Source organism: Fundulus heteroclitus, unplaced genomic scaffold (assembly GCF_011125445.2).
Source record: "Fundulus heteroclitus isolate FHET01 unplaced genomic scaffold, MU-UCD_Fhet_4.1 scaffold_498, whole genome shotgun sequence".
Taxonomy (NCBI): Eukaryota; Metazoa; Chordata; class Actinopteri; order Cyprinodontiformes; family Fundulidae; genus Fundulus; species Fundulus heteroclitus.
In genome coordinates, this window is record NW_023396921.1 from 1,134 (window position 1) to 72,940 (window position 71,807).

General features: G+C 41.6%; 3 protein-coding genes across 4 annotated transcripts; 1 reads left to right on the forward strand and 2 right to left on the reverse strand.

Annotated features, from left to right (window-relative positions):
* Window positions 1-1,226: 1,226 nt before the first annotated feature.
* Window positions 1,227-40,340, reverse strand: diaph3 (diaphanous-related formin 3; the record flags this gene model as incomplete). Its single annotated transcript, XM_036132379.1, has 7 exons — window positions 39,770-40,340; window positions 22,369-22,401; window positions 21,710-21,892; window positions 20,105-20,209; window positions 11,811-11,941; window positions 1,376-1,450; window positions 1,227-1,296 (listed from the first exon to the last, which is right to left on the reverse strand). Coding segments are annotated over exons 1-7 (801 nt in total), but the record flags the coding sequence as incomplete, so codon positions are not given.
* Window positions 40,341-44,228: 3,888 nt separating this feature from the next.
* LOC118560859 (tubulin beta-4B chain-like) lies at window positions 44,229-49,229 on the reverse strand. The gene is made up of 7 exons (XM_036132378.1): window positions 49,088-49,229; window positions 48,736-48,844; window positions 46,359-46,469; window positions 45,570-45,814; window positions 45,133-45,455; window positions 44,699-45,043; window positions 44,229-44,628 (listed from the first exon to the last, which is right to left on the reverse strand). The coding sequence occupies exons 1-7, from the start codon at window positions 49,142-49,144 to the stop codon at window positions 44,481-44,483; spliced, it is 1,338 nt and encodes a 445-aa protein (XP_035988271.1). The 5' UTR covers window positions 49,145-49,229; the 3' UTR covers window positions 44,229-44,480.
* Window positions 49,230-54,390: 5,161 nt separating this feature from the next.
* LOC105933807 (tudor domain-containing protein 3) lies at window positions 54,391-69,553 on the forward strand. 2 transcript variants are annotated; one of them, XM_012873515.3, is made up of 14 exons: window positions 54,391-54,602; window positions 56,324-56,408; window positions 59,246-59,311; window positions 61,397-61,557; window positions 62,958-63,099; window positions 63,273-63,344; window positions 64,015-64,164; window positions 64,570-64,722; window positions 65,241-65,418; window positions 67,198-67,323; window positions 67,449-68,395; window positions 68,574-68,699; window positions 68,874-69,013; window positions 69,315-69,553. In XM_012873515.3, exons 1-13 carry the CDS (start codon window positions 54,565-54,567, stop codon window positions 68,988-68,990), a joined length of 2,361 nt encoding a protein of 786 aa, XP_012728969.2. In that variant the 5' UTR covers window positions 54,391-54,564; the 3' UTR covers window positions 68,991-69,013; window positions 69,315-69,553. The 2 variants fall into 2 exon arrangements, with proteins under 2 accessions (XP_012728969.2, XP_021177702.2); XM_021322027.2 differs by lacking the exon at window positions 54,391-54,602 and having other exon boundaries at window positions 56,350-56,408; window positions 59,232-59,311.
* The last annotated feature ends 2,254 nt before the right edge of the window (window positions 69,554-71,807 follow it).

A 71,807-nucleotide genomic window follows, 5' to 3' on the forward strand; every position in this document is an offset into this window, starting at 1 on the left:
TTCAGTTTGGGACAAAAGAAAATGTTTAACACTATTTTGCTGTTATCTTGTACAGTCACATATTTGGATCAAACAAGTTAAACTAATTAAACAGAGAAACTAAATTCCTAAGACAGAGTATGATGTCAGGTCAATACAGACAAGCTGTAAATAAATCCAGATTTTAGAAATGTAGATTTTGGAAAAAATGTGAATGCCCCTTTTCCCATTGCTCCATTTAAACAGTGTTTAAAAACAAAGCAATAAAAAATGTAGGCTGCAATACAGAAGTACACCTGCTAATTATTTTTATAGCATAGCTCAGAATAAAGTCAAGGTTTCAGTGGTTGGAAAAAATTTACATAAAGCACGAAGCTTTATGTAACAGCAAATAAGATGAGATTTACTGTAACCCTTAAAAAGTGGTTTAGCACCCATGCCTTATTTACTTAATGACTGCCAGTAACTCATTTTACAAATTTGAAATGTAATAAAACCATCAAAGTATTGACTTTCCAATGATCTGAGTCAATAAAACAATGACATTTACTTAATGTAGTTACCTACACGTAGCTTTGAAAAAAATATATATATATATATTTATTGTAGAGGATAATGCAATTTTATAAAAAGGGAACTCAGTTTCTTGGGAATACATATTTCTGCAGTTTTTGTACAGTTTGTTTAAAAATGTTGCCATTTTAAATAGAACAGTCATCATATTAAATAAGTCAAGACTAAATGCTACGCAGCAATGTCCAATAAACTGCATCTCTATCCAAAACATTTCTTATTATCTTAGATATGCAAATTCATGACCCTTCCGGGGTGTGCCCTGCCTCTCGCCCAATGACTGCTGGAGATAGGCACCAGCCCCTCCGAGACCCTGCACGGATAGTCGGGTGCAAAAATTTTATTTACCTGGTGCAGCAGTGTTAAACTCCAGTCAACAAGTACTGGTGTCCTGCAACATTTCAATTAGTCCCAAGTCCAGCACACCAGAATGACTGAAATACCTGCTCATGCACTAAAGTAGTACACAGTCCATGACCTAGTTAAGCGATTCATTTGTTTTAACACAAATACACGTCTAAAAGTTGCAGGACATCAGCCTCGAGGACTAGAGTTTGACGCCTGTGACATAGCAACAATAAGCTAACATTGTTAGCAATTTATCATGTTATTGGTAGTTATTAAATTCTTAGTTCCTAGAGGAGGAAAAAGGAAATAAAAAAAACTGACATTACCTTATTGTTCATGAAGGCTTTGAGACACTGGACAATTTTATGTTGGTTCTTTTTGTCAATCTTCTCCTGCCTGTGGACACCACGCAGTAATGATGAGGATTTATAGAGCCCTTCAGAAAAAAAAAAAATGAACTGAATGTAAAACTTACTGCTTCTTGAACAGCAACCTCTCCAAAACGTCCAGCAGTAGTCCGAGGCCCTCATGCCCAAAGTTCTGCACCCAGCTGGAAGGGAGAAAAAAAATACAATAAATCAATACCACAACAGCTTGAGACTGACAGCTGACAAGAACTATTTCATACTCATCAACCACCGTGCAAAGCTTTTTGACTCAAAAACAAGTAGAACTCCAAACTCTGCGCTGAGAAGAAGGCAGCGGTTATAAATGTTGCAGCTCTTGCCTGAGAAAAAAAAAGGCTCCACCAAATCAGTTCAGACAGGGGGAAACAACAAATGCAAAGGCACACTGAAAGAGTGCAGAACTCTATGATGGAACTGAAACTTCTTTTTCTAAGAAAAAATACCCTAAAAACAGAGATATTAAGCTTTTAAAAATCTGTCAATTCAGAAAGAAAGCAAGCCATTAAATTGGAAGAAAAGATACATCCTTGTAACCTGTACTCCTTTGAACAGATCATAGAAATCCTCTAAGCATTTCCTGCACAAGGTTACAACATCGAAGGCCTACAACACCCGCTGAATCCAGCTGAGCATTGGAGAGATTAAATAGAAGCAAACAACTGTCTATGGTTACAACTATGGTCCATGCAACACTGTAGCAAACACAATCTGATCCCTAAATAAACCAGGCAAGCCTAGGCTGTTTTTTAAAATGTTGGAAAAAACTGCACCCAATGAGCGCCCCATCTCTTATACATCATGTATATCAAACAGGTGCAGCACTGCAGCAGAGACAGCAGAACTGTGACTAAAATGTTGCAGCAATGACCAAATAATTACATGTTATTCTCATCCAACGCTATGTGGATGCTTAATTCACCTGCGAGGATGGGAGATGGAAAGAGTGAGATTGAAATTCAAGCCATTATCTGCTGTCTGATTAATTAAGCAAATATTATTCTGACCACTTGGGGATACAGTATTGAAATTTCATCGCCAAGATGATCAGTTTATCCTCATTATGAAAAAAGAAAATCCAAATGGTGACATTGCAAAGTAACGTCCCCAGTGATGACACAGCGGGACACTGTGAATTTCCCATTTATTTCCAGCGTTGATGAGCTTTTGACAGTCAGAGCACATAAACATTAACAAGACTTGATTTTTTTCATAACCTCCTTCTCTTCTTTTTCTTTATACCTACGTAACAGGTGTTTTTCAAAGTGTCAGCATACATGGTAAGATATGGGAACAGATCAGCTTGACAAGCAGATATCATCTGATTACTTAGTTAGGCTACCTGCCAGGGTAACCATCCAAATTTTGATTTTGAAACAGCCAGATGAATCTTTTTTGTATGCAAGGGAAAAGTATATTGGCCTTCTATCAGCCAGCTGACTGGTAGTGCACAGCCACACGTGGGTGTAGGAGCAAACCTGTCCAACTTTATATGTTCAATATCGTTGTAAAAAGAGAAAAGAAAAAACGGCAGTCACACCACCACTTTGTCTGGCATCTCACTAAAAATGATTTAAACCATAAGAGCATAAAGAAAATTTTTAACTTTTAGTCACTTTAACGTTTTAAAACCTTGATACATGTTGATATAACTAACTGGCCCGCATTTAGCTAATTATGACAATAATAATGATAATATGCAATGAATGCAGTTTGGGGCAACAGAACATTTTCAATCCTTACAGAACTTATCCTATGACGTTTTGTCAAATAAGGCTCCCCTAAAAGAAATTCAAAATAACTTTATCAAGGTTGATACCCATTGTTTGAACTTACAGACACATCTTAGAAAATATGGGCCTTAGTGGGTTTTTAGTGGATGCTACCTTTCATTAAAGAGTAATACTGAAAGCCTAAAACCAACAGATGTACAGTAGCTTTCTTGCTAAGAGCCATATATGTCAAAGATGAAAGGCCTGCAAAAATGGAAACACTGAAGTTAATAAAGATCATAAAACTATCAAATTTTGATCATTTATTTTCTCTAGCTTTTCCCTTAGGAACATCTTAGACCTTAATCCTTAAGGAGGCCTGAGAAGATCTTGATTTTTTTGGCTAACTATGGCTAATCATCAAACATTGTGTGAAAATTTGTTACAACACAGCAGAAAACAGTCCATCCAAATCCTCTAAACCACTGACTCGATTTAGTCTTCCGACATCCAAATTGTACTCATTCTACTTAGAAGCACTTAAGGTTTTCTTTTCCGAGCTACCAGTAAATTACATGTTGCAACAAAAAGCAGCAATAATTTACCAGATTTTAGAGTCATTTATATAATCAAAGAAAGATTTACATTCAGAGACTGAAAATGGAGATAAATACAAGATTTGTAGTGCCCGCACCTCCCTCAAATAAACCTTAATATGAGCTTTGAACATTAGCATTCACTCATGATAATCTAATCAAGAAGCAGCACAGCATGCTCTCAAGCATCAAATCTACTAAATTCTCAAGGTGGAAAGACATAAAAAGAAGCTGCAATCTGAATTTAATTTCTTCAGATGGGATACAAGAGATAGTGTGCCCATGAGATATATTCATCTTTTTTGCTATATTGTTCTATCTGCATTAATAGTAAAGAAATGTTGAACTTAAACAGATGGTAAAACACTATTGTAACAAAATGTTTGTTACAGTGAAAGCATTGCAGTGACAGCGGGAAGGTTTATCTACAGGTTTAGGTGAGCTAAGGACATCATTTGTGCAAAAAACGGCCTGTAATTGCCCTTTAAGAATTTAAGGCGACCTATCAGTCATTCAACATTACCAGCATGAATTTTATTCACTTGTAGTAAAAAGACTTCCTTCTTTACAAAAAAAAAAACTGCCTAAAAACAAGACAGGAAGGCATAAAGATTTGAGCTCATTCACGATATTTATGAGAGAGGGTGAATGTGTTAGTGTCAGAACAAGAAAGGAGGGTTGAAGAAGACAAAAACTGACGCAGCCTTGATGAAGACTGTAAAAACTGCTGCCAAGGAATCTGAGAAACGAGGCTTTCACGTTTAAGAAGAAAAGAAAAATCAATTCAGTCTTCACTTCTGAATGTGCCATAGCCCAGGCCATTCTGGTTATAGAGTACGCAGGGTTTGACAAGAACTCCATTGAAATGCATAGTTCAGGGGCAATTGCATGTTAGTTCTTCATCATCAATAGGTGAGGCAAAGAGCAAAAGAAAATAATCCGATGATCTATGGAAGGAATTATTGCTGCGGAAACCAACAAGCCTACACCATCAGGCTCGGCGGCTATAAATTTAAAATTTGCCTTGAAACACATTACAGAAAAGTGGAAGGGATCGACGTGACAAATAGTCTTTCGAAAGCTTTTTGAAGTTTTGAGCCATTAGACATTTTGAAGATCTTGGAGGTCAGAAACCAGCGATGTAATAGCTTTCTGCCATGTCTTGAGAAAAGATTTCAGGAGCAAGAACAATTGGGTAGAGTCCATTTATAAAAGGAGTGTGTCTCTTCTTTCCCTATGGAAGGTCAGAGAGAGCTGGGATAAGACAAATAAACCAGGCTCTCAGACCTGCAAACTGTGCAGTTTCATTTAATGTGTAAGAGGGGTTAAAGTCGTGCTACTAAATTTTCTAGAATTTTTTTTTCCATACTCAAGGTTTGTGGGGAGGGGGCTTATATGCTACAGCATAAATGCTCATTTAAAAAGTGAAACAGTCCCACCAAGGCAAGCATGGCTGCAATGTACATTTACACGGGTGGTGGATCTCAAAACTACTCCCTGTCAGAAGTTTTTGAGAGACAAATATTTACATCAAAAATCAATTAATATTTTTAGATGTAACATCTTTTACAACTCAACTGAAAAAGAAGTGACATATCCAAGTGGAAAAATGTCTAAAAGAAAAAATCTGCATTAACTTTGTTGCATAGCTGACAAATACATTTATCTACTTTATGAACCGTTTTATCCCATTTTGATATTTAGGCTTCTTGGGCACATGTCTTGTGTCTGTCTTGCAGAGAGTTTGCAAAGGATTAGAAGTACCTTGTTGTACACATATATTTCAGGAGATCTTGGACAAAGACAGAGGAAGCCAAGGAAAGCTTCTGCAGTCAAAGCATCCAGGTTATGCTAGATAAAAACTTAGAAATGCTTGTTGGACAACCTATTATGTTTTGATTAACCCAAACCACATATTTGGACAACAATTCAAAGGGGCATGCTCGACACAAAAACAGCACATCTTATCAGCATATCCACAGTAAAACATGGTGGAAGTGCCATCATGGTCTGGGCTTGGTTTTCTACAGAGGGAACTGGGGCTTTTTTCAAAGAAAATTAAATCCTGACTGGTTCCAAACAACAGTTAATTTTTGCCCAAAACGTTTAGTTGTCTGATGGAAAGATAATTTTTCAGCGTGGCAGCGAGTCCAAGAATACAGCCAAATGAACAATGTAAACCACCAAAGTATAAAACCTAACAGAAAATCAATGGGATTACCTGTAGAGGGTGGTCCTTGTAATTTGATAGATTTATAGAACTTTGTGAGGTACAGTATTATTTTTTATCTCTAAATAATACGGCTGTACGATTTTCCCACAAATCTAAATACATTTCAACCATAATTGCAACTGTAATTTAATTTTGACTTTTTTCTTTTCATTAACCACAAGCAACAACAATGGCCTGTAGATAAAGATGCTTGTAAGCAAGGACTATTTAAAATAAGAAATTAAACTGTTTTTATTAGTCAGAATATTATTATTCAAGAGAATAGCTTTGTGAGTTGGACAAGCCTATGTATAAAACAGTTTGACTGCTACTTAATGCTATGGTTAGATCCCTGAAAGTTTCTGGTAAAACAGTATTGATTATATAAACTCTAAAAGAAATAATAAAATTAGATTATATCACTGCTGCAACTCTCTTCCCTTCCATGTGTAGGCAAACACACTTTAAACATATTACCGACACCTAGAGGACATTTCTGATCCATTAATTGTTACATTGCCAAAAACTGGAGACCTCTGCGATTTGGAAATTGCGGTTTTTAAAATTGTGATTATATTGCAAATGTGATTAATTGTCCAGCCCAAACGAATAATTAGTTAATAGTTAATTTTGTTTGTATATTTTACCCCTAAAAATGTTTTGTTTTCAGTTGCATGGTACAGCGTATTTGAAAAATTTAAAGGTGGGAAAGGTTCTAAGACGTACATTTATACTGTGTTTTTCATGGTTCCATTGTTTTACATCAGAGAATTTGAATAAGGGCATGCAATTTGAATTTGAAAGCCAGTGTATACATCATTAGTATCCAAAAATGCTTGTCGGGGGCTGGTTTACTGCATGTTTTAGTCGTTTCCCTGGTTCAGAAGACCTTAATAAAACCACTAATGGTTCATTAGCAGATAATGAGGAGATAACTCAGCAATTTCAATCAGCTGTGTTGGATCAGGAATGTATTGAGAACATGTATGAAAGGTGCTCTTGAGGACTGGAATTGGACAGCCCTGGTGTACATTATACTAGATGAGTTCACACCAATTTGCACGCACATGCTTTGGCAAACGTCATACAGTAGTCTAGGCGATATCAAACCATGTGCATGGACTATTTGTCAGACAGCTGACAAAAAAAAAAAAAAAAAACATCAGGAAGTATTACATTCTATCCAATACAGTTTACCCAGTTATTCCAGGTAAAGACACCAACCAAACACAAACAAGAGCCAAAACTAGTCTTACAGAACTATTCACAGTTGACCAATTTAGGCATAAACAACAACTAAATCTTTGTGATTTTCTTCCTGTCGGTTTTTCCTTGAGCAATTATGTGTGGTTTTTTTTGTTGTTGTTTTTTTTTGTAATTGTCATGCAGCCTGTCTAAACAGCTAAAGTATTTTATATTCAGTTTGCTAATCTAACATACTCTGCCAGCCCTTGGGTTTCATTAGTTCCTAGCATCTGGCAGCCCTCCCACATCCCCAATGAGAAAACTTCAATTACATTCTCTCTCTGAAAGTCCTCGGTCCAGAGCCATATTGAGCACAGCTCATCACGGCGCCGAGGCAATACTTCGCTGATTTACATTCAGTTGTTCACGCAGTTCAGCAGCACAGCAGGGTTTGCGGCACAAAGACAGCACACAGGATTCACATGTAGAGATCACTGCCTTATCCTGGATTGCTGTAGGTGCTTTAATACCAGGATCATTTTATTTTCCCAAAGAGGTCTGATGTGGAACAGTGATGTTCATTCCCAGACTCCAAATAACCAAATTCCTGTCTAAGGAATCTTTTTGCTTAGACAGGATTTTCCACATTCACCCTGAGCAGAAGGGCTGTCCCAATTCTCTTTTTGGCATACAGGAAAGGCAAAGGAGTAAAACTGTCAAGCGAATAAAACTTAAACGTTTCATCAGCAAACTTTTTTTAAAAAGGAAAAACGTGCGACTTGATTTATATTGATTGTATTCTTTGATATTATTGCCTGCTCTTTTCAACAAACAGAAAATAGGGAATGTATCATCATGTTTCTATGTTACAACTATTTCATTTTTACAACAAAAACAAAAATAGTGCAAAGCATCATTTCATAAGACCAAATGCATGTCTAACTCTATATTCTTATAAAACAACAGTTAATGTCTGCTGTTGACTTGATGACTGCTCAGTTGACACATTTGGGAATTTTGACATCAATCTGGGATGGGAAAGCTGAGACAGTCCCAGCATTTGATCAGTAGCCCTCCTGGGTACCTCACTTTGGAGGTTTTCTGGGTTTGTGTCCCCAGAAGGGGACCCAGGATTGGCTGGAGGGAATGCACGTCCCTTCTGGCCTGGGAACATTATGGCATCCCCAAGTATGGCGAGGAAGTGACTGCCAAGGAGAGGGATGTGTGGGTCTCCCTTACAAACTACCTACCCTGATGATGGCCATTACGAGATGAAGGCCTGGGCAAAGGAGTAGGGTTACTAGAAAATCTTTCTTGGTCTAGGTAATAGTGTTTTACATTCAATATCCAATAACTAATTTAGCGAGGACCAGTACGGTAACTCTGGATGTAAACACCAAAAGTCTACACAGGGGTTTTTGGAACTTCCTTAAACTTTCTGGATGATTCTAATTCATGCCAGCTATAGCTGGGACATTGGATTACTTTCCTCTCATACTTAGACAATACTCAGAAAACCACATTGTTTCAAAGGTTGCCAATTTCTTTAAGAATGCCTGGAGAATCGGCCCCGAACGCGTAATAGGCAGTGCAGCAAAGTGTTGCCCTCCACTAAACTAAAATACACTGAACTTTCAATGACAGCAACGGTCTTTGGAGAGAGATGAAGCAGGAGGCCAAAGTCAAATCAATGGGAGAAATCAAATAAAAATATTTCCAAAGGATATGTAATGAATTTTGAAAAAACATATATATATATTCTTTTGAAAAAGACTTTCTGTATAGTACGCGTGACTCATTTGTAGTTCATGGTTGTGTGTGGGGGCAGGAACACCATCCAAGGATTTGTTTTTCTGGCATTGTGCAAGTGAGAAACAACGTTTAGCGTTTAGTTTAGCTTACCTTTCTGTAAGCTAAACTAAAAATAAATGACTGTGGAGCCTTAAACATGAAGGTCAGTTATAATACAGTATCAAAAACCAATTTCTACTCTTTTGTCAGATCCATTTATCAAATCCATTTTTTTTTTACAATTACATTGTGTGGCCTTGGTGAACCTACACGCTAAAGCTGTGGCCTCTCTTTATGAAATGGGACGGAGAAGTGAAGATGCTGAGGTAAAGCATAAAAGAGTCAGATAAGTGCAAAAATTATGAAATTAACTTAAGGTTGGTCTGCTCTACCAGACGGATCCATATGAGAAAACACATCTTCCCTTGCAGGCTGCACACATCGCATTGAGGAAACGCTTGAGAGCCGCTTGCCTCGTTGCCAAGAAAGTGACAATGATCTGCATCCAAAAACTGTGGCAGACAGAAAGGTTTTACTTCCAAATCAATCCAGCAACTCATGACTTTAATGGCGCTATTAGAAGGCGAGAGGTTGCTGCTGTTTCTAGCCGGGCCAGATTTATGATCTAGTCCATACTTTTGTCATTAGGTTTGAGCCTAACAGTCTGATCAGTGGTTCCTTCATCAAACACCACAGCTTACCAGCCACATTTTTCTTGACAGTCACTTTTACTGAAACTACTGCAACATAATAAAAAGACAGAAGACATTTAGAAATGTTGGATTATCCATTGAACTGGAAGAGGCTAAACAAAGAGTGGTGAAGCTTTAAAAATAAAAAAGAACAGCGTAGAGCTGAAGGGCAAAATACTTGGCATTGTGTTAGCATAACCAATAGACCAGAAATTATTACAAGCTGGGGTTTTTTTTTTATATTTTGGCTCTACTGGTGAATAATGCTTGAATGAAGCAGGTTACTATGTAGGCTACAAATGGCTTACAAAGTGGAGCAATCAAAGCTAAGAGGGAATCTTAGCAAACTGTAGGTACAGTAGGTGCATATCAGGGAAGCTGCTTTGTAGTCTACAATAACTACGAGAAGTGCTCCTTTACAATCTGACATTCAGGCATAAATTATCTTTAAGAAAGCTGTAACAAACAAAATGAAACACATCAAACTAAAAAAAAAAACAGAGGAAAAGGTTGCAAGATAAACAGGTAAGTAGAAATAAAAACACTAAAAGTAAAAAAAAAATAAAGACTTGTTGTTGGTTGGTTCACAGTCGCATGATTTGTGCGTCTCCCCCTGTGCTAGTTCTCTTTAATTTATCGTCATTTTAGGTAGAAACAGTTGAGCCCAAAATTATTCATACTCCTGTCAGATTTAGATCGAAAACAATCCTTTAATTTTATCAACATGAGTCTCCTGACTGGAAGTAATATGAATGTTCTGGAGCGGCCTAACCAGCGTGGAGTATTCGATGTAGAAGTGGTGGAGGGAATTAAAGACTGAAGTGATGGCAATGAGCCTTTTTAAGGACTTTCAGAACAACTCCAAGGATTACTTGTCAAAAATGGCAGGGAAAAATTGAAGCAATTATGAGAAGGGTTTGATTGCTGTAATGACAATGAAGGTTTAATTTACCATTAATTGTTGAGAATGGTGTAAAATATGTTTGACATGTCATTTGTTGTTAAAGTCAAGAAACTGAGATATATTGTCTTTTTTTTCTTAAAATTTTACACACAATACACAAGTTGTATATAGTCTTTTGATCTTTTGGGAAATGCTTTTGTCATTTCATACTGGAAACAAACTTCTTGGCTGAATGAAAATAACCAAATCTACCAGGGGTCTAAATTATTAATAATAATGGTAATGATAATCAAATCATCATCTTTATTGTCAATGCAACAGAAATTCCAATGAAATTTGTCTTCTGCATTTAACCCACTCCTTAGGGAGCAGTGGGCTGCCACTGTGCGGCGCCTGCGGGGGAATTCTGGGACTAAGGGTTTTGCTCAGAGACCCAGAGTGGCGGTCTGTGGTATTCAAACCCTGAAGCTCCAGGACACAGTGCTCCAACCACTTAACCCTCACTCCCCCCAGACTAAATTAATTTGGGCTTATTTGTTTCAGTTTACTAAGAGCGTGAAAACAAGTTAGAAACAATTTCAAAGCTGACCAATAATAAGGCTCTCCCTCAGAAACGCTGCATATTGCAACAGCAAACCGTGAAACATAGTCGGTCATGTTTCCTAGATCAGGGCAGTTGGGTTACATAATCTGATCTTGTTTACACTGAATAAATGTTAATGATCTGTATAGCCAAGACAATCATTTAAAAAAATTACATCCCAGCACACTATTAACAGTTTAATTCAGCTAAATCATTCATGTGCAAACTGAGAACAGGCAAACTATTATGTGAAGGTAATTTTACACAAGCAGCCAGTTCCTTTGAATGCTACTCTGCTTTTGATTAAGGAAAATGAGACATTTTGTGTCAGAGAATAGAACCTTTTAATGCTTAATATGCTGCATTGGGAAGTAGGAGAGGCATTTTTTTAAAGTAGTCCAGTTAGTTTGCAGCCTCTTAAATGAAATGGAGAGAGAAGAAGAGACAGTCCACATACATCAAACTAAGCATTTTTTTTTGTTAAAGTAGTACAGCTCAACTATGCATGCTGTAATTAAGAATACAGTGATTGAAATATGTAAAATTAATGTAAAATGCCAGGGAGAAAGAAAAGGAAGGATTCTCAAGCCTTGATTACAGCGTAAAGCATCAAGCGTCTCAATAACATAGTCCAGGTCCCCTATTCAAGAAATTGAAAGGCTTTAAAGCAAATAAAAGAGTTTTAATTGAAAGATTTGAATGCATGTACAAAAATGTTAAGGCACTATAGGAATAAAACACAACACTTTTTAAAATATGGAATTAGTAAACAGACAACATAGAGAGGGAAGGTCAGTAACAATTAATAGATTAATTAATTTCGGTCTATACCTCACAGTGTTGCTCGTCAGCGACACTCGCAATGAGTCTAGACAGGCAAACAGGCGTTCGTCCGTCACCCCTGACTTCAGCTCGTTGAGGAATTCCTGAGGAGATATCTGATAGCTTTTCTTCAGGCTACCCTGAAAAAGATGAAAGAAGAAAAATAAGAATAATATCCCCTATAGAGTCATGGACACAATTGTTGGCACACCTCTGGAAGAAAATCCCACAATGGTCACTGAATTGGCTTGAAACTGACAAAAGTAACAATAAATAAAAATGTATTGAAAATTAACCAATGAAAATCAGACATCGCTTTTGAATCAACAGAATCATTGAAAAAAATTAAAATAAACTAATGAAACAGGCCTGGACAAAAATGAAGTGTTGCACAGTAGCGACAGTGTTCTTCTCAAGGTTGGCTTTATTTTGCCGTCTGTGAACATGGAGCTGATGTGCCATGCCAAAAAGCTCCAGTTTTATCTCATCTGTCCAAAACAACATCCTCCCAGATGATTTGTGGCTTCATGATATGCTTTGTGGCAAATGTATTAATATAACCTTTATTTATGATAATTTATTATTACTTTTGTCAGTTTCAAATTATTTCAGTGACACCGTGTTTGTAGTGCTTCGGCAAACTGCATTGGCAACCTTCCACATGATTTTAAAATCTTTATTCAAATACTTGTTCTTAAAATTATGTACATGGACAGCAATAAAGGTGCTTATAAACGTGCTTATAAACGGCTATAAATGTGAAACCATTTATAATGAATTTGTATCAGCAGAGAGGGGGAAAAAAAAAAAGGTAAAACAGTTTTGCTCAACAGACAACATTTCTGATGGGTTGTACAATTCTGCATAAGATTTTTTTTTTTTTTTTTTTACAACAACCATAAATCATTCAAGTTTGACTTTTTTTAAATGTCAAACAGCCTTTTGAAGAAAAAAAAAAGAGAGACAAAAGAATCTATATCTAGAAACAAGCTTGAAATAATTTTGAAATAAGGACGGTACTTCAAAAGCGCTCAAAATATCAGTGGGTGCAGTTTAAAGGATATTTACGAGGCATCGCTTCACAGGAGCATCCTCTGACCTGCCCCACAGTGGGTAACTTCCACTGCAGGAGCGTCTCAGCGTGTCTTGCCTGTGTAGAAGATGCTCGGCTCCCAGTCGACAGAGAGAAAGAATAATGGATCAGCTGGAGCACAGCTGCTTTAGCCACCCACACTCAACCCCAGGACAAAGTTTTCAGGATGATCCCGTGTTCAAAATACGTGCTGAGACCAATAATAACACACCAAAAAGTACTTAAATGTAAATTTACATTTTGTTGTTGTTAAAGAAAACACAATGGCGAAAGAAAAATTAAGTGTTTTAAGAATATTGTAAATCTTAGACTTTCAAATATGAGCATCGGGTAGAAATTCGACCACGTGATCTGGTTTTACTGAGTGCAGCAGTCGTCTTTTATCTCTTCTTTTTCCATTTTCACTTTTTCAAAAAGAACAAGCATGAGGACTTGCAAATTTCAGCTGTGCCACAAGGTTGTTTTTTTTCTGTGTCTCCATTGGAGAGTAGGTGCTTTCTTCATGGTGCCCTCGCAATAACAACATTCTTATTCAGAGCTGTTCTTACCTTGACCGTGTGATAAATCTTGTAGGATTTCGTTTGATTTTTTTTGCTGTTATCCTTGAGTTTTGAGGGGGGAAAAAAATGTTTTACTTTCTTGAGAGAAGCCAGCCTTGTCACTAACTAGACTTTTCAGCTTTCTATAGGGCAGAGATGCCCATATTTCCAAGTTCATGAGATTAAATAAAACATTTGACTCCAAATTGGCTTGGAAAAAGAGAAATACGCAGTCTTTTCAATGCAGTGCCTTGCCAAAGCGTTGCCCCCCTTGGTTTTTTATCCATTTTGTTTCATTTTAGCCTGTAATTTAAATGCTTTCCAACTTTATTTTCAATGAGATGGATCTGCAAAAAGTAGTCTAATTTGGGGAAATGAGAAAATAACCTTTGCACATACCAATTATCGGTGTTTTCTATTTATCCACCCCCTTCACTATGAAGCCCTTTAAAAGTTGTATTGCAACCAATTAGCTTTAAAAGTCACAAATTTATGGAAAATAAATACACCTTTGTGCAAATCTAAGCCTCACATGATCTGTTAGTATAAACACACCTTTCCTGAAAGGAGGCTGCATCACCACTAACCAAGAAGCATCACACCATCAAGACTAAGGAGCTCCTCAGACAAGTCAGGGACAAAGTTGTTGAGAAGTACAAGTCAGAATGGTGTTATAACAAATATCCAAATATTTGATGTTCATCCAGAGCACCATTAGATCCATCATTTTCAAATGGAAAGCACATGGCACCACAAGAAACCTGTCAAGAGAGGGCCATCCACCAGAGCTCACAGACAGGGCAAAGAAGGCATTAATCGGAGAGGCGGCACAGAGACCAAAGGTAACCCTGAACCCTGTCAGATGAGATTATGATTTTACTTTTCGGAAAAGATTGATGGTGCTAATTGTAGGGATACTCTTGAGCAAAACCTGTCTGCAGTCATTTAAGGCTGGGATGGAGGGTCACCTTTAATTCCAGGTTTTGAGGCAAGAAAAAAGAAAACAAGGGGGGCTGAATAATTTGGCAACACACTGCACATCAGATTGTGTTGACCTACGTTTGTGAGCTAGAGGAAAACTATCCTTGATGGATATGCAAAGTTTTTTTTCTTTTTTACACAAGTGTCAAACTAACAAAATTTTCCTTTCCATTCATTACCTCTTCTAAAATTAAAAATAATAATCCAAGCAGCAAACAGTAAATTGATGAATTATTTTCCTCAAAAGAGAGGATGGCACTTTTTATTACCTTTTTCTCATTCAGACACAACTGCTATCTGAATTCTGTGTCTGGGAATTTTTTTTGTCATCACTATGCCAGCCACCCGCTTCACCACATGGTGGCAGAGCAGCAGTCGCAGTGGGCGGCTGATCTCCACGCGATCGCGGACCGAGCGGCACACAGGGTCCTTCCTTTCAACAGCCATCAGACGACATAACAACTTAGTGGATGGCAGGGGCTCCTGAGATGGTTGTTTATGCACCCTCCTGACACCTTGCATGGGCATCGTGCAAGAGACTGAGCGTCCTCCATTGTTATTAGTACCATTATATGTTTTTAGTTATTTATCAGCCAATTTTTTTTATGTATCAGTTTGATTTTATTTTTTTTAAATCAAATTTTAATGTTTGGATTATGAACTCCAGCCATTGCTCACTTGCTTAAACTTTTGATGCTTGGTTGCTGCTGTTGTTATGCATTTGTTAAATGTTGGGTTTCACACTGGTGAGCTTTTGAGATACTTGAATTTCCCCTAAGGGATCAATAAAGTATTTATTTATCTATCCATGTAAAGTTGCATGTATTGTGGACCTACAATGAACGAAAAATAATGACATCTTTCAAATGTTTCATTTTGTCTCTTTTTTTAAAGCCGTTGGATACCTGATCACTTGCATTTAAGGACAGGCACTGTGCTGTACATCTTTTGTTACTGATATAGGGTTATTTGTTACTTAAGATAGGAGAAAATTGTAATGAACTACGCTTCAATTATTCTAGAAACAGATAATTACAGCATTTATTTGCAATCACTATAGCAATAATGTACTGACCAATAAACTGAGCAGTTATTACACTGTAATTCAAACAAAAAAAATTGTGAAACAAGATACTTTAAAATATAATCAAAATTTTAGTTTTTCTTCATATTGTTTTTTTTTTATATATTTCTTTTGGTCACCAAGGGAAAGAGAACATAAATACTCAAATCAACACCATATGGTGCCAGTTGATATTTTAAACACGGGTGGAAAACAAGTTTTAAAAATCAGAATCAGCTTTAATCACCAATTTGGTTCATACAGCAAGAACTCTGGATCCACTTTGCCCTCAATTAAGACATTTTAGTAAAGAAGTACAAAAAAGGAAAATTAAAAAAAAAATCTTGTAAATATGCCTAATTCTACAAAAAGAAGACCTGGTGCAAATAAGCATGATATCAATCTTGATATTCTGAAGTGTTCGTCAGACAGCCAAGGGTGAAGATACTGTGTCTGTGGTAGCTGGTTTTTGTAAACAGTAATCTATAGCACAGACATAATGGCAAAGGTCTAAACAGTTTGTGTGCAGGATGTGTGTGGTCTGCAGAGATGTTAGCAGCCCTTTTCCTGACCCCAGACCTGAAAAAGCTCTGAATGCAGGGGGGTTGAAGACAGGACCTGTCCTGTTTTGTGGACGAGTCAAACCACACAGTGATGGATGTGCACAGAACAGATCGCATAACAGCCGTTTAGATGTTCTGACCACACTAGTGGACCAGCTGATCCATCTTCTGTCTATTTGCAGACTTGTTACCATGATGAATGGGGACAAGGTTTTTGTGTCAGAGTGAGATGTGGACGAGTTGGTGAAAAGTGTGAATGGCTGCTCTTAAGGTTTCTCAAAGCATTCCCAACTGTAGCAGGTTCTTTAGCTGAGAAGCTGTTTTTTTTTTTATCTTCTCGCTGTAGTTTCTCTTAGCTGCCTTGATGTCTATGATGAGTTTGTTCCTGGCCTGCTTACAGAGGACCTGGATCCCCACTGCTGTAAGTCTCTTCCTTGTTCCTACTGATCTTCCTGAGATGTGAAGTGAACCACGGCTTATTGTTATAAGTGTGAAAGCTCTTGCTTTGCACACAGATGTCCACTCCAATCTGTGTAGTCAAACCATGCCTGTAACACCTGCTTTGACCCAACGGTCCACGTTGGAACACTCCTCAGAGGCTTAGAGGTTTTTTTGTTTTTGCCTACAGGCTGTGCTCACAAAACAAGGTTGTGGCAGCAGATCTGCAGAAGTCAGAGTTTTTTAAAAGTTAACTAGCATCACTTTGTCCATTTTCTTACTCGGGGAGCTGCTATTAGCCAAGTTGATTGAAGGCAAGGGTGATTGCAGTCTTCATTACCAAAGCTTTATGAGCTCATCTATCCTTTTTCCTTGCATGAATCTCAGGTGATATCCATCAAGTGCTGCTGCACCAACAACCAAGATATCAGTAAAGTTGAAGAATGGAGAAAAATGCCTAGAGAGGACTGTTTGGTAATTTGGAGATCTTCTTCAGTGAAGTGGGTCACCGACTGGTGGCACAGAGCAGAATAAACAGAAAAAAAAGAGAGAGAGAAACATCGAGGCTCCCATCTGGGGGGCATCTTGTTAGTAGTAGTACCGTTATAGGGTCGAGGACTAAAGCTGTTACCTTGAAATGTATTTCTCAATTTCCCAACATTGTTCTTTCCTTAAGGAAAATATTTGTACTAAAGATTTTGCTCTTGTTGGTCTGATGGTCTCTAAATAAACACCACATCAAACGCAATCTACAGAGTAATTAATTTCTTTCAATGAGTTATTGAAGTTATCTAAAGCTCTGTGCATTCTTTTTTTTTTATTTAAAAGATAAACACAACAAAGTCTGAGTTGAATTGTAAATATTTCTGTGAAATAAAACTAAGGAAGATCTCTGAAGAGTCTTGGCGTTTCAAAGGCAAAACTGAGTAAAACACAATTTCCTGCACAGCAAGGGCACTCCAGACAAATCAAACCAGGGGTCGTCTAGAGGTACAGTGGTTATTTCAAGTCAACTACTGCCACACACACACAGTCCGAGGTCAGCAATTATTTTGAGTAACAGCTTACCTGGAAAGTGTTTCTTAAGAGGGCCATCTACCAAATTCGTAAGACAGAGCCTTGTGAAAGTGCCTTTTTTGACTTTTATTTATTTCTTTTGTCTCCTTATAGGATGAAACTAACATGGATGTTTTAGGATTTTATGCAAGGAATCCAGAAAAAGAAATGAAAAACGATAAAGTGTTACATAATTAAAATAACCCTGAAATAAATTTTCAAACTCGATGTATTAAAAATACACAGTTCTATTTGAAATTATGTGTATAAAGGTACTCTTCATAATGTAAAACTGTAAAATGAATTACTGAGAATTTAATGTATTTGTTTGTTTTTTTGTTGTTGTTTTTTTATAAATAAAGTATCCATATATGGGATCTCATGGCATAGAATAATTGACATCACGGTGTGTGATATTACATGGTAGGCAAGCATTAAAGCTAGAATATATGCATTTATTCCCTTTACTGGCATCAGAATCACTGCAGGCCCTAATGCATATAAATAAGTAGCATTCAAAATGAGATACAGAATCAAAAGACAATCCTAGTTATCAAAGTTATCGTAGAACCCATGGAGAGCTCAGGATCACCGACACCAGACAGTCCACTTTTTCTGACCAGCAGATGTTAACTACTCCTAAAAAACTGGACCATACAAGCTTTGCCTGGCCGATACCAATTCTTGGTCTTCTTTGAGGTCTGGATTTACAATTGCAATTTATTATATGCTATTCAACCTCCACTTTAGTCCAAACATAGGCTTTTAGAAACTTGAAAAAAGGCTGAAAAAGATCAGTTTCTCTTCAAACATATATCTTTGATCAATTATCAGCCTCATTTACAGATCTGTCAGGATAAAATAAAAAGAAACTGATAATTTTCAGGCATCAAAAAGCCTATGTTTAGACTAAAAGTATTGGGTCATAAGAGAATAACACATGAAAAGAAGAAATGTCCATTAGGTTCATTGATAGTATTGAATTAAAGAGATAATAACATAATTGCAAGATTATTTCCATTTATGCAGCCAAGCATAGCTCCCTAACATTTATCAATATTTTCCTTAAACCCAAAAATAACATCACAGCATTCGTGGTTGTTCATGAATTTGTAGGCTGAAAACGGTGGAGGTTTGAAATTTTAGTACACTTAAAGGGTAACTCAACCCCAAATTTTTTTTTGGCAATAAACTGTTAACATGATTGTCTTATAGTACTGTCTACATATCCTGGTCATTATTTTTGAAAAATTTGTGCATATTTGTTGAAATCCTACTTTTGTGTCTAAAATCGTCAGTGTGGCGCCCTCCTAGGGTTAAACGGTGGTCTTGCATTGAATTTTGAATTAACGTTACTTTCGGTAGATGTGACTTAATTTTGATGTAGGGAGAGCTCCATCTTGTGTTTCCTAGCGAGCACTGTTGCACTTTTTAAACCCTCTGACGACTTTCTTTTCCTTCAAAAAAGCCACTACAAAACAAATCTACCAGCTTCTTATGAATTATTGGCAAATATACGTGAAAGCAACCAATTGTTCTGCTGTTAGCGTCTTGAGGCAGCAGGGAAGGGGCTGCTATGAGACCACGGTGAAGCTGGTTTTGGGTTGGACGTTGGATATCTGCGCTCTGTGGATTCAACAGCCAGCAGACAGAGAGCGGCAGCCTCTGATCAGCCTCCCTGTATCGGCTCAAACAGGAGGCAGACACTGCTGAAGCCACAGAGCGTGAATGTCCACCGTCCAACCTAGAACCAACTTCACTGCTGTTGCTGTCAACTTCCCTCTCTAGATCAACCATGCTTCGTGTCCACGTTACAAATGAATCATGAAGCACAAAGCTGCCGGTGATCCTGTCTGGATTACAAAGCGGGAAATAAATATGATGATATATAACTGGACCAATCCTGTCCTCCACTGTCTCTGCAGCATCGGGTCCGGGCTTCACTGAGTCAGCGCCTTGAACCAGCAGCTCAAACTGAAAAAGCTCAGCCACGCTGGGCTCCTGAAGCCTCCCTGACCTCCGGGGACGAGGGGGGGTGAAAAATCCTCCACCTCAAAAGACTGAACTGTGGTGTTACTACCAGCATAACTCTGCTCACTCTCCGTGATTCAATACGGCAAAGGAAGCTTACTGCTGCTTTCCCCCCCATCCTGAACGCAGCCCCCTCCCCTACCGTTGCAAACATATGCCCGCCTACTTTGGTGGAGTTTTTCCAAGTTAGTCTGGGGACAGGATTATGCTTTTACATGGGGGTGAGTTACACTTTAATTAGAATAAATAAATAAATAAATAAATAAATAAATAAAGGGTTTTTTTTTGTATCTGACCAGTCAATGTGTGATCAGAGACAATCAAGGGAAAAATGTTCAATTAGGACTTCTTTTCCAAATTGAAGTGCGTATATATATATATATATATATATATATATATATATATATATATATATATATATATATATATATATATATATATATATATATATATATATATATATATATATATATATATATATATATATATATAAATAAATAATATATCACAAGCTAGATGGCAAAACTTGAAAGACTTACTGTTTTTGAGGAAGCAAAAACATACTGGATGACCATTTCTCGCTTTGTGTTGAGGTCTTTTTCCCTCAAAGGAGCCTTTTTGTCCTCATTCAAGTTCATGTCCTCCTGGTGGGAAAATAGGAGGAAAAGGGTTTGTTCAAAAACAAAACAAAACCACCACGTGAAAAAAAGTACTTACTGTCTTCTGTTATTTTTTTCTTGTTAAAGCCAGATAAATCGGAAGATGTCACATCATGTCTATGAAGAGCTAGCTTTTTCACATTAACTTTCTCAGGAAAGTTGGAAGAGAAGGTATGTAGCTACGCAAATAGGAACAGGAGCATCAAGCCCCTGTCAGGTCGTCTACATACATGTTGTTAAAGAACATGACCATATTCCTCTGTCTTGCCTGGGCGATTTTTATACCCGCCTAAATACGCATACTGTGTGATCTGAAGGAAGTTGGGACCATATCAGCCATTACAGGTGTGTGAATGGGCTCTTACCAGTTTGAACCTTAATGGCAATGCTGGATCGGGTCCTCATTAGCGTAACTAACATGGCCTAAGCAATCCTTCATACCAATTACTGATATTATTGAAAACGTTAATCACAAGCTCTAATTGGGTTTCATGCCGTTTCCTTGCTTCACACAGCTTCTCTAATTGACAATGTCCCAACTCTAACTGGAAAAGATGATGCCGATTCGGAAGCTACTTTTAATCAAATTTATTAGTGTTCTCCTTTTTGTGTCACTTTTTTCATATTTTAAGAAGATATTGTAATGCACAGTAGACATTTCAGTATAACCATTAAGTTACACTTACATTAGAAAATATTTTGTGCATTGTTTAACAAAGAACAAACATTCAAGCTACTGACAGGGAAATGCCATCAACGTTGCTTCGTTTTTATTTCTTTATCTCTTTTTTTTTTTTTTTTTTTTTTTTTAAATCGCTGCCTTTCATTTACTGTATTTTAGGCAAAGCTGCTTCTTCATGAGAGTCTGTGATGCAGATGCAACCCACTGAAGTCAGCAGTCGTCGCACCAAAGCTGTCTTCTTTTACAGAAAGTGCAAAACAACCCAGAGCACAGCCTTGCCTTTGATTCAAGCATTGATTAATGAAACTATGAAAAATGTTCACATTTGTAATACACTTATCACACGTAGATGCTACTCAGTTCACGGCTCAGTCACTAAAGCTGAGTTAGCAGGGCTCACAGCGTTAAAGGAAGAAGCAACTGTTCAGATAAACAAGTCAGTGCGGCAGGAATGAAGCCAGGCTAAAATGACCGGCTAAATGATCCGCTTCCTTACAAATAAGATACAGCAGAGAGCTTTAAACCTGGTCGGTGTTTTTTTTTTTTTTTTTTTCTAAAGATGAAGACTTCCCCATTTCAACTACAACTGTCCCCCCATTTCTTTGTAGACATGTCCTGTGGTTCACACAGCTGTGGTGAGCTGCCGCTGCACGTTTAGAACATTGTTCCCAAAACCATTTATTTTCCCCCCAGTATCTTCATCACTCAGATGCTAGTTTCGCTTGAATTGTGATAAAGGTTTATTGGGGCAACTTGCAACAAAAAAAAAAAAAAAAAGAAAGAATGAAGGCAAGTTAGCGTACCATCATCTTTTCAAACAGAGCCAAGATCTCCTTTTCCGAGGTGATCTTGGACGAGAGCTCCTCAAAGCGATGGAGGGTGGATGCTGAGGCAGCGGACCAGTCATTGGCGTTGTGTTTGGAGAGCGTCAAGGGCGCGCGCTCCTTTTTGCTGCCGGGAATTCGGATGCTTGCAAATCGGTCGAGCTGCGGAAAACAAAGGAGAAATAACTTCTTTAGGCACGAGGAGCCTCAGCTCGCCACTCTTCAGGCTTGATTAGTTCAACGCGTGCGAGGAAGCAGAGTTAATTAGTGCAAAGATGAGACAAAACAAAACATGGGATAGACTACAAAACACATCTAAGAGTGTTATTACGTACAGCAGGCCAAACTTTAACAAGTAGGCAAACAGCACTAATTTGTGCTTGAATTGTATTAAGAACAGCAGCCTCTGCTTGACAGATGCAGTGCAGAGACGTCGCTACTTCGTAATGAAAAGCTGGCAAGGAAATGATTTGTTAGTGACAAAAGCATCTGTCCTCATGCAGATATCAGTACGTCTAAACTATCACAATAGATCTTAGATTCCACTTAAAATCAGCGGCTTAGTTAGTCTTAAATAGGATTATGTTAGTTTGGTCGCAGGCTGACAACAGAACGCATACTAGCTTCTCATATCTTACCATATCGTCTGTGAGGTTTCTAAAGGCCAAGTTCTATGAGGGGGAGGAGAATAAAAAAAAAAAATTAAAAAAATCAGGATAAAAATCAACTGCTTTCACTGGAAATATCTTTAACCACGTGCAAGAGCACACTTCTTTAAAAACAGAACAAAGACTGGCCCACGACTCAAATTAGGGGCTAGAATCTCCCTTTGTGGGATCCTTTATCCGACATTTATTAAAGAATAAAAATAAAGACTAATCCCATAATGTGTGTACACTCCACTTTCTGTAGAGAGTAAAAAATACATAAATAAATAAAAAGTCTTACAAATTGGTTGTTGCTATGTAAGCGACTGCGTGGCACAGAGGAGCGAAGCCGAGAGGCTGATGAAGCAGACGACACTAATCGACAAGCATCTAGTTCGGTACCGGTACTGGAAGGAAACAAACGCTAATCCGAACCCGGACAGACGGCAGATAAAAAACGAACAAAAATTAGAAGTTTCGCCGTCACAAGCAACCTGACAGGTGTGCCGGTAAGGAGCCTGAATCTGGCAGCTCTTCTTAAATGCAATTCTGTGCCTGACAGTCGGCGTTATCTGCAAGTACAATAGGTGGAAGTCAATTTTTCCGTACAAAACGAAAGGATTTTAGGCCCTCTGGTTGTCTGCTGCTGTTGAACATCAGCAAAAACTCTGCCTGAAAGGGAAGTCCAACAGGTCCGGGTCAAACGCGGCGGAGCCTCGACTTATACAGCGGAAAAGCTCGTCATCTGTTCAGTTTGATCCGCGATCATCAGCTTTCTCCAGTGCCAGTCAAGCAAATGAGTCTGTTTTTCCTGCTCTGCTACATTTTATGGTGTGTTTTATGTTCTTAATAATTTCATCCTCAGTGTTTTACCGTTTTTATGGCACATCCTTTTATTGCATTTGGGCTTGTTAAATTTTTTTGTTGTACACTCTTAAGTGCAGTTCTTGATTGTTTATAAAGTGCTTTATATGAAAATTGACACCGACGTTAACTTTTATATGATGCATTTTATGCTAATCCGAAGGCATCTTAGGGAGCTGCCACTGCACTGAGAAACTACTCTAATATGAACTCTAATAAAATCATACAAGAACATAAAATATTACATGTTCAGAGAAATGTATTCAGACTTGACTAAAGGCTTTAGTCAAGCTCATGAATAAAAAAGGAAAAGAGCCTAAATACCAGTGTTCAGCCACTGATAAGGCTGAAAACTGCTCAAACTACTGTTTGCTGATCCTTTAAAGGTGCAAGGGCAAAAAAATTAAAGTAGGGATGGCACTTATTCTACATTTCTTATTTTGTTTTAAACATTAGTATAGTTTTACCATATGGAAAATATATATCACATGAACTAGTAATACTGTAATATAACTGTATAAAAGGCTCAGACATTCTTTGTTTGTGATGTTGGTTCGGCTGCTATCAGGAAGTGACGTAGGTATAAGTTCAGGGCACTATCTGCTACTTCCGGTTAACTTCATAGCATGTCGGCTGTTTGCAGTTAGAACTATTGATGCTCCGAGTGTTAAGTTAATGAATGAACGTAAGTTACCACATTCAGTGCTTGGTTTGTTGATTACACACAGAAGTATTTTACACCTAAAAGTTCCGTTGGTCTTCATAAGTTTATGTTAAAACTGTTTACTTACGGTTTGGATTTTCGCTGCGTGTGCGCTGCGTCGGGGGTTGTGCGTCATGTGTGCATGTTGTGATCGGGCGTGCTGCCAGCTGACGCCATGGCGTAGTCTATTTATTTGACCACATGATGGCGCCAAAGCTACTCATAATAATTTGAGCTAGAAAACGTCTGTTTATTATGTTTCATTGAAACTGTGCTCACTTTGAGTTCTTGCAGTATTTAAGCCAAGTGATGCTATATTTACATAATTAGAATTATATCTATTATGCTGGGGAAATGTATTTCCATAGATCAAGGTTTAAGTTTGCCTTTTTTGGATATGTTTAAGTTTATTTGGTTTAAACTTCTACTGTTGCAATATATATCTGGCCTAATGGCAATTCATATGTTATTGCAGACTGTTGGCAACACTGAGTATTTGAAGTGGAATAAACCTGCTGACGGCAACAGTTAAAGGAGTGCGAGCCTCATTACCCTATTACCTGTATCCTGACCGATACACCATCTTGTTGGCTGTTAAAACCTGAAAAGAACCAGCCTCTATCCTATTACCCCCTAACATTTGGTCCTTCGAGCCGGATACAGTTCTCAAGATGGAACCAGATGGAATGACGCCTCCTGATGTCAGACCTAAACGGCAAACGCGCCGACCGAGCCGGTTTGATGACTATGAAGTTGACTACACAGGTCATCCCTTTATGGAAACGTATCACCGGGACAGCCCACAGCCTCTCCCGAGAAGTATGGGAGTTCAGCCTCAGTACCGCAGCACGTTTCCCTTTTATAGTGATAGAAATGTGGCCTACTATAACAGTCCTCTGCTGGAGAGAAGTCGGCAGGATTGGAACTTCAGCGATTTATCACATGAGTACACCCCCTTCTCCAATCATCTGGGACCCTCCATCCCACCACTTCATACAGACTTTAGAGCTCTGCAGGCAGAAAGAGAGAAGCTTCAGCAAGCACAGCAAGGATTACAGGAGGGTCTTAGAGAACTAAGTGAAGCAAGGAGTGATATTAAAGCATTGATTGAGGCTGCCTACTCACTGAGGAAGGATATGGCTCAGCTTACTGCCTCACAACATAATACTCATCAGCCCCCTACAAGCAGTTCGGAAGGGGCATACAGACCCACAACTGATACAGAGCCGTTAAAGGAAGATGAGGAAGGGTGGCCTGACCCACCACCGTGGCCTGAACCAGGAGAAGACCTGCCAGCAGGATTCTCCAACTTAAAGCTTGAAGAACAATATTCCGATGAAGGCTTACAATACCGCCCTCCCTTTAATGCAGAAACTCTCCCTGGTAAGCTTTCTAATCCTTCATGCCTTCCGCAGTATCAGGATCCTAAAGCAGACATGTTTCGTTCCCCACCACAACATCCTGGGCGAAACACGGGTTGGGAACCAAACGATAGAGGGTTGTTACAAAGGAAACCAGTTCCAGCCAACCCCTCCTCTTCAGTTAAAGGGACGGTGGGTGAGATGTCAGACCAAAATAACCCAAACATGCCCTTTTCCCCTGAGTTAATATATAGGGGGCCCAAACCAACAATTCCAAAGTTCATTCATTCAGATCCTTCTGAATTTGCCAGGCTCCGAATGGCTCTGGAGAACCTGCTCCCTCCTAATACAACTGAGCTCTTCAAGTATCAGATACTTGTCGACCATCTTAAGCTTGATGAGGCTAGGCTTATTGCTGATGCGTACCTGAACTCACCCCGACCGTATACTGAGACTATGGCAGCCCTCCATGATAAATTTGGACAACCTCATCAGCTTGCTCTAAAGAAAATTGCAAGTGTCCTAGATGGTCCAGAAATAAGACGAGGTGATACAGGAGCCTTCCAAAGGTTCTCTCTCCAGGTGCAGTCACTCGTTGGGCTGCTACAGACATTGGGGATTGAAGGAGAAGTGGAACTGAACTGCGGCTCCCATGTCGCTCGGCTAATAAGCAAGCTCCCTCCAGAACAGAGAGCTGACTTTCGTCGACACCAGTTCAAGCAGCCTGGGGGGATCTACACCCTGTATGACTTATCTGAATGGCTTCGTCATGAGTCATGGTGTCAGGGGTTTGATAGCCAAGTTGGTGGAAAGGGTATTAGAGAAAGAACCAGTGTGAGAGCTGATGCCCGTTCCACCAAGCAGGCTGTAACTGTCCTACATAATGCAAAGGGACCCTCAAAACACACTTTCCTGCCACCAAAGGAGAGTCAAGCTGGAGGGCAGGTGAAAGGCAAAGCTTATTGTGCCTACTGTGAGAGCACAGAACATTATTTCAGTCAGTGTAATGATGTAGCTAAGCTCTCCAAGGAAGAAATAAAGGACTGGATCCAAGTCAACAAACGATGCTGGCGTTGCGCCCGAAAGCATCTAGCAGCTCAGTGTACACTGAAAAAACCCTGCAGTCTCTGCCAGGGAAAACACCTACTGGCCCTTCACGAGATAAATGCACGAACTGAGGGAAGCAATACTGTCGTGGCTGGAAGGGAAGAAAGTTGCCTTACCAATTCAGCGTCAGGTTCCCTTTACCTGGATCGCCATGGGGCCAGCAATCGTGTTCTGCTAAAGATAGTACCCGTGCTTCTGAGGCATGGGAAACGAACTCTAGACACCTTTGCGATACTTGACGATGGTTCGGAGAGAACCATGTTGCTCCCGGCTGCTGCTAAAACCCTTGGTCTGACAGGCATCCCTGAAGACCTTCCCCTACGTACCGTCCGCCAAGACATTCAGATGCTTCACGGCCATACAGTATCCTTCAGTGTCGCTGCCGCTACCAATCCTGGGTCCCTCTACAAGATCGATGGAGCATTCACAGCTGATCCTCTTAACCTAGCTCACCATACATATCCTGTTGATCAGCTACAAAGGAAGTATAAGCACCTGCAAGGGATACCAGTGCCTGCCTTAAAGCAAGCAAAACCACTGCTCCTTATCGGATCAGACCAGCCACATCTGATAACTCCTATAGAACCAGTTCGGCTGGGCCCGCCTGGCAGCCCAGCAGCTGTCCACACCCGGATGGGGTGGACCCTACAGGGGCCAAGTCTGTTCATGGGGCGGCCAACTCAGCCTGCCTTATGCCTGTATACATCCTCTCAAGCAGATGAGTTATTTAAGCACGTAGAGCGGCTCTGGCAGGTGGATGCCATACCTTACAGATCTGAAAAGGAAGTGACACGATCAAAGCAGGATCAGCAGGCTGTGGCTTTGCTTGAGGCTAAAACAGATCGCATAATGGTAGATGGAGTCCTAAGGTATGCTACACCTCTCCTCCGCCATACACATATGCCACCATTGAAAGCACCCAGGGAATCTGTAATGCCCATGCTTCGAAGCATAGAGAGACGCCTTTTGAAGGATCCCAATCAGGCTGATGCCTACAGAGCTGAAATGCAGAAGCTGATTCAATCAGGAGCTGTAAAGGAGGTTGAAAACGACCCTTTGTCTAAGGAGAGCTGGTACATCCCTCATCATCTTGTTAGTCATAATGGGAAGAATCGTTTAGTCTTTAACTGCTCCCACAAATACCTTGGACAGTCCCTGAATCAGTTTCTTCTGCCTGGCCCTACCCTTGGGGCCCCCCTACTAGGAGTGCTAGTCAGATTTCGTGAGTATCCCATCGCTGTGAGTGGAGACATAAAGGGGATGTTCCATCAAGTTCTTCTCCTCCCAGAAGATCGCCCCATACTGAGGTTCCTATGGCGGGATCTCAAGGTGGACGAGCCTCCCAAAACCTATGAGTGGCAGGTCCTGCCGTTTGGGACCACCTCAAGTCCCTGCTGTGCAACATTCGCTTTGCAGCGCCACGTGATGGAAAATACCCAGCCTGATGACAGCCTTAGATTTTCCATTGAGAAGTGTTTCTACGTGGATAACTGCCTACAGAGTGTTGCCTCACCAGAGGAAGCCAAAGCCCTGGTGGATCGCCTGAGAGACTTACTAAAATCTGCCGGCTTTGAGTTACGACAGTGGGCTTCCAATGACCCAAGCGTTCTGAGTCATTTGCCTCCTGAAGCTAGATCACAAAGCCTGGATCTGTGGTTGGCAGAAGACAAATCCAACCCTTTAGAGACAACACTTGGACTCAGCTGGAATTGGAATACAGACTCCCTAGGCTATAAGCACAGGCCTGTGTCTTATGAGATGCCAACTCTTCGAAATATCTATAGGGTTCTAGCCTCACAGTATGACCCTTTAGGCTATCTGTTACCCTTTACCACTCGAGCGAAGCTCCTACTCAGACAGCTGTGGGATAAGAAGCACGGTTGGGATGACTCAAACCTCCCATCTACACTCCTTCAAGCTTGGTTGGATTGGGAGGCGGAGCTCCAGTTTCTACCTCACCTTACTCTTCCACGCGCTTATGTACCTGCTTATGCCAGCTTAAAGGAGGCTACCCGCGAAGTACACATCTTCGCAGATGCCTCGGAGAAAGCTTATGGAGCCGTTGCATATCTGAGGACTGAAGACTGCACCGGTCAGGTTCACCTCACGTTCATCCTAGCTCGCTCCCGTGTAGCCCCAAAACGTACCCTCTCTATTCCCCGCCTAGAGCTGTGTGGAGCTTTGGTGGCAGCCCAGCTGGCCAGCATCCTGAAGAAAGAACTTACCTCATCTATCAGAAGGATAGTTTTATGGTCTGACTCGACAACTGTCCTCACCTGGTTGAGCTCACAGTCCTGCCGCTATAAAGTTTTTGTAGGAGCTAGGATAGCTGAGATACAGGAGTTAACAGAAAACTGTACTTGGCGCTATGTAAACTCTGAGAGTAATCCAGCAGATGACTTGACCAGGGGAAAGACCCTGACCGAACTGAAGGTACCAAATCGTTGGTCTAACGGGCCTAGCTTTCTGCACGACAGTCCTGACAAATGGCCAGAGGAGCCGAGTTCTGAGCCCTGTGTTGATGAAGCTGAGCTCAGAAAGACTGTCTTCTGTGGAACAGCTACCACCTCCTTGCCGACCTTTCAGGATGGAACAGTGCACAAGAATTGGCAGGAGCTCTTGGATGCTACTATTAAAGAACTTCGAGGGCAGGCGTTCTCAACATCATCACCTAGCACTGAAGAGTATCAGGCAGCTGAACTGGCCATTCTTCAGCGTGCTCAACAGGAGTCATTTCCAGAGGAATGTAGATTGCTAGCAGAAGCAAAACCTGTTACATCCCGAAGTCGATTACTCACCCTGGCACCTGAACTGGATACTACAACAGGCCTCATTAGAGTAGGAGGTCGTTTACGACATCTAGAAGGTCTCGATGGCTCTACATTGCATCCCATTGTTCTGGATCCTTCACATCCTTTCACACGCCTTCTCATTCAGAAATATGACATCAAACTTCATCATCCAGGCCCTGAACGGGTGTTCGCAGAGCTGCGGAGATCTTACTGGATATTGCGAGGAAGAGAGGCAATACGTAAATTCCAGAGAACTTGTCCTGAGTGCCAGCGTTGGAGGGCCCAACCCTCTATTCCCAAGATGGCTGATCTTCCTGCTGCTAGGCTTAGATTGTATAAGCCAGCATTTTACTCAACTGGCATTGACTGTTTTGGGCCTATGATTGTGAAGATGGGAAGACGGCATGAGAAACGCTGGGGGATCATTTTCAAGTGTGACAACAAGGGCAGTACACCTGGATCTTCTAAGTAGTCTGGATACAGATGCATTCCTCATGGCCCTTAGACGATTTATCGCCAGAAGAGGAACACCCGCAGAGCTATGGTCAGACTGTGGAACCAATTTTAAGGGAGGAGATCGAGAACTCAGAGAAGCCTTTGCCAACATGTCAGAGACGTTGCAGGGACAGCTTGCCCAGAAAAGGATCACATTTCGGTTTAACCCACCAGCAGCCCCACATTTTGGTGGAGTGTGGGAGAGGGAGATCCGTTCTGTCAAGTCAGCTCTCCGCACTAGTGTAGGATCCCAACCCCTTCAAGAGGAAGTACTTCTTACGGTTCTGATGGAGGTGGAGTCAATCCTCAACTCAAAGCCCTCGACTGATGTGGCAGATGTGGACCCTGTGACTCCTAATAGCCTTCTCATGGGGCGGCCTGATGGATCGCTGCCCCAAGTGGTCTACCCAAAGGTGGATGTCCTCAGTCGAAGGCGCTGGCGGCACTCACAGGTTCTTGCTGATCAGTTCTGGGCAAGGTTCATCAGAGAATACCTTCCTAGCCTACAGGCAAGACAGAAATGGCGCTCAACCCCTCCTGACCTTCTGCAGAAGGCCGTGGTTATGGTTGTAGATCCACAGCTACCTCGAGCTCTATGGCCTATAGGTCAAGTGACTGAGATTCATCGTAGTGATGATGGATTTATCAGATCTGCTGATGTGAACATTAAGGGACATGTCTACACTAGACCGGTTGCTCGGTTGGTTGTGTTACCAGCTGTACCATCTGAAGAACAGGACGCTGACATCAACAGCCGGTCATCCCCTGAAACTAATTGAGAAGCCTTTTATTGTTGAGCAAATGTGGCATCACATTTGGGGGCGGCTGTATAAAAGGCTCAGACATTCTTTGTTTGTGATGTTGGTTCGGCTGCTATCAGGAAGTGACGTAGGTGTAAGTTCAGGGCGCTATCTGCTACTTCCGGTTAACTTCATAGCATGTCGGCTGTTTGCAGTTAGAACTATTGATGCTCCGAGTGTTAAGTTAATGAATGAACGTAAGTTACCACATTCAGTGCTTGGTTTGTTGATTACACACAGAAGTATTTTACACCTAAAAGTTCCGTTGGTCTTCATAAGTTTATGTTAAAACTGTTTACTTACGGTTTGGATTTTCGCTGCGTGTGCGCTGCGTCGGGGGTTGTGCGTCATGTGTGCATGTTGTGATCGGGCGTGCTGCCAGCTGACGCCATGGCGTAGTCTATTTATTTGACCACATGATGGCGCCAAAGCTACTCATAATAATTTGAGCTAGAAAACGTCTGTTTATTATGTTTCATTGAAACTGTGCTCACTTTGAGTTCTTGCAGTATTTAAGCCAAGTGATGCTATATTTACATAATTAGAATTATATCTATTATGCTGGGGAAATGTATTTCCATAGATCAAGGTTTAAGTTTGCCTTTTTTGGATATGTTTAAGTTTATTTGGTTTAAACTTCTACTGTTGCAATATATATCTGGCCTAATGGCAATTCATATGTTATTGCAGACTGTTGGCAACACTGAGTATTTGAAGTGGAATAAACCTGCTGACGGCAACAGTTAAAGGAGTGCGAGCCTCATTACCCTATTACCTGTATCCTGACCGATACACCATCTTGTTGGCTGTTAAAACCTGAAAAGAACCAGCCTCTATCCTATTACCCCCTAACATTTGGTCCTTCGAGCCGGATACAGTTCTCAAGATGGAACCAGATGGAATGACGCCTCCTGATGTCAGACCTAAACGGCAAACGCGCCGACCGAGCCGGTTTGATGACTATGAAGTTGACTACACAGGTCATCCCTTTATGGAAACGTATCACCGGGACAGCCCACAGCCTCTCCCGAGAAGTATGGGAGTTCAGCCTCAGTACCGCAGCACGTTTCCCTTTTATAGTGATAGAAATGTGGCCTACTATAACAGTCCTCTGCTGGAGAGAAGTCGGCAGGATTGGAACTTCAGCGATTTATCACATGAGTACACCCCCTTCTCCAATCATCTGGGACCCTCCATCCCACCACTTCATACAGACTTTAGAGCTCTGCAGGCAGAAAGAGAGAAGCTTCAGCAAGCACAGCAAGGATTACAGGAGGGTCTTAGAGAACTAAGTGAAGCAAGGAGTGATATTAAAGCATTGATTGAGGCTGCCTACTCACTGAGGAAGGATATGGCTCAGCTTACTGCCTCACAACATAATACTCATCAGCCCCCTACAAGCAGTTCGGAAGGGGCATACAGACCCACAACTGATACAGAGCCGTTAAAGGAAGATGAGGAAGGGTGGCCTGACCCACCACCGTGGCCTGAACCAGGAGAAGACCTGCCAGCAGGATTCTCCAACTTAAAGCTTGAAGAACAATATTCCGATGAAGGCTTACAATACCGCCCTCCCTTTAATGCAGAAACTCTCCCTGGTAAGCTTTCTAATCCTTCATGCCTTCCGCAGTATCAGGATCCTAAAGCAGACATGTTTCGTTCCCCACCACAACATCCTGGGCGAAACACGGGTTGGGAACCAAACGATAGAGGGTTGTTACAAAGGAAACCAGTTCCAGCCAACCCCTCCTCTTCAGTTAAAGGGACGGTGGGTGAGATGTCAGACCAAAATAACCCAAACATGCCCTTTTCCCCTGAGTTAATATATAGGGGGCCCAAACCAACAATTCCAAAGTTCATTCATTCAGATCCTTCTGAATTTGCCAGGCTCCGAATGGCTCTGGAGAACCTGCTCCCTCCTAATACAACTGAGCTCTTCAAGTATCAGATACTTGTCGACCATCTTAAGCTTGATGAGGCTAGGCTTATTGCTGATGCGTACCTGAACTCACCCCGACCGTATACTGAGACTATGGCAGCCCTCCATGATAAATTTGGACAACCTCATCAGCTTGCTCTAAAGAAAATTGCAAGTGTCCTAGATGGTCCAGAAATAAGACGAGGTGATACAGGAGCCTTCCAAAGGTTCTCTCTCCAGGTGCAGTCACTCGTTGGGCTGCTACAGACATTGGGGATTGAAGGAGAAGTGGAACTGAACTGCGGCTCCCATGTCGCTCGGCTAATAAGCAAGCTCCCTCCAGAACAGAGAGCTGACTTTCGTCGACACCAGTTCAAGCAGCCTGGGGGGATCTACACCCTGTATGACTTATCTGAATGGCTTCGTCATGAGTCATGGTGTCAGGGGTTTGATAGCCAAGTTGGTGGAAAGGGTATTAGAGAAAGAACCAGTGTGAGAGCTGATGCCCGTTCCACCAAGCAGGCTGTAACTGTCCTACATAATGCAAAGGGACCCTCAAAACACACTTTCCTGCCACCAAAGGAGAGTCAAGCTGGAGGGCAGGTGAAAGGCAAAGCTTATTGTGCCTACTGTGAGAGCACAGAACATTATTTCAGTCAGTGTAATGATGTAGCTAAGCTCTCCAAGGAAGAAATAAAGGACTGGATCCAAGTCAACAAACGATGCTGGCGTTGCGCCCGAAAGCATCTAGCAGCTCAGTGTACACTGAAAAAACCCTGCAGTCTCTGCCAGGGAAAACACCTACTGGCCCTTCACGAGATAAATGCACGAACTGAGGGAAGCAATACTGTCGTGGCTGGAAGGGAAGAAAGTTGCCTTACCAATTCAGCGTCAGGTTCCCTTTACCTGGATCGCCATGGGGCCAGCAATCGTGTTCTGCTAAAGATAGTACCCGTGCTTCTGAGGCATGGGAAACGAACTCTAGACACCTTTGCGATACTTGACGATGGTTCGGAGAGAACCATGTTGCTCCCGGCTGCTGCTAAAACCCTTGGTCTGACAGGCATCCCTGAAGACCTTCCCCTACGTACCGTCCGCCAAGACATTCAGATGCTTCACGGCCATACAGTATCCTTCAGTGTCGCTGCCGCTACCAATCCTGGGTCCCTCTACAAGATCGATGGAGCATTCACAGCTGATCCTCTTAACCTAGCTCACCATACATATCCTGTTGATCAGCTACAAAGGAAGTATAAGCACCTGCAAGGGATACCAGTGCCTGCCTTAAAGCAAGCAAAACCACTGCTCCTTATCGGATCAGACCAGCCACATCTGATAACTCCTATAGAACCAGTTCGGCTGGGCCCGCCTGGCAGCCCAGCAGCTGTCCACACCCGGATGGGGTGGACCCTACAGGGGCCAAGTCTGTTCATGGGGCGGCCAACTCAGCCTGCCTTATGCCTGTATACATCCTCTCAAGCAGATGAGTTATTTAAGCACGTAGAGCGGCTCTGGCAGGTGGATGCCATACCTTACAGATCTGAAAAGGAAGTGACACGATCAAAGCAGGATCAGCAGGCTGTGGCTTTGCTTGAGGCTAAAACAGATCGCATAATGGTAGATGGAGTCCTAAGGTATGCTACACCTCTCCTCCGCCATACACATATGCCACCATTGAAAGCACCCAGGGAATCTGTAATGCCCATGCTTCGAAGCATAGAGAGACGCCTTTTGAAGGATCCCAATCAGGCTGATGCCTACAGAGCTGAAATGCAGAAGCTGATTCAATCAGGAGCTGTAAAGGAGGTTGAAAACGACCCTTTGTCTAAGGAGAGCTGGTACATCCCTCATCATCTTGTTAGTCATAATGGGAAGAATCGTTTAGTCTTTAACTGCTCCCACAAATACCTTGGACAGTCCCTGAATCAGTTTCTTCTGCCTGGCCCTACCCTTGGGGCCCCCCTACTAGGAGTGCTAGTCAGATTTCGTGAGTATCCCATCGCTGTGAGTGGAGACATAAAGGGGATGTTCCATCAAGTTCTTCTCCTCCCAGAAGATCGCCCCATACTGAGGTTCCTATGGCGGGATCTCAAGGTGGACGAGCCTCCCAAAACCTATGAGTGGCAGGTCCTGCCGTTTGGGACCACCTCAAGTCCCTGCTGTGCAACATTCGCTTTGCAGCGCCACGTGATGGAAAATACCCAGCCTGATGACAGCCTTAGATTTTCCATTGAGAAGTGTTTCTACGTGGATAACTGCCTACAGAGTGTTGCCTCACCAGAGGAAGCCAAAGCCCTGGTGGATCGCCTGAGAGACTTACTAAAATCTGCCGGCTTTGAGTTACGACAGTGGGCTTCCAATGACCCAAGCGTTCTGAGTCATTTGCCTCCTGAAGCTAGATCACAAAGCCTGGATCTGTGGTTGGCAGAAGACAAATCCAACCCTTTAGAGACAACACTTGGACTCAGCTGGAATTGGAATACAGACTCCCTAGGCTATAAGCACAGGCCTGTGTCTTATGAGATGCCAACTCTTCGAAATATCTATAGGGTTCTAGCCTCACAGTATGACCCTTTAGGCTATCTGTTACCCTTTACCACTCGAGCGAAGCTCCTACTCAGACAGCTGTGGGATAAGAAGCACGGTTGGGATGACTCAAACCTCCCATCTACACTCCTTCAAGCTTGGTTGGATTGGGAGGCGGAGCTCCAGTTTCTACCTCACCTTACTCTTCCACGCGCTTATGTACCTGCTTATGCCAGCTTAAAGGAGGCTACCCGCGAAGTACACATCTTCGCAGATGCCTCGGAGAAAGCTTATGGAGCCGTTGCATATCTGAGGACTGAAGACTGCACCGGTCAGGTTCACCTCACGTTCATCCTAGCTCGCTCCCGTGTAGCCCCAAAACGTACCCTCTCTATTCCCCGCCTAGAGCTGTGTGGAGCTTTGGTGGCAGCCCAGCTGGCCAGCATCCTGAAGAAAGAACTTACCTCATCTATCAGAAGGATAGTTTTATGGTCTGACTCGACAACTGTCCTCACCTGGTTGAGCTCACAGTCCTGCCGCTATAAAGTTTTTGTAGGAGCTAGGATAGCTGAGATACAGGAGTTAACAGAAAACTGTACTTGGCGCTATGTAAACTCTGAGAGTAATCCAGCAGATGACTTGACCAGGGGAAAGACCCTGACCGAACTGAAGGTACCAAATCGTTGGTCTAACGGGCCTAGCTTTCTGCACGACAGTCCTGACAAATGGCCAGAGGAGCCGAGTTCTGAGCCCTGTGTTGATGAAGCTGAGCTCAGAAAGACTGTCTTCTGTGGAACAGCTACCACCTCCTTGCCGACCTTTCAGGATGGAACAGTGCACAAGAATTGGCAGGAGCTCTTGGATGCTACTATTAAAGAACTTCGAGGGCAGGCGTTCTCAACATCATCACCTAGCACTGAAGAGTATCAGGCAGCTGAACTGGCCATTCTTCAGCGTGCTCAACAGGAGTCATTTCCAGAGGAATGTAGATTGCTAGCAGAAGCAAAACCTGTTACATCCCGAAGTCGATTACTCACCCTGGCACCTGAACTGGATACTACAACAGGCCTCATTAGAGTAGGAGGTCGTTTACGACATCTAGAAGGTCTCGATGGCTCTACATTGCATCCCATTGTTCTGGATCCTTCACATCCTTTCACACGCCTTCTCATTCAGAAATATGACATCAAACTTCATCATCCAGGCCCTGAACGGGTGTTCGCAGAGCTGCGGAGATCTTACTGGATATTGCGAGGAAGAGAGGCAATACGTAAATTCCAGAGAACTTGTCCTGAGTGCCAGCGTTGGAGGGCCCAACCCTCTATTCCCAAGATGGCTGATCTTCCTGCTGCTAGGCTTAGATTGTATAAGCCAGCATTTTACTCAACTGGCATTGACTGTTTTGGGCCTATGATTGTGAAGATGGGAAGACGGCATGAGAAACGCTGGGGGATCATTTTCAAGTGTGACAACAAGGGCAGTACACCTGGATCTTCTAAGTAGTCTGGATACAGATGCATTCCTCATGGCCCTTAGACGATTTATCGCCAGAAGAGGAACACCCGCAGAGCTATGGTCAGACTGTGGAACCAATTTTAAGGGAGGAGATCGAGAACTCAGAGAAGCCTTTGCCAACATGTCAGAGACGTTGCAGGGACAGCTTGCCCAGAAAAGGATCACATTTCGGTTTAACCCACCAGCAGCCCCACATTTTGGTGGAGTGTGGGAGAGGGAGATCCGTTCTGTCAAGTCAGCTCTCCGCACTAGTGTAGGATCCCAACCCCTTCAAGAGGAAGTACTTCTTACGGTTCTGATGGAGGTGGAGTCAATCCTCAACTCAAAGCCCTCGACTGATGTGGCAGATGTGGACCCTGTGACTCCTAATAGCCTTCTCATGGGGCGGCCTGATGGATCGCTGCCCCAAGTGGTCTACCCAAAGGTGGATGTCCTCAGTCGAAGGCGCTGGCGGCACTCACAGGTTCTTGCTGATCAGTTCTGGGCAAGGTTCATCAGAGAATACCTTCCTAGCCTACAGGCAAGACAGAAATGGCGCTCAACCCCTCCTGACCTTCTGCAGAAGGCCGTGGTTATGGTTGTAGATCCACAGCTACCTCGAGCTCTATGGCCTATAGGTCAAGTGACTGAGATTCATCGTAGTGATGATGGATTTATCAGATCTGCTGATGTGAACATTAAGGGACATGTCTACACTAGACCGGTTGCTCGGTTGGTTGTGTTACCAGCTGTACCATCTGAAGAACAGGACGCTGACATCAACAGCCGGTCATCCCCTGAAACTAATTGAGAAGCCTTTTATTGTTGAGCAAATGTGGCATCACATTTGGGGGCGGCTGTATAAAAGGCTCAGACATTCTTTGTTTGTGATGTTGGTTCGGCTGCTATCAGGAAGTGACGTAGGTGTAAGTTCAGGGCGCTATCTGCTACTTCCGGTTAACTTCATAGCATGTCGGCTGTTTGCAGTTAGAACTATTGATGCTCCGAGTGTTAAGTTAATGAATGAACGTAAGTTACCACATTCAGTGCTTGGTTTGTTGATTACACACAGAAGTATTTTACACCTAAAAGTTCCGTTGGTCTTCATAAGTTTATGTTAAAACTGTTTACTTACGGTTTGGATTTTCGCTGCGTGTGCGCTGCGTCGGGGGTTGTGCGTCATGTGTGCATGTTGTGATCGGGCGTGCTGCCAGCTGACGCCATGGCGTAGTCTATTTATTTGACCACATGATGGCGCCAAAGCTACTCATAATAATTTGAGCTAGAAAACGTCTGTTTATTATGTTTCATTGAAACTGTGCTCACTTTGAGTTCTTGCAGTATTTAAGCCAAGTGATGCTATATTTACATAATTAGAATTATATCTATTATGCTGGGGAAATGTATTTCCATAGATCAAGGTTTAAGTTTGCCTTTTTTGGATATGTTTAAGTTTATTTGGTTTAAACTTCTACTGTTGCAATATATATCTGGCCTAATGGCAATTCATATGTTATTGCAGACTGTTGGCAACACTGAGTATTTGAAGTGGAATAAACCTGCTGACGGCAACAGTTAAAGGAGTGCGAGCCTCATTACCCTATTACCTGTATCCTGACCGATACACCATCTTGTTGGCTGTTAAAACCTGAAAAGAACCAGCCTCTATCCTATTACCCCCTAACAATAACAATACAATCAAATGAATGATGCTTGTAAAAAACCCAAAACTGCAAGTGGGGGTTGTATTTTTTTTTTTATTTTGCTTAATTATTCCACTGACGGTGCAAATGGATCATCAATAAATGTGATGTTTATGTTTCAAAATATAAATGAACAATATTATTGTGTAATAACCAGTAATACCCTAATTTAACCGCCTGCCATTATGTAGTGCCCTTTTTCATTTGAGTACATTTTTATTTTAAGAGCAGCATTTGTTTTCATGAGGCTGACTGACACAGAGACGGATTCATCGGCACAGGGACAGTAAGGAACTTCTCGTTTTTTTGCCGCTTTTATTATCATCATCAAGAGAAGTTAAGTTAAGCTTAGATCACTTTTATCAAGATAAGTTATGATAGAAATGTGGGTACAAAATTATGGCTCACCCCCAATTCAAAGTTAATTTCAATACATCTTGTACCATGTTTAAAAAATAATAATAAATAATTAGCTGCAATTGTGTCATTTTGTCCCATCAACTACAGAACAAATTTTATCACGCATGTACGTTCCTGGGAAGAAAACTCTTGAGCACAGAGTCCACCTTAAATGCTTTAGGCAGTTTTGTTTTGTTTTTTGTTATATTATGAGTTTTAGCACAATTTGATGGACAAAGTTGAAACCACTGAAGATTACATCAATCTTGTGCACTGGTTCATTTCTTGCAATAAACTTTCCAGCAATTCTTACTCGAGCCACTTCCTCCAATAAACCTCGGAAAGTTCCAGCAGAAGCAGATTAAAACACTACCCAAAGACTTATAATGCGTCTCTCTTTCTTTCTACACTTACGTGTTTATATGCCAAGGTAAACATTGCAACCCCACTTGGGTCCCCTGCCAAACCCCTCCCATCACAGAGGGTCATTACACGCCTCCCCCTGTGGTTTCCATCACAGGCCTTTACCAGGCACCTCACCAGAATCTCTGAGCATGGACACGAAGTTCCCCTGCGCTGGCATGGTCGAAATACGGGAGTCAAACAGGGGGGGTGACAAAATCTGTGAGACAAACAACTTTCCTGTCTACAATGCTGTCAAGACCCCCCACAGCGAGTCTTCTAACCAGTGACGACTTGTCTAGACTCCAACATCTCCCCAGCCGATGGAGGCAGACAGAGCCTTTGATTGGTTTGTAGTAGCAGGAAACACATGGATTAGGCCTGGCTAAACCCTGTGCTAATTTTAACTTTTGAGTCTCTACAATCAACAACAAAGGGAAAAAAACAGCCAAGGTCACATTTGCAAAGGAAAAAAATTAGACAATTAATGATTTAATTTTTGCAAAAGGGTTCTAAAAGTATGACAACTAACAGCAAGTATGAGCCAGGGTGCCTTTTCTTGCAGGGGGGTGGGGTCTGCTGTTTCACCTGGCATTTTTAGGGCATCTGGTTTGTGATCACTTCAACACAATGTTTAAAAGTGAATTTGTTCTTTACTAACATTTAAAAAAAGAAGAAGTCAAAACCACGCTGTGTGCATAAGCACCTCTATTATTTATAACCTGAGACGGAGAGATGGACCGAGTCTGACTCTAAGCCATGTTTACTTTATCTTCCCATAGCAGTAGGACAAGTTTAACCTTTCTACTTGGTGATGTTTATACTTACAAACTTGGGTTTGCGGTCTCCGGCTTCATCAAACCCGGACGTGCTGCTGTGAGGAGCTTTCTTCTTCTGGGGCTTACCGTCTCGTCCTGAGGTGGATTCGAACCTTTGGCTGTAACTTTCCATGATTCTGACTAAACCTGCGTCTCCTTGAACTGACTGGAGCACTGCGGGCTGGGTAGGAAAGCCCCCGGATGTGCAAATCATAAACCGTTCACCTAACGAGGAATATCTCTGCCATTAGGTCTGTAAAAAAAAATAAAGAGCATGGGGCGTCCAAAGGTTCACGCAGCGGCACCGGGTTCCAGCTACCAGCCTAGCTAAACAGCGAGGAGGCGACATCCATTATTTTACACTGGCTTAACTCAGAGCTAATCCAATTTAAGGACTGTCACGCAACGCTTAAGATCACAACACCGCGAAAGAGTCGCAAGTACCGCCACAGTCCGCAGCGGATGAGTTGTATTTGCGCGTTAATAAGCGGCTACAGCGTCTTTAGAAGCAGGGTTTAAGGCGCTTCCTGGAAAATATTGCAGATTAGCGGCTGATAGTTTTTGACAAACGCGCGCTGTAACACGTCAGATCCGTAAGTTTAACTCAGCCAATAGAAGTTCAGTTTTTTGCGCATGCGGCTTCTGATTGGTGCCGCTGCCTCTCTTTTCGGGAAAGTATTTCATTGGCCGCCGTGAGCTGTCAAAGTTACCTGAAATGTTTTAGGTTGGTTAGGTTTAATGTTGTCTGTGTCCCGCAGGTGCGTTTAGTTTGGCCTTCCTTAGGTTCATTTTCATGTCAATGTTAAACGTACAAGGTTTTTTTTCTTTATGTATTTGAAAGTTTGATTAAATAAGAAGTTTGTTTTCTAAAATATGTTCTACTTATTCATTGTTATAAAAAGGGGACAGCTAATATATGTTAGATGCAGAGGCTAATTTTCATGTGTGTTCCCTTTGCAAGTTGATGGTATAATAAAAAAAATAATAATTCTGTCATGCATTATATACTGAATAAATTCCCCCCCCCCCCCCCCTAAAAAAAAAAAAAAAACATGCACGTGTTTCTCTGATATCTAATACAAATTATTGTGAACAGTTATGGAAAACATAGATGATCGGAAACACAAAAAAGGCACAAAATGTACAAGACAGAAGCGCATCCTTTTGACTGCTCCTTTATTCAAGTGGCATCTCAGCAAATCATTACAGCTCGCACACAGACTTGGCAGAGATTTACGCCGGATGCCCTTCCTGATGCAACCGGGATACAAACCATTCATCCATTGCTCAAGATGGATACCGCAATGTTTGATTGCCATTCTTCTTTACAAATTAGTCTACCATTTCCAGTGTGTGTGATAGTCTTGAGGAGGAAAGCTGGGCAGCAGTCCAATTGTTGATGTTGCAGTACAATCAGAGTGATTGCAGCAGTGCAAAAAGCTCAGTAAGAAGCTGTGAAGAGTCTTTGACAATCTTCAGCACCTTGTTCTTGCAGTGACTCTGAAACTTGTGCTGGCCATAGCGTTAGCACACTGCAGTGAAATTCCCAGCTGCCTTCACTATCCTCTGCAGGGCCCTCTTGTTTAGCATATAGCAGCTGGAGTACCACACTGATATCAAGCAGCACATCAGTTCATTCACTACCACGACTTTGTATTACGTTGTGAACGTGTGAGGATGCTGGTGATGATTGGGTCAGATTTATCGGAACGTGTAGAACACCTACATGAAAAAGGTAAAGGTACTAAACTACATAGAATCAGTAAAGCTAACAATGCTTCACCTTGATGCAGGTATGACGTTTCTTGAAAAATAGGTTAAGATAAACCTTTAAAACATTTAAGAACTAGAAGTCTCTCTTGAAGTTGGTGGTAAACTGCTCGAATATTTACAAGGTAGATATGGTAGATAACATGACTTGCTCATTGTTATATGTTCTTTTGGAATACATACCTCTGCTTAATATTAAAGGCGCTATAACATGAAAGATGCCATCCCTGCTGGCCTGGACAGCCTGCAGTTAGCCTACAGGGAGACTTGCTCTACAGAGGATGCTGTCTTGCTGGGACTTCACACGGTTCTGACTCATCTCCAGCATCCCAGCACCTATGTTAGGATGCAATTTGTGGACTTCATTTTAGCCTTCAATGTCACGCTGTTCTGCTGTTCTGGAGTTCTGTTAGCTGTGACACCATCAAAGGGGGCAGATCATCTGCCATTACCCTCTAATATAGGAAAGATTCCTGGATAAATGTGTGCTTCGGTACTTTTTTGTGTCTCCGCTCTGTCTTGTCAAATCCCCAGTCAGGATTGGCGAATGGCCGTTCACACTGAGCCTGGTTCTGCTGGAGGTTTCTTCTTGTTAAAGGGGAATTTTCCTCTCCACTATCGCTTCATGCATGATCATACCAAGCATGCATGAAGCGAATGTATGATTGTGGTTTAAGAATTTATGAGCATTCCTAAAATGTCCATATGAAAAGTCAGTTCTTAAAGTAAAACATTTCACCATGGGGCCAGTTATAGAGATGGTTCCAGTTTGTGTGGTATCATGTGTCATGGATGGGCTACTATTAAACAAAAAATAATTACCACAGTTATTTTTTGCTCTCACTTTACTGCTTGACCAGGCACAGAAACCCTTAAGGCATATTTTTGATAAGCATAAATTACCAACCACAGGCTTCCAACATTAAGATCCAACCCTGTTTTTATGAAAGGTACAGAATTTTAGAAAACAACCCAAACCATTTTATACTGTTTGATATGAAATATGAAAATTCTTTATAGATAAATTATTTCATAGTGAGGGTTTTCGGCATCGCTTTTATCTATGGGGATAAGTTTGCACTTCTTGACTGAAGAATATAAACTAAATAACTACTACCAGTTTCAGTACTTTTAGTGATAATCTTGAATAACAGGAGAACCACAAAGAGCTATGAAATATGAGCAGACTCATTGCATCATATATATATATATATATATATATATATATATATATATATGTGTGTGTGTGTGGACAGTGTGGTTGCCACTGAAGCAGCAGTTATACTAACCACATTTTAAGTTTGCTGCCAGCCAAGCTTATAATAATTAAAACCGTAATGTATAAAAAGATAAAATAACAAGACAAATCACTGTATAAAACATTATGGCTTTAAGATGTGTCATTATTTAGGAAATCTGCTATTGTATTTCAAGTGTAAGTAAGTCAAGTAAGGATTATGTGTGCTTATGCTCCCATTATTACTTTTTCCTTCTGCAAAAAGGTAAAACGCTCCAATAAATTCTCACCCATAAATAAATGAAAGGAGCTTTTGCAAGCTTCTTGATGATTTTCAGAAAATGAATTTAGCATATGAATACTGAATGCTAATGTCATCCTTTCGTTCAGGGATCAGCTCTAAGTCTAATTCAAATGAATGGAACCTTCAGCCATGACATCAGATTTGATGTTCCTCGAGTTAAGCTTCTCAAAACCTTGTTATCTTCAAAGACTTTTAAATGACGTGAAGGCCATCCACAGGACTTCCAGCAAGAAGTTAGCACTCTTCCTCTGGCCAGACCTGAGCTTTAATTCTCTCTGACACTAACCGAGTCATCCAAATTGGTTGCCACAGGGTGATATATACAAAAACTTTAGAAGTCAAAAAAAGAAAAGGAATCCAAATTTCAAAGTTTCTGCCATGATAATGACATTGATTTAGGCTATTTAACAAAACATTCGACTCAGAGAAAATCCTATCTTTTAATTAGGTTTCTGTACTTTTTAATTAGGTGGGCTTTATTTGAAATTATTATTATAGTCAATAGGCAAACATTTAAAAGAAAAAACTGCATTCATCTAATAGACAAAAAAGTCATTAAAACATGGGGTACGGACAATCAGATTTGTTTCCAAGTAAACAGTCCACATACTCAGTCAGTAAAACAACAACACTGGATGCTTTGTTATCCTTTAAAAACACGTTGAAGAAGTCTTGCTGGTTTTGGAGAATGCTACAAAGCAATGTTAAATACTGTTGTTTTGTTTGAAATTGTAATATGTCCTTGAATTTTAAGTAATGACTTTTCAAAACGTAAAGGCTGTGACATTATAAATTAGATACTACATTCACTATAAAGCTTTGCAATCATTATGGTCCCATGCATTTATTGACAGATCCAGAATAGAAAACAAGCTTCCATTTAGTGTGCATATGCTGCCATCATGTGGTTGTAGTTGTTAGTCATGCAACCAGAGCACGCTTCCTGTTTTTTGTTGTTTGCCTGATTATGTAATCAAACCATGGCAGACACTGGGCACGCATTGTGGAATATCATACTATTCTTGTTGTTCATTAATGCTTCACAGGAATTTGAAGCATTCATACTTACTTAATAAAAAGTAGATGGCGTTAGAACCCCTTGAGATTGAATTGTAGCTACACACCTGTGACTGGCGGGAACAATAATCCAGAATAGCAGCAAATTAGAAATCTTTATTTAATACTTATGAACAGACCAGAAAAAAGCAGTAACTGTTAAAAAGGGTTAGCACTTTACTGCTAGTCAGTGTAACCCATAAAACCATCTGGACTGTCTGAGAGAAAAACCTTAAAACTTTCAAAACCAGTAGAACTGTCGCTATCCATTACACTTGTCAGTGTTTTGAAACTTGGATTAAAGCAAGAAAAGCCGACATCTGCTTATTGGCTACGCCTAAACAAAGTCGCTGCTTAGGCCATGTCTTCGTCACCCTCTTCTTCAAACTCTCCCTCTTCTTCTGCGGTGGCCTCCTGATACTGCTGGTACTCGGACACCAGGTCGTTCATGTTGCTCTCGGCCTCGGTGAACTCCATCTCGTCCATGCCCTCGCCGGTGTACCTGTGACGACACAACTTTAGGATCTACACAATGCCCCGGGACACCACGTGGCTCACTGCGCTCTACTCACCAGTGGAGAAAAGCTTTGCGGCGGAACATGGCGGTGAACTGCTCAGAGATGCGCTTGAACAGCTCCTGAATGGCTGTGCTGTTTCCAATGAAAGTGGCAGCCATCTTGAGGCCACGCGGCGGGATGTCACAGACCGCCGTCTTCATGTTGTTAGGGATCCAGTTGACGAAGTAGCTGCTGTTCTTGTTCTGCATGTTCAGCATCTGCTCGTCCACTTCTTTAATCGACACGCGGCCTCGGAAGATGGCAGCTACTGTGAGGTAGCGCCCGTGGCGTGGATCACAAGCTGCCATCATGTTTTTGGCATCAAACATCTGCATGGTGAGTTTAGGAACTGTCAGAGCCCTTGAAAAGACAGACATTCAGATGAAATTAAGATTTTTTTCAGCACGTGTTAACAACATAAAAAAGGTGGATTTGGGAGCCGCCTCTACCTGTACTGCTGGCTGCCTCGGCTCGTCAGCGGGGCAAAGCCTGACATGAAGAAGTGCAATCTGCGGAACGGCACCATGTAGATGGCCAGTTTCCTCAGATCAGCGTTGAGCTGACCAGGGAAGCGTAAACAGGTGGTTACGCCGCTCATGGTGGCTGAGACCAGGTGGTTTAGATCACCGTAGGTGGGTGTGGGCAGCTTTAATGTACGGAAGCAGATGTCGTACAGAGCCTCGTTGTCAATGCAGAAGGTCTCGTCGGTGTTCTCGACCAGGTGGTGGACAGAGAGGGTGGCGTTATAGGGCTCCACCACAGTGTCCGACACCTGTCAGGGGGAAAACAAAGGAAACCATGACTATGGAAGCTGATTTAACATTAGGAGGAAGCAGCTATTAGGCCCAGCATTATATCTGAACATATTTGAATGCATGATATAAACCTTAGGTGAAGGCACAACACTAAAAGTGTTCATGATGCGGTCTGGGTACTCCTCTCGGATCTTGTTGATTAGGAGCGTGCCCATGCCGGAGCCTGTGCCTCCTCCGAGGGAATGGGTGAGCTGGAAACCCTGCAGACAGTCGCAGCTCTCAGCCTCCTTTCTCACCACATCCAGAACCGAGTCCACTAGCTCAGCTCCTTCGGTGTAGTGGCCTTTAGCCCAGTTGTTACCAGCACCACTCTGGCCTGTTACACAAAATACCAAAAAGAAAAGTCAGCTTACGTTACAACAAATCACATTGAGAAGACAGTTTAAGGGGCTTCCATGACTAGTAGTTTTAATTAATGACATCTGTACAGATTTGCATCCATTTTCCACATTTCATAATTTGGGATATATTCTTTAAACAAATGTAATGGTTATAGTAGCCCTTAGTTGCGGTCTACTGGTGGGTTGTACGTGTAAATCAACAGCATGTCTGCACGTTAATGTAAAGGTTTTATTTATCCAGCATGGCCTATCAGCCTAACTTCTTCCTGTCTTAATCAAATCTGTTTAGATTTCCTTACATTTTAAATGAATAGCTTTAAAGAAACATTTTCATTGTGTGCATAAATTAAATAAGACTCTTTTGTTTCCAGTTCAGATGCCTCGTGTTGCCTGGAAACATTGTATGTGGGAAAAGTTGAGGAATTCATAATTGCATTAATGTTTCGGTTTTGTGTAGCCACCCTATATTGTGATTTGCCTTTCTTATTCAAAATAAAATGCTTACAGTAATATACTCACCAAAAACAAAATTGTCAGGTCTAAACACCTGCCCAAATGGACCAGACCTCACAGAGTCCATAGTGCCTGGCTCCAAGTCCACCAGCACAGCACGGGGGACATACTTTCCACCTAGGATTAGTGGAGGAGTACATAACATAAAAATAGCCTTGTCTTTTTGACAAGAGAGTTGGACAGGAGTGTTTATTTTAAAAATAAAAAAATCTAGAAAGTTTCTGGGGGTAAAAAGAAAAATATTAAATTAAAATCTATGCAGATATTAATTCTAAACGGTTTGCAGGACAAGAATCACGTACCATTTTCCCCATCAACTGTAATTACAAAAAAAGGCCAACCAAGTCAACATCGATGAGAAAACCGTTTAGGCCGTGGGCCAGAATCTGTAGGACGCTTCCTTAAGAAGTTTCGTATGAACTGTCAGGGGGCAACTTTCTTCCACCAGGATAAGTTGCTACACATAGCAGTGATCTCAAAACACCAATGTTCCCACGTTTTCGCTTGCACATTAATAAGTTATAGCCGATAAAAAATCTAAACTGTGGCGCTCCGGTCCAAGAGGTCACGTGATTCGATTTTTGCTGCTCAGCCAATCAGATCGCTGTATTGTCAGCTGTGCGCGTTCATCAGTTCATCATGGCTGCGCTCGTAAGATGTTTGTATGCATTTGTTTCCAGATGAAGAAAGCCCAATAATAGCATTTTCTGGCGCCAGCTGGCAGAGATCTTGATGGCAAGAAAAAAATAAATAGCCCAGACCATCTGTCCATCCATCCATCCATCCATCCATTTTCTAACAGGCTTATCCCCGCTGGGTTTGCGAGGTGCTGGTGCCGAGCTCCAGCTGTCAATGGGTGAGACGCGTTGTATAAACTCGTTGTGCCAAACGAGTTATCCCCTTCGGAATTTGTAGAATTTTGTATTGTATTTTTGAAATCAATAAAAGTTTTAACCTCCAGCTTTGTGAAGTCTAAATATTTTAAACATCACATTCTAGTAAAATGAAATTTATTTTTTTTAAACTCCTAATACGTTGTTCTATTTTTAAAAGAGACATATCTCGTTTTCTTAATACGGTTAATATCTCGATAAGGTTCTTGGTTGAATTAAAATCTTATTAAATCTGATAATTTTGGCTGTGCCTTTATTCAGTGTTCATTTGATCACACGTGAAATCCGCTTTATATAATCTATTCATGCGGGTTTAGCTACCAAAAAAGAAAAAAAGAGAACCAGCAGACAGCTGTGATGGACTTAGGAAGGTGGATTTTGGTTTCAGCAGACAGACATTCGACAATCTAATAACATAAAGCTAATATTTTCGTGACACATCTGGAAATGACCGTTTTCTTTCTCATAACGTATTATACTGGATGGATGGATGAACGATAATGTAACGACACCATTGCTATATTTCGTTAAGAAAAGTAAAACATCCTCATTTCCACGCCTAATAGGTTGGAAATGAGGCGGAGTTGACTAGATTCATTCTTCCAGCTGAATGCGCTCTTGGCGCAGGGAATACAAATTCTGGCGGGGATAAGTCGTTTGGCACAACGACACCTGTGCTATCCTAGCGCAGCAGGTCTTGGTGATATCACAGTAAATTGGGCAAAAGTCTGGACTATTTCTGCCCTGCGATGGACTGGTGACCTGTCCAGTTTATACAACGCCTCTCGCCCATTGACAGCTGGAGATAGGGACCGGCACCTCGCGAACGCAGGGATAAGCGTGTTAGAAAATGAATGGATGGATGGATGGATGAATGGATGGATGGATGGATGAATGGATGGATGGATGGATGAATGGATGGATGGTCTGGGCTATTTATTTTTTTCTTGCCATCAAGATCTCTGCCAGGTGGCGCCACAAAATGCTATTATTGGGCTTTCTTCGTCTGGAAACAGACACAACAGAAACAACCATCTTACGGGCGCAGCCATGATGACGTAGTAAACTCGCTCAGCTGACAATACAGCGATCGGATTGGCTGAGCAGCAAAAATCGAATCACGTGACCTCTTGGACCGGAGCGCCACAGTTTAGATTTTTTATCGGCTATAACTTCTTAATGTGCAAGTGAAAACGTGGGAACATTGGTGTTTTGAGATCACTGCTATGTGTAGCAACTTATCCCGGTGCAAGAAAGTTGCCCCCTGACAGTTCATACGAAAAGTCACCGTACAGATTCTGGCCCACGGCCTAGTTAGCAACTGTTAGGCATGGTTCTAGGTCGTCATGGTAACGGTTCCTTAGTGAATTCAAACTAGAGAATGCGAAGGCCCTCTGGCGGGCGGTAACGGTACAAAAACGTTTCCAGGAGATATTAAGTCACTTCGAGCTCCACTAAACTTCAGCGCATTAAAACAGCTCGAAGCAAACCTGACGCCTCGTTGTAGTATACGTTGATCCGGTCCAGCTGCAGGTCACTGTCTCCATGGTATGTCCCGGTTGGGTCAATGCCGTGTTCGTCACTGATCACCTCCCAGAACTAAAAACGCAGAAAGAAAAAAAAAACTCAAATAATAATTCAAATAATAATTTGAGCTGCCAGACTTACCAAAGGTAACATAAACCAACGGCTATCGTTAACTCTTTAGTTAACGGCTACATTAGCTTTTTCTGTTTAGCTAGCTAACGGTAGTTTAACAGCCCGCACAAACTAAATATAACTTTTCACACGGGCGTCCCAACGAATTTAACCTTCAACTTTTACACATAAGAATTTTCTAACCTTCGCTCCAATCTGGTTGCCGCATTGGCCAGCCTGCAGATAAACTATTTCTCTCATTTTTATCCAAGTAAAGGCTTTCGGGTCGTTCCACGAACTGTCGATGTTGCGCTTTCTCTGCTACCAGGTCTCCCGCAAACGGACAGGGCGGGGACGTTGACCAACGGTCGCACGAGCACCCGGTCACCTTGGTAACCAAAATTATCCATTTAACAAGCTCCTTCGTGTTTTTTCTTGAGTAGTTTCCAGCAAAACGTGTTTAAAAACCAATTTCAATGGTGATTATTTGTTATTTTTTGAAAAAATTTGATATAGTGCTTGAATCAGGGTTCATACACCTTTTCCAAAGTCAAAATCAAGCACTTTTTAAGCACTTTCAAGATCCATTTTAAAACTTTTTCCAGCACCTTACACCACCGTAAACATACCATTACATAGTCAAAATTATTAGTGTTTTCATCGCATTAAAAGAGATGCTATAAACAACCAAAATTGTGTTAGCAGAAGGATCAGATATTTAAGCAAAACACAAGTTTAAATTTTTCAAAACGTATCAGTCTACGTAGACGTTGCTTAATATCTAACCTGCCTGAGACAATATAAAAACAGTTACCTCAAACAAAATCACTCAACAGGTTCACTTCACTTTCAATTAATTTATTGAAAATATAAAAATGCAAACATTCGTCTTTGAGCTAGACAGTCAATTAGATTCAGCTCATTGACCTTTTTTGAAAATATTGTGCAAATATAAACAACTTGAGTTTTAAAATACACAGAATTAACAACACAAAATAGTGCAAATGTATATGTGGCAAAAAGTACTACATGTGCTTTATAAAGATTAGGCCAAAAGTTGCATTTTATGTATATGGTCTATAACCTCAAAGTGCATATTTTATTTAATTGAATTTAACAATCAACTCAACAAGATGGGTAAATGTAAACAAATCAACTTAAAGTTCACTTCAGTGGCCTTTATCCACTCCTGTTGGAAAAAACCAACAAACAACAACAAAATACAAACACAAAATAGAATACTGCAAAACTAATCAAATCAACTTAAGTGGCCGTTATCACTCTCTGTTGAATAAAACAAACAAAACAACGGCACTAAACACAGAACATAGTATGTTAAGGACCTATAAAGGAGTATCTTTGAGCTCCTTCAGCTTGTCGTTTAGCTGTTCTTCTACAGCCTCCAGACTTTTTTGTTTTTCTTTTGCAGCTCTGCGAAGACCATTTGATTTTGAGATGAAGCTGAGTTTTCCAACCGATTCAGCTTTCTCTGCATTAATATCTGCAGATTTCAGCAGGACCTTTATGTCCTCCTCCATCCTCTTCTTTTTGGCCTTTATCTCAGCTATCTCCTCCATTACTCCCTTCCTCTTCTGAGCTGTCTGCTCATCTTGTTTTCGACGTTTTTGGTCATCCAGATAATTATGATATTTCTGCCTGGCAGCAGCTGCAGAGAGGAGTAGCTCCTTTGTGTAGACTATGTTGAGCAGCCCTCCAATATGGCTCACATGGTCATGAATGATCCGCTGAGCAATCAGAGAATGCTCTTTCAGGTTCTCCACCATCACCTCTTTGTTTACTGAAAACCCTCTCTCAACAGAGGCTTGACCGTGGGAGAGGACCAGGACGAGTTTTACTACCGGCCAGAGATGGTGAAACTCTGCCTTGTTAAGTAAATGTTCATGGTAGAATTCATCCAACCTTCCCATCTGTGGGTTGAAATTCCTGAAGGAATCTGACGCACACATCAGATTGTGGTCATAAAAGTCGCCAAACTGCCTCAGAATGTCATCACAGCTTTGTTCTTCAATGCGGCCAGATTCCACGAGGAGTCGCAAAACAGTGTTGAGTTTTCGGACACTTGTCTCTTTGCTTTTTAGGAGCACCCTTGGATCAAGGACAGACAGGCTTCTAACAAGCGGATATTTAAGTGGTGCCTTTTCAAACAATTTGGATACCATCTTCAGTAAAAACAGCTTGCAATTCTGTCTGAACTCCAGCCTCAGCTTCTCAGAGGAGTTTTGTTTCATGTGCTCCTCTAGGGCTCTCTCTGTGACAAATCCGACTCTCAGTTTGGTGACATCTACGTGGTTGACTGAGTTAGCATAGTCAACGTGAAGAAGCTTTACAGGGGTATTTGCATCCTTCATGACACTGGGCTTGACAAACTTCTCCATTAGACTCCTCAGCATATTTGTGAGATCACCACACATAAACGGCAGCATGGGTTTGTCCGTCTGGTATAACTTTAAAAATGGTGTGATTTCCCTAGCTACCATTAGAAAGAAGTTCAGCTTTGCTGGGAAGAGGGCATCTTGCACAATCATCTCAGCTGTCTTGAAAGACTTTGAAAGTGGTTCTGTTACAGTTTTCATTTTAGCAGCACTGATGTACATTTTCAGAGAGGGCCATATCTGAAGGGCACGCTCAGCCACCTCCACATTTTCCAGCCACCGATGACTACAAAAGTCAAGAGGGAAGGATGTGCAACCAGTGACTTCTGTGTAGTCCTCCCTACGAGCTGGAACATCCTTGAATAGCCATTTAAGGCTTGACAGAGCATTTCCCAGCTCCCAGTCTGTGGATGCACACCCTGCTCTGAAAGAGTTGTGTAGTATATGCAATCCACAACTTCCAACATTAAGCATTTTCTTGCCTGTTTGTTTGTCAATGGTCTGCTGGGCCAGTGAGAAGAGCTTCAAATTTACATTTGGGCCATCCATCGACAGCTGAATCAGGTTCTGGAAGCCTATATCTGAACACACCTTTTCAACCTTCTCATGCATTTGTTCTGCAGTGTGATGACCCATGAAAAATGAAGTTAGGTACCTTGAGTTTACTTGGTTATCATTCCAAAATCGTATGTGCATGTCCAGCTGGCTTTTCTTAATTTCCCTATTTAAACTTTCATCAAACAGAAGTACATATTCAGACTCTTTCTTGGCTTTGGCCTTCATTAGGGAAGAGAAATGAGGTGCAATCCCAAATGTGGTGAGGTATGCTGCTTTTCTCTCCCCACAAGTAAACTTCTTTGCAATTTCACTATCAGGAAACATGGTTCTGAAAATGTCTGCTGCATTCTCGCATGATTTGTAGGAATAATGGCTGGTTACAACTTTTGTTGCCCAGCATATTTCTGCTTGAAGTGTTGGATTAGAGCTGACAAATGATGTTATGGTGTTTGTGGTCTTGCTGGTTGCCTGACGTGGATTAGAAGACTGGACTGGAGGAGTGGATGTGGATGGTAGAGGCGCTACTCCACCGGCTACTTTCACTGCACCGTCACTGCTGATTGTAGCTGTGCTTTTCTGTCCAAAAAAATCTGCTACTACTGGACCTGAATTCAGATGACTTCGCATCAGGTCCTGATGCTTTTTTCCTGAGTAACAACAAAAACAGAAGGGAATTCTTATTGATTTTTTGTATTAATTATGTTTATTCTCAATACAATTGTCAGTAAGATGCTAAACAAATGATAGTTGTCAGTTAACTATTTTGCTACATAAATCCTAAATTGTGACCTTCAAAATGTTTAATCTCTTCATGGTTCATAACATAACATACAGTAAGACAGCTATGGAGAGTAACACTGAGTGGGAGGATGAACCAAATTACATGCAGCTGTCGAATCAGACAAAATCCAGGAAAACAGTTACCTCCAGACATGTTATTATATTCAATTCAATTCAATTCAATTTTATTTATATAGCACCAAATCATGAAACATGTCATCTCAAGGCACTTTACAAAGTCAAGTTCAATCATATTATACAGATTGGGTCAGATTATACAGATTGGTCAAAAATGTCCTATATAAGGAAACCAGTTGATTGCATCAAAGTCCCGACAAGCAGCATTCACTCCTGGGGAAGCGTAAAGCCACAGGAAGAGTCATCTGCATTGTACATGGCTTTGCTGCAATCCCTCATACTGAGCAAGCATGAAGCGACAGTGGGAAGAAAAACCACCCATTAACGGGAAGGAAAAACCTCCGACAGAACCGGGCTCAGTATGAACGGTCATCTGCCTCGACCGACTGGGGTTACAGAAGACAGAACAGAGACACAACAAGAGAAACAAAAAGCACAGAAGCACACATTGATCTAGTAATCTGTTCTACATTAGATGGTAGTAGCGGGTGAGCCGTCTTCTCTGGATGATGTCACAGTTAACAGAACGCCAGACCAGGTGTACCTACTATGAAGAGAAAAGAGAGAGAACAGAAAGTTAAAGCAGAAATGACAACACATAATGCATAATTGAAGAACAGTAGAACTCAATAGAGTGAGAAAATTAGATCCTGATATACTCCAGTAACCTAAGCCTATAGCAGTAAAACTATAAAGGTAGCTGAGAGTAACATGAGCCACTAGTTATAATTTTTGTCAAAAAGAAAAGTTTTAAGCCTAGTCTTAAAAGTAGACAGGGTGTCTGCCTCACGGACCAAAACTGGGAGTTGGTTCCACAGGAGAAGAGCCTGATAGCTAAAGGATCTGCCTCCCATTCTACTTTTAGAGACTCTAGGAACCACCAGCAGACCTGCAGTCTGAGAGCGAAGTGCTCTGTTAGGAACATACGGGGTAATCAGAGCTCTGATATATGATGGAGCTTGATTATTAAGGGCTTTATACGTTAGAAGAAGAATTTTAAATTCTATTCTGATAACATCAGAATGTTAAAAAATGTTATTGTTCATAATGTGCTTACATACTTCCATTACTAACTGTTTTAAAACATTCTCAAACTTGTATATATATATATATATATATACATATATATATATATATATATATATATATATATATATAATATATATATATATATATATATATATATATATATATATATATATATATATATATATACGGTAGACTGTGTGTTAATGTAACACAGAAGGTCTGAAGATGCTACGTTGATGTAGCTTGTAGGTCATGAACGGGGAGGAAGAGAGGTGTCAAGTGTCACGGGCGGCTCTCGGCCTTGTTGATAAGGCTGGTAGTGGATGGGAAAAAACTGCTCTTGTGGCATGAGGTCTCTGGGGTGTTGTCTTTGAACTTTACTGGTTACATAAAGGTTTAATTAAGGAATAATAAGGCAACATTCCGTTTTTTATATATATAAATTCTTGCGTATGTTAATGCAATTTCATGAATGTTTTTAGTTTATTTTTCCGTAAGAGAATGAGGTGCTTAAGAACTTATCACAAGCCTTTCTACCTGTAAAAGGAAAGAAAAAATAAACTTTCCTTTTTTTGATCCTCTCGGCACTCCGTACGCACACAGCGCGGCGTCTCGCTGGATGACGTATTTACGGCTGACTGGGTCATTCAGTGCTGCTCACATTAACGAGCTTTGTTTGGAAGGACTTACTATGTATCACAGTAGCAGATAGCTGTTTGTTGGTTGGTCACACATTAAAACTACTGTTGTCTTTTTTTTAGAACAGCTGCAATTTGGACGAAAATGACCAATTTGACAGAATCTCTGCTCAAAGACGGCTGGTAGGTAGCGCGGTAGCTTGTGTCTCTGCTAGCAGCAGTTATGCTGAGATACCAGACAGATGCTGGGCAAAGTCAATAGTTTGCTGGTTCCCAAAGCAGTGTAAGAGACCTGCGGCACACAGAGACCATAGCACATGCTGCCTGGTGCGGCAAATTTTTATTTCTAATAACTGCATTTAAGTTATCTGCTGAAGAATAGCACAGTACACTGCTGCTAGCTAGCTAGCTAGCTAGCTAGCTAGCTAACACACACTTAGCATTAAAGACAAACAGATGCTACTTCTCGTCGCTAATGAAGGATGTTGTTTGTTGATACGAGAAGGCTGTCCTTTAAGTGGGCTATTTGTTAACATCAGTAAACGTCCGTATGTGTAAAAGGTCCAGCCATTAGCAGCGCTATGACTCTGACCTGAGCAGATCTCCATGTGTTTATATTCTGTCTGAGCGCCACACAACGCGTCATCAGCCAGAGGAGATCATCGTGCTCTTGTCATTCTCGCCTTTACTGGCGAGTAGATCTAAACCAAGCCTGTCAGTGCCCCTTCCTCATGTGACTGTATGTTTATGCTTGGGCATTTTTGAGAGAAAACTTGGCACTTCAAGCAACATCACCACGATGCTTGAAGTGTGAAGATTTGAAACACTTTTTAGGAGTTTGGGATAAAAAACAACAACAAAACAAAACAAAAAAATCAGTTGTCTCATCAGGGACTCGTTTCCCCTTTAGTTGTTTTCCAGTCTATTTCTATACATATTTAGATTTCTAGTGTTTCTAACAAGAAAAAGTATTTGTGAGTTGTCACCGTCCAGTTTTTTTTTTTTAGACTTTCAGATTGTTCTAATGATTTGGTCCGCTTAAACATTAACACGAGCACCCATTTGACCCTTAATCTGAGCGATCAAAGCATTGCTGTTATTGCAATTTGTCAGTATTTAGCTGTTCAGGTGTTTCATTTTACCTTTTTGATTTTTCTTCTGTGTTTAGCTTACTAGTTTTTCCTATCTTTTTAATATTTCCTACTATTGTCATACTATTTTCATAAATTTTTCTATTGATGTCTTTACAAAAGTGAAAATATGTGCAGACATAATTTTTATGAGCATTCTATTCAGTCCAGTAGTAAATATTTAGGTCTTACCCATCTAAGACATCCTAAATCTCTTCTTTATTTCCTTTTTGTATTTTTATTGTTCTTATTTTTTGATCCACTGCATATATATATATGGACACACTGTATATACCTGATGCACCTTTTCTTCCTTTTGGCACCTTCTTTTGATTATTGATTTCTGAGCTGATGTGCCAAGTGAATTTCTCCAATGTGAGATCAATAAAGCCTTATCTTATATTATCTTACTTTTTCTTCTCTTTAAAATTATTCAGATCTTGTTCAGTAATTTTTGAATACAGCAGTTTTTTTTTCTCCTATTCCCTGTGAGATGGAGAGAATAGCTTTTTGTGTTATTTTACTTAACAACTCAAGTGATGCTAAAATTTAAAAATGCATTCCTGCTTGAACACTGCTTCATCGCTGATTTTGCTAATTACTATAAAACTGAAGCTTTATTCTCTTAAATTGTTTTTAGATATTTGTTGTCATCAGACAATTTGAATTTTTAAGGAGTCAGAGTACAGTAGTTCAATAAACGCATGCTTATTTCTGCATGAATCAGCCTAAATCTTAATTCCTTAACTATGTTTCTTCTCCGCCATCATACAGGTACCTCAGCGATGAAGGCATAGAAGAACTGAAAGGATCTGCGGAGAACGTAACACACAGTGACATTATTCGCATTGCGCTTGATGTGAGTTTGAACTCTCAAGTTTTCCCTTTGTCTTTTTGCTGTCCCACTGCTGCCTGCTTTTTTTTTTTTTTTTTGTCTGGGGCAAACTGCAGATATTGTCTAATAGGTTGTTGTGGGTAGGAAGTTGTAAAGGCCCAGCTTACATTTAAAAATCAAAAATGCAAAGCTGTGGGCACAATTGTAAACCAACTTTCTGTGTGTTTGGCCTATGATCTGGGGCTTATTAATCGGGAAGAAAATGTTATTGGCTTTACTTTCCGCTAGGGCTGGCTATTCTTAAGAGCGTCACAATTCAATTCAATTTAGATTCTTTGGATCACGATCGATTCAGTATTGCTTAGATTTGGTATTGGTTTAAATGTTTTTATTGATTGATTTTTTTGCAACAATCTTTTGATTGATTTTGCCATAAGATAAAGTACACAATTTTTTAAGAGCACCTCTCGTTACGTTTTAGATATTTATATTTTGTCTGTATGAAGAGCCAGTGCCTGTGTTAATATTTTTGAGCAGTTAAACATCAATATGGAGTTCAAAAGTGAAGATGTCTGTACTGTATTAACATTAAGGTAAACCTAAATTATTCTCCTTTTGTATTAGAAACTGGGAGAATTCTTCTAACTTTTAGAAAAATAACACACCTGAGAATAAAATACTAGCGCAGTAATATTTGTGATGAATGTGGAGAGCAACCGTTAAAATAAGTATTACAGTACTCAGTGCTGGACTCAGGGGAAAGGGGGGGCTGGAAGTTACAGACTGACCCACTTTCAACTGCTGGGTTGAAATTTTAATGGGAAACATGTAAATTCCAGGGCTAATGTGGTGATTTTTATTTTCAGATGGCCAATATTAAGATACGACAACATACAGTATGTAGCCTATAAGGTGAACTTTAACAAAAACAGTTTCTTTCCTTACAACAAAATAACTTAATAATTAACAAACTGTTCACTCTGAGTAACCTCTGCAGAAATGGACTCTATTCTGCAGCACTATCAATAATCTTATCGTTCCTCAGCTCCTCAGTTGGCTTAAGTTCAACTTTAGTGGAACCCAGAAATGTTTAAACGTGTTGCGGCACTTTCCTGGAAGGCTTTAAGCTCAACTTTTCAGCGCCACTTCACGACTAATGCGGCCCTATTTAATGCTGCACGTAGCTAATGCTCTGTGGATGAATGACACGACGAGCTAGAGCCACAGCAACGCCCGTCTCTCTGTTAAATGTGAGGGACAAACTGGGAGGTTTGGTTCGTGACTGAAGGTTATTGTTGGCCGGGCTTTATGGGACTGCTCACAGTCTGCCGGTCGGTTCTGTAGCGCTCGTTCAGGAGTTCACAGGTCCACTCCGCGGTGGGCAGAGCCTGGCTGCAGAGGAGGAGAGGTAGAGAAGGCGCTTGAGGCGCTGTAAAACAAGAGCGTGATGCGTGACTACGGGGCAGAGCGCAGCAGGACCTCCACGGACTGAACCTCCACCCCCCCAGGGAAATCCCCGGTAGTTCCAGTCCGCCGCCGTAGTAACACGCCAGTAAAATCATTTACTTTATTCACATTGGCAAATCACTTGAAAATGTTGCTCATGAACCCAGTGGCCAGGGGAATTAATCAATTCTGAGAATTTTCTCAATCGATATTGAATTGGGGGGGGGGGAAAGATGTCCTGCAGTGCATTGATGAATGGATGTTTTTAGCCTCCCCTGCTCTCCGTGGATGTAAAGCATCTCTTCTTGCCTCACCTCATTTCTCTTTGATCAACTTGTCTGGTTTCTGTCTCTGTAAATAAATGAAAGGGAGCTTTAGGAATTGATAATTTTTCTGCATGGCAGTATTCCTTTAATTTTCATGATGTGAGTCAACGCAGTATACAGCCTCTGTGAGTACTCAACTCAAGTGTGTGCTCAAAAACCCATTTGCATTTAGAAGTTTGTAACTTAAAGGTTACATAAATGCATAAAAAGCCCATTGGCATGCTTGGAGTCAGGAGTGTTGTTCTCCATGTATTCAGAAGGGCAAAAAGGCAGTTCATCTTAGCTGCAGTTTCAGAGGAGCACAGACTGCTGGCCTCCGCCGCCAAAGCTCTGACCTGTAATGTTCAGCCTGGAGTGCTGCCAAAACATCTGAGGCGGCACGTGCACGCATGACTGCACTGCAGGTTCAACCAGCCATTTTTTCTTTCTTCTTTTTTTTTTTTTTTAACTTTAAGGTAGTGCTTGTAGGCTCAGAAAACATGTCAAAGTTCAAAAGAACTTAAAATCAAACTAAAATTTAAAAGAAGAAAGAAAATACGTTAAAGCCATTGCTGGGTTTTGATTAAAATTAAGCTTGAGCTTCTGTCTGCCCTCTGCTAACCCAGCAAAAAAAAGGGAATAAAATAAAAGAATTAAAGATAATCTTTTTTTCAAGTAAAACCTTTGATTTCTATATATGGCATATGGAAAAAAAAAACTAAAATCTTATCTATAACTCAGTTATAACCAATGTATTAAAAGCAAAATGTTTTTTTTTTACACCAAATATTTGCTTTTAATTTTATGCAGATTTCTTTTTAATACAGACATGCTTGATAACAGAATTGCAATGTATGGAGATTAGTTAAATATTTGAGCTGTTATTGATCATTAAAATATCATCTAATCCATACTTTTTGCCTTTTAAACAAAATGTGGCCACATTCCTGCTGTGATTTTAAGATGTTTAACTAAATGAATGAAATCAGTGTTGGTGATCAAATATCGTAATACGTTTTATCATCGAACAGTCTTTTTCTTGCACCTGGAGATTTATGACTGCTGTGATATTTGTCGTTTCTTTCTAATAATATAGTGTATCCTTTGCAGAGCGATCTTAGGCCTGTTGGGAAAAAGGTTCTTCCATCTGACATCAATAGTGGAAGAACTGAGAAGGTAGGTGTAATCTGTGTATGCTCCGGGGTTTTAAAAAGGACTCCATGGAGTCTGCTGGGTTTCCTTAGAAAACGTCTTCACCAAAACTGCCTGCATGATTGACTTTGTAAAACGGCGCAATTTAAATAAGTAATAATTCAATAATTTAATTGAAATGTTTCTCTCCCGTATAGATTTCCTTTGTTTTCACTTTTTCTGTCGCAATTAAATGTTTCAGGTCATCAAACCAATTTCCATGAGACAGATATAACTAGAGTAAATCCAAAATGTAGCATTCAAATGACGTCTCGATATGTTATGGGTAAAAGTCTAGCCTGACCCTGTGTGAAAAAACGAATCACCTCTCTTTGTCACATTTTAAATTAACTGTGATTAACTGCACTTTTTGGGAAGTTGAGTTTCACCAGCCACACCACGGCCTGATTACGGCCAGGCCTGTAGAATCAGTAAAGCATTTGAATAGAACCTGTCTGGCAACACAAGGTGCGGTAAAATATGTCATAATCCTCTAATTGTCACTGCAGGGCTGTACATTCCAATGAAATGTGTCCTCTGCAATTAACCCATCCCTTAGGGAGCAGAGAGCTGCCAGAGTCTTGCTCAGGGACCCAGAGGGACAGTCTGTGGCATTCGAACCGGGGAACTCTCCTTTCTAGGACGCAAGCTCCCTGCTCTGACCACTAGGCACCACTCCCTGTGACGTGTGTCATAAAGACTCATGTCACACCCTGATCAAAAGAAACTCAAGAACAGGCGACTAACAAAGTCAGTGACCTCTAGCTGCATAAAGGACAACAAAGCCGTTTCTAAGACGGTCAGAGCTGGTACTCACAATTAGAAGAAGTTTGAAACAGTTGTGAACCTTCCCAGGATTGGATGATCTATCTGAATTATTCCAAGAGCGCAATGGCTTATCCAGGTGTTCATAAAACAACGCGGAACATCTAAAACACTGTTGTGCTTTATTCGCGTTATTGAAGGTCAGTGTTTGTGATTGAAAAAGAGAAAACGACCAAAACCAACACAAAGCTTCGTCTTACAGTTGCCATAATACATCTTGACAATATCGTAGACATTTGGGAAAATTTTCTGCGGGCTAACGAGAAAAAGGCAGAACCTTTTGAAAGGTTTTTAAAAAAAATCCTTTTGAGAAGAAAATGCATCATTCAGACCTTCAAACATGGTGGTGGCGGTATGATGATCTGGGCATCTTTGCTGCTTCCAGACCTGAATAACTTGCTATCATTGATGGACGCATAAATTCTGGCCCGTACCAGAAAACCTGAAGCTGAATGTACGGCCATCGGTTTGGCACACTTACACAGCAGGACAATGATCTAAAGTACAGCAGCAACCTCTAAATGGCTAAAAAGAAGTGTAGCTGTGGGTTGGTCCTAGTCAAAGTCCAGATATTGAAATGATCTGGAATGAGCATAAAAAGGAAACCCTTCAGTGCAGCAGACTTAAGACGGTTCTGTGGGAGTGGGCCAAAAATATCTCCACACCGATGTAAAAACATGGATGTTAATTTTAAATACAAATGGCTGCAGTTGCTGTCAAGGACGGCTCAACCAATTTTCTCACAACTCTATATATCATCTTTACTGCAAAATGATGATGGGCTATCATCACTTTGGTTTTTAGAAGCAAAGCTTTCATTTAGTCCATGGTGCAGTTTTCAAAGCCCCCACTAGAGTGCGCTAACAGACCAGCGAATAAAAAATCCCTTTTTTTTCATCTTTTTTCTTTTCTTTCCGATGCTAAATTTGAGTATCTGCGGAGAAAATGTTCCAGCTAATAAAACAAACATTGTTGTGTGTGCTTAGCTCTTTTCTCAAAATACAAAAAAATGCTGACTAAATCCAAATGTAAGCCGTGAAGCAGTTTGAGGAACAAGCCAAGCGCTGTGCTGTCATTAGCCTCTTAAAGGGAAATATTATCCCATGTCATGTTTTCAAAAACTGATTTGTTCAGAGTACACCATGCACCGCAGCTGCTGTAGCGTTTGCCTTGCACCTGCAGCCTGGTTCTCTCCTCAGGCTAATTCAGTTTGTCTTTTTTTTTTTTTTCTTTGCCATTGGACAGTTGGAGGGTCCATGTGTCCTCCAGGTGCAGAAGGTGAGAAACGTCTCCGCTCCCAAAGACCACGAGGAGTCCCAGGGTGCGCCGAGAATGCTGCGCGTCCAAATGACAGATGGGCACACCACCTGTGTTGGACTGGAGTTTAAACATCTGTCCAAACTCAGGTAGGCTTTTCTTTTTCCCTTTTTTTTTTCTTTGTATAAATGAGCAGATGCAGTTTAGTGTAATTGTTTGGAGAATTGATTGATATTCCTGTAGGGAGAGCCGTCATTGCCAAACAATCTTGATTTAAGCTTATGTTTATATTTTATTTGTCAGCTTTTTCTAAGGGTGGGTCGTTTTAAAATAAGAGGTGCATCTGTAGTTTGTGTTTTGTCGTTTCATTATGTGTCTCAGAGACTGTGGATGAAAATGACCTTGCTTCACAAAAACCCACGCGAAAGACTGCATGGGTATTCGCACGGTCTCTTTTCTTAACAGCTACTAAGTGATAAAGAAACAATTTGACTGTTTAAAAGAAAAAAAATATGCATTATTGCAGCAGTGGTGCAGAAGAGCATGCATTTAAGCACACTTCCTCATTTAGCTAATGTGTAAGCCGCCTCATCCCACAGTCCCGTCACCCCCACACCCCCCTTGTCAACACTTTCACCCCACCGCGTGCCTGAATTTCCCCTTTATCTGCAATTTCCATGTGGCGGCAGCTGATTTAACAACTCGCAGCCTTAATTACATCTCCATCCAAGCAACGGTGGCCTTGGTGATTGCTGCCATGGTGACCAGCCAGTCTGTACAGGTGGAGTGGCCAGAATGTAGTCCGTGACTTCCTAATGGGAAGAGAGGAGAGAAGAGAACAAATCCTCTCTTTATGAGACACACACACACACACACACACACACACACACACACACACACACACACACACACGGGGGCAGCCGACAGCAGCGCTTAATGTTTCTGATGAAAGTGTCCGCTTTAGTGTGAGGGAGGCCTTTAAGTGGATGGAAAAAGAAGGACGAGATGGATCACAGGACCGTTCGCTATACCAGACAGTGATATAAAGGGAGCACAATTAAACCTTAAGGAGCGACCATTGAGGTTGAATAGCGTGTTTGTGATCGAATCAGGGGAAACGCTCGCGCCTCATCTCTACGTTGCCGGTGTCACGAGAACGCCATCTATCCCCGAGGTCTGGAGTGAAATCCCTAATTGTTACTTTGGCTTCCAGCATCAGTAGCTGGAAATCCCTCTAAGTCCCTGTGCTTTCCTAATGAGAGAGGCAGAGGCCTTATCAGGCCTGATGAGATAGAGGCGCTTTTAATTTACCATGAGGACGGGTGAGCAGCTGGGATTATTAATAGTCTCTCGTAGCTTTGCCACCCATCTGCTGGCACTGCTCCATGTCATTTGGAGAGTGATAAGGCAATGGGGTGTTAGAGCTGGTAGATACAGTTAAAACGTGCTAAACCCTTGAAATCTGAGCCGGGGGGCTAAAAATAATTATTCCGAGCTTTTTGTTTATCGTGTAATAAATTTCTCGTGTTTTTGTTTGAATGCCTCTCAGTCTGAATACGCCTCCTGGGACGAAAGTAAAACTTGTTGGTACAATCCAAGTCAAGAACGGCATTCTGCTGCTCGACGACTCCAACATCCACGTCCTTGGGGGAGAAGTGGATCATATGGTGGAGAAGTGGGAGCTCCAAAGGGTGAGGGTCAACCATAACTCAGCTGTTGTGTTAAAAATACATTGTTACTTCTTTTCCTTGTTCTTTTAAATGCGTAAAAGCCAGGGCCGCGTGCATCTCTTCGGTTTTTCTCTGGGTTGTGCTTTTCTTTTGCATTTTTTTGACCTGAGTGCTTTTCATCCTTCAACCTGCAGAGTCTGGCCAAACACAGCAGGAGTAACATTGGAGCAGAAGGTGGACCTCCACCCTTTGTGCCATTTGGTCAGGTGAGGGAGAGTGCACATTAAAACGCTGCGTTTGAATAATCGTGCTTGAGAACGAAAAGCCAGCTGAGATTTGATGAAGACTAAAAATCTAAAGAAATCTACTCAAAAGAGTCGATCCCTTTGGGAAATTGTGTTTTCTGAACAACCTTGCTGCCATAATTGATTCTCTAGCTCCTGAGTGTGGATCTGCTCTCAGGAATCTTTTTTTTTTTTGACAGCTCCTCGACGTTAGAATAAGATTGACATTGACTAACCCACGTCTAACAAATGTGCTGTAACTGGTAGAGTTCTGTGATCTTTTGGAACAGTCGTCTTTTTAAATCTTTAAAGTCCCCGGCTGATTTAAAAAAAAAAAAAAAAAAATCTGCTTTGGTGTAGGAGTAGAATATATAAAAGCTGTAGTCTTAGCCTCATCTGTAGCCTTGAGGTGCAGCTTAGAGTCATTCAAGTTCCACAAAATGTTAAAAGGTTTTAGGGCGATGATGCATTGAGGAACTATGCATCACCATCACTGTACTTACATTTTCATTGAGAATAGACAAGTTCCACTGATTATGACAGATTTAAATTTCCCCTAATGCCGTAAAGTTGACCTTTCTGGATATAGAAAGCCGTGTATATAGAAACTGCTTGCCAACTTAAAGGCTGTGCGGTCTTGACCTCCCGACAGAAGTGTGGAAGAAAGGATGAAGTAGACACCAGAGAGCTGGACCAGAGGAAAACCCTGCAGACTCAAAACGTGATGAAAAGCGCCGACGAGAACGACGAGTTCGAAAAGCAGCGGACGGCAGCCATAGCTGAAGTCTCGAAGACCAAAGAAGTGAGTAAACCCGCCATAAATTCTGCATGTAGCCGTCTCTGTTCGTCTGAAGCAGTAGCTTGTAATGCCGTTCTTGTTTAACTAATAATTAACGCCTCTCCGTTTGTGTTCCATTTGTTGAACATTGGCGTTCTCCTACCGTTGTTCTTCATGCGCTAACAAATCACCGTGTCTCATATTGATTGCAACTTCTTAGCACAAGCTGCTAAATTGTCGCTACATTTAAAGTACATGAAACTTATTGACATTCAGGTTAACCTAAATTATTCGTTGCCACTCTTTGAAATAAAAGTTATAATTGCACCATCAGCTACAAACCTTTATGTTTTGATTGGTTTTCTCCATCCCTGCTGCTCCATTGTCTCTAATGGTTGTTGTTTTTTTTCCATCCTTGCCTCTCCTCAGGGCCCTCGCACATTTGGTGGTGGAGGAAACGCAGGCAGTAATTTATCCAACGCCGCGTCGTTCTCCCGAAGCAGAGACTCTCACCAGCAGAGGAGGCGAGAAGACCGGGTGGAAAGAACAGAGAGCAGACAAGATGGGAACTATAGAGACCTGGTGAGGAGATGAATATGATTTAGGCGTATGGGAAAAATATCCTTAAAAAAAACAACCCTATCTCTATTAACATGCATCAATAATTTAAAATTGTTTTTTTTCCCCTCACTGGAGCCTGATTAGTGGTCCTTTTTGGCTCTTTGATCTTGACTGAGCTTCTATTTTATGGTCCAGAGGCTGAGTAAGGCATTGATTAGGATATTGGGAAAAAAAAAAAAGTGAATGAACTGGGGCTAAATGAACTCGAGCCGCGGTCAATTTATCTTGGTTTGTTTCGTGTTTCTGGTTGTTTCCAGTTCCACGGCTTCGGCTTTTCAACAGAAAATAGAACGGAGCAGTTTGTGACGCAGACTGGCTTCAAAGTCTGTTAAAACGTGGCAACATCAGTCCGCAGCACAACACAACCCCCAACTTCCTGTTTTTTTGGCTTTTTACTTTATTATTTTAAGATTTATGCAAATTCCCTTTCATTTGCAGTTTCCATTTATTTTTTTCCTCTCCTTGCATCCGGTGTCTAGGTGGACGAGCGTGCTCTGAGAGACATCATGGAGATGGGCTTTAATAGGGAGGCTGCCCGACAGGCTCTGATGGATAACAATAACAACCTTGAAGTAGCACTAAACAGCCTACTGACCGGCGCTTCCGGCAGCAGACCTGGTCCGGTGGTCCCTGAGCCTTACAAGCCACAACTTAGAGGTTCATACACACACACACACATGCACACACCGAGGCGCACAGATAATATCCCGTGCCCTGCAGTGCTTCTTGGCTCTACAAAGTTGGCAGAGGTTAGGAAAAGGTTGAGTAGCAACGTGGCGGTGCCTGAAATGCACTGAAAGTCACCAGCAGCCTAATTAAAGGTCCACTATGGCTGTGCTGTGGGTTTTAGTTCATTTATCAAGACCTGCATACACTCTGGAATCCTGCCTTTCTCTCCCCTCCGAGCACGCAATAGTGTTTCAGTTAGATATTGTTTCACTTCAGGCATTTTGTTGTTTTTTGCCGCTCTGAAAATCGCCCTGCAGCAACTTGAGACTTGTTGAACCACACAGAGCGTCTTATGAAAGCATTTTGTTGTCGCGTTGTACATAAATCATTCTCTCTCTGATCAAAAGTAATAATGGCCCATCAAGAAGGGCTGAGATTTCTGCACACGCTTGGATAAATATACACATCTGTGACCCTTTTCCAGATTCCTACAGAAACGAGCGTAATCTGAAACATCATATGTGCAAAACCCCACAACCTTTAAACTAATAAGGAAGCATTGGACTTTTTTTTTTTTTTTTTGCTGTATCAGTTTTATAAGAAAACATTCGGTGATGAGGATTAGGAGATATTTCAGATACTTAATTCATGATACATACAGATATATTTCAACTGCATCATAGGTAATTTCAGTGATATATTTCAAGCTATATTTCAGTTAATTTGGATAATTCTGATTTACAGACCAAAAATTTTGTTTCTCAAAGTGTAACATTACAGAAGACCAATGAAAGCAGGAAAGGTGGGCTGAGTGAAAAGTATGTACAGGAGCTTTACTGCGCAGTAGCTGCGCTCAGAGCTTGGTTGGGGCTCCTTTTGCATGAATCACTGCATCAGTGCGGCGTGGCATGGAGGCAATGAGCCGTAGAGTCTCTGTGGGGGTTTATGTCAGGAGAGTTTGTGGCCAGTCAAGCACAGTAATAACAGGGTCATTACATTGTAAGCAGGAAAATGAAATCAGAATGCCAATAAAACTTGTTGGCATAGAGAAATGCTCTAGAAATTCCCTTTACAGTTTCCTTAATTTCCTTAATTTGTTGACAAAGCCCAGTGGACCAACACCAGGGGGAGATGGCTCCACAAATCATCACTGACTGTGAATATTTCACAATGCACCCCAAGCATCTTCACTTCTGTACCGCTCCCCCATTTCTCAGGCCCTGATCTTGATTTCCAAGGGAAATGCAAAAGATGCCTTTGATGTCTTGTCTGTTGCACACGGGGGTTAATACAAGGATTTGCCACAGTTTTAGCTCAAACCCTGAATATAATTGTGGTGGTTCCAACACCAGCTGCAGTCCACACCATGCAAATCAAGTTACTGGATTGGGTTTACTTCACATTCCTCTTAAGGCTACGGTTTTCCTTCCACTCAACCTTCCACTAGCATGAATTATTCCAACACTCTTTAGCAGCTTTTTTTTAGCACTGACTTTGTGGCTCATCCTCCCCATGGCGTGTCAGTGACTGTCCGCTGGTCAGGAGTCTTCCCTGTGATTGTGTTGGCCATAACATGGACATAACATTTATATATTCAGAAACATTGGCCTAAAGCTTTATTCCAGTTTTCCCTTTTCGGTGGTGAGGGTCATTTGCTGACGCATTTATCAAAATTAACGGGAAAAACAGACGAACATACAGCAAATATAACACAGTTTAAATTTCCTAATTTTGCTGTATAATCATTTTTTTTGGGGTTGTCTGCAGCCAGAGGAAGGGGCAGAGGCAGGTCGAGAAATGAAGATGAGGAGGACGGCGCTGGAGGAAGACCGTCTGGACCAAGCACCCTATTTGATTTTCTAGAGTCCAAGATGGGAGCTTTTTCCATCGATGGTGGGTAATCGGTTCTCTCAGTCAACACTAAAAAAAAAAGTTTAACCTGCGTGTAAATGCCTGAAACACTGGAGTGGAAGAGAAGTTGGCGTGATGACTGATCTTTCATCGGTTTGTTTTCTCAGAGCCAAAGACTCAGGCGCCACAGAGGCAGTACGAGAACAAACCCCATTTTTCCAACTCAAACTATCCCGCCAAAGACCCGCTCCAGACCAAGTTCCCGCACAGTGACCACAGGCAACAGAGGAACGAGAGACCACCTCGCTTTCACAAGGACACAGATTTCCCCAAACCTGGCCAGGAGCCAGCCGCAAACTCCACGACGCCTCAAACGTCGGCTCCGGCCCCGCAGTGGAGGGGCCAGGAGAAATGGCCACGGAGCGCATCGGACCGAGCGCAGAACGACCGGAGAGAAATCAGGGACGAACAGAGTGTTCCCTCTGCCACTATGTCCCCTCTGCCACATTTAAAAGAATCTCAGCAGCAGACTGAATTCAGCGGCGCTTACCACCAACGGCCCCGGAGCGAGAACGGCGGCAGTATGACCGGACCGCCTCACAGGAGAGGCGTCAAAGAAAACCCCCCCACCGCTAAATCCAGCAACCCCGCAGGAGGGGAAGTAGACGGGAGAGGGAATTATAAACGCCCAGAAAGAAACGAAGAAGCCGGCAACAACAGGAGAAAAGGGAGACCCGAGCGGCCAAACTCGGACCTCTTTGACAAACAAAGGGACGGCGGGCCGTTGAACTTTAACCCGAGAGGGGGGAGCTCAGGAACTCCCCAGGAAGTGGGGTTACCACAACTCTCCCGGAATATAACGGGGGATCCATCACACTTCCAAAATGGAGACTTTGAACATAGAAGGACTGGCCCCATCAAGCCAATAAACCCACCCTGTCCTCAAAGCAGGGAGCAGCAGCCCAGAAGGAACGCTCATAACAACCAGGGTTCTAAACGGAGGCCAGGGCCGGGCCGAGGTCAGGGATGTCGGGGAACAGAGAGAGGTTACGCCACTGAACACGCGTGGAAACCTGGAAACGCCTGCCTGGCTCTGTACTGGGAAGACAACAAGGTATTCCTTAACTTCCCTGAGTCTAAGCAATGAGTTTCTCTTTTCTTTTTAGCCTGCTTGATACCACAAATGAAGCTTAGATTACCTTTTTGTTTCTTTGTCATGACTTAAATGACGCATATGTTTGTTTTTTCATGTATGGAAACCATTTTTTTGTTTCTCTCCTTGTGTCTGCCAGTATTACCACGCCAGGATAGACGCCGTGCATCCCTCTGGCTCCACGGCGGTCGTCGTGTTCAGCGACTACGGAAACTGTGAAGAGGTCCTCCTGCATAACATCAGACCCGTTCCCGACGACATGATGGTAAGCGGTACTTTATAATTACTTTATTATCGATATCAGCATCCTGGCTGGTACTGTGGTTAAAAGCAGCAATCAAACTGCGTTCCCCTGATGTGCGGAAAGCCGATCAAATATTTATGCGGTCTGGTTTGATTATAAGCAGTGGGCACCGTCACAATTATGTCAAATCTGCAGGAGGAAGATGACGGCTACTACGACAGTTCGCTGGAGTTTCGCCGCGGGGGTGATGGACAGCCGAGGCGCTCCAGACCCACGCAGGCGTACTACCAGCCGCCCAGGGCGCGAGATTGATGTTTCTTTGTTTACACCGGCAGGTAAATTAACGACAAATTATGTTTCCTCTCGTAATTACACTTCAGATGTTGCTCCGTTCCTTGACTGCGTTTAATTTCCCATTTTTTTCAGCGTTATGGAAAACGTTCTGCACTTGTTTTTCTTTTTTTTTGCTTCCTATAAAAAGGGATGCATCTTCTTATTGCCACTTTTATATCCTCCACATGCGCGTTGCGATGTCTCAAACTATTTCACAAGGTCGACGATGATTTCACAGATGCCCAAAGAATGCAGTACTGGTTGCTTTTCATGTAATAATTGATTTTTCTCTTTGCTCTTCAGCGTGCTCGTCCCTCACGCCTCAACTTTTCTGCAAGAATCCAGAGTGCTTCCTGAACTTTTAAGCATCCACATCCTAAGGACTAACAGAACTCTTCAAGGGCTTGCACATGATGCAAAAATAATAGAGAAAAAAATGACATAAGCTCCCGTTTCTTTTGTCAAGGACATATCTACTGTACATGTTTGAAAGATTTGTTTAATGGATGGATCAAAATAAACTAATTAATAGTAACAGCAGGTTTGTTTTGTTTTGTCTGTTTTATTCCAACTACGCAGCTTGAGTGATGAATAAATAGTGCACAGCAGGAGAAGAAATTCATCAGGGTATCATTATGAGGGCTTTCTCTTTCTTCTGATTTAAAGTCTGTAAGAAAAGACCCAAAATGTGGCACAAGTGCTTGTTCAAGGATTACAGGATCATAATGTAAGCGATGTAACCGTGCGATAAGTGTTTCTAACCTCGACCGAATATGTAACTGCACCATATAGCGCAAAGGGCCCAGAACAGAAATAACAAAGATGTATTTGGATGGGCTGGAGAAGCCTTGTGAGGCGGTAAAAACAATTCCCTCTCAAAAGGAAAATGTATGTATATTTTAACTTTATTTTTGAGTAAATTCGAGTTGTTTTCAGACCGCAACGGGGCTTTCCACCCTGCGCCGTCTGCTCCTGTCTTCCAGTTTAGCTGCTACAATTCTCATCTTGTAGATAATCATGAGCTCTAAAAGTCCATAGCAAGCAGCCCCGGCTCATCTGTTGTGTTCTTTGAAGCAAATCCGGAGGGTAAGACAATCTCTTCCCCCACTGTAATAGAGACTGTTACACTGCAGAGATATCATTTTGCACATTACAAAAGGGACTTTACCGAGCTCTTCAGGCCCCGCGCGCACTCTGTCGGCTGTTTATAGGCGTGTGCTGTGTGCAAGAGATGCGGGTTTTACACATGAAGGAAATGATCTCCACCTGGGCTCCGGTTTCTTTCTTACTAGCAGCAGGAGACAAACGAACAATGCAGCTGGGTTCAGCGGAGAGGTCACGGTGTTATTCCGTATCAGGAGCCCAGAAGGGTTTGCTTTATTTTCCGAGTGAGGCGCCAAGCGAGCGTGCATGAATAATTAACCGCGGGTAATATGGAAACCTATCCGCCGGGGAGGAATTGAAAGTGTTTGAGGGGACTAACCTCACGCTGGCCGGAAAATAATAAGGGATTGGTTTTCAATCAGATAAATGGTGATACTGTGGCAGAACAGCTAAGCCACCTTCACACTGGATTTAGTTATAAACCCTGTAGGCTGTTGAGTAACTTAGTGGATTCAATAAATGCCCCGTACGCCGCTGAAAACCTGTGTGACAAGCCCCAAACTGCCAAAAGTATTTGCTCACCTGCCTTGACTTGCGTATGAACTGAAGTGGCATCCTATTCTTAATCGTTAGTTTTCAGTATGATGTCGGTCCACCCCTTGCAGCTGCAACAGCTTCAACTGTTCGGGGAAGGCTGTCCATACATTTCCATAAACACTCCTTATGAACATTTTTGCAGAAGCACATTTCTGGGGTCGTACACTGATGTTGGACGACGATGACTCTCAGTCTCTGCTCTAAATTATCCAAAAGGTGTTCTGTCGGGTTGAGGTCAGGACTCTGCAGTCCAGTCAAGGTCATCCACACTAAGCTCTCATCCATGTCTTAATGGACCTTGCTTTTTGCACTGGCGCACAGTCATGTTTGAAGAGGAGGTGGCCATCTCTAAACTGTTCCCACAAAGTTGGGAGAAAGGAGTTGTCTGAAATCTCTTGGCTTGCTGGAGTATTGAGAGTTCCTTTCACTGGACCTGAGAGGCCAAGCCCAGCTCCTGAAAAACAGAATCCCCGCTCCACCAAACTTTACACTTGGCACAAAACAGGTAATCATTGTTCTCCTGGCAACCGTCAAACCCAGACTCACCCATCATATCGCCAGATGGAAAAGCACGATTTGTCACTCCAGAGAAGGGCCTCCCCTTCTCCAGAGTCCAGTGGCGGCGTGCTTTACACCACTGCAGGCAACCTTTTGCATTGCACTTGGTGATTTGTGGCTTGAATGCAGCTTGTTGATCTATGAAGCTTCTATGCACTGTTCTTGCACTAATCTGAAGGTCACATCAAAATTATCCTGCCAGGGAAGGCCACCCACCAAGACTTCCTGACCAGGCAAGGATGGGCATTAATCAGAGAGGCACCAAAGGTAACCCACCAAAGGGAACTGTGGATCTCCACAGCAGAAACTGGAGGATCTGTCCATAGGACCTCAATAAGCCATGCACTCCACAGAGCGGGACTTTATGAAAACAAGCCATTACTTAGTGTTAAAAATAAGAAGGCCCGTTTTGAGTTTGCCAAAAGGCACGCGGGCCAATCCCCAAATGTATGGAAGCATGTGCTCTGGTCTGATGAGACTATAATTGAACTTTTTAGCCACGAAGGAAAACGCCATGTCTGGTACAATCGCAGTACA

Excerpts from the sequence above, each read along its gene's own strand:
- LOC118560859 (XM_036132378.1), bottom strand. The coding sequence starts at position 49,144 with ATGAGAGAAATAGTTTATCTGCAGGCTGGCCAATGCGGCAACCAGATT. Across the intron at positions 45,815-46,358 it reads ACCTGACAATTTTGTTTTTG|GCCAGAGTGGTGCTGGTAAC; the intron begins GTGAGTATATTA and ends TTTGTGTAACAG. Across the intron at positions 45,456-45,569 it reads GTGTTGTGCCTTCACCTAAG|GTGTCGGACACTGTGGTGGA; the intron begins GTTTATATCATG and ends TCCCCCTGACAG.
- LOC105933807 (XM_012873515.3), top strand. The coding sequence starts at position 54,565 with ATGACCAATTTGACAGAATCTCTGCTCAAAGACGGCTG. Across the intron at positions 63,345-64,014 it reads CCTTTGTGCCATTTGGTCAG|AAGTGTGGAAGAAAGGATGA; the intron begins GTGAGGGAGAGT and ends ACCTCCCGACAG. Across the intron at positions 67,324-67,448 it reads GGGAGCTTTTTCCATCGATG|AGCCAAAGACTCAGGCGCCA; the intron begins GTGGGTAATCGG and ends TTGTTTTCTCAG.